This window comes from Rhea americana, unplaced genomic scaffold (genome assembly GCF_003343005.1).
Source record: "Rhea americana isolate MKP2758 unplaced genomic scaffold, rheAme1 scaffold_42, whole genome shotgun sequence".
NCBI lineage: Eukaryota > Metazoa > Chordata > Aves > Rheiformes > Rheidae > Rhea > Rhea americana.
Window position 1 is genome coordinate 4,576,661 of NW_028186557.1, and position 62,688 is coordinate 4,639,348.

The window sequence follows — 62,688 nt, forward strand, 5'->3', positions numbered from 1 at the left end:
AGGATCCATTAAACACGTATATGCCTGCATTTGCTTCTGCATATCAAATGATTGAATGCACAGCTGGATACTTGCATATGCAAATACTGATTTGTACGTGCAGATAGCTGCATGGAGCACAGAAATCATTTCTGACTTTGGAAGACTGGTTTCTTTCTCCTCCTGCCATCCCCACCCCCTTTGCCAGACAGAGATGTGAAGAATATTCTCCAGGCTGTAACAGAATCATGAGGGGTCACCGCTGACTTTACAGTATCCTCAGGCATCAGCGCCAGCATTGCTAGCCTTGGAGATACCACATAGCAACCTGTGCACCAGCCACTCCGTGCTTGCACGCACATACGCACAAGGGAGAGCAAAGGAGACTACTTATTGTCTCTGGTGGAGCAGAGTCGCAGCAGATCCAGTCTTGTGTCTGATCTTCATGCGTGACTGGCATGAGTCCCACCGCTAAGTCCTTGGCTGCCGGCCAGGAGCAGAGTGGCAGGCACCTGTCCCTGCTGGGAGACCTGGCGACCCCGACTTGCCCTAACGGTTAGTTCTTTTCTAACATCACGTCTACTCGAATTTACCTCAGGATTTCCCCCCTCCGGGTGCCAGGGAGCTTGGCTGATGCCAACTGCTTCACCATGGATAAGGCAAGGAGCGTTCCCAAGCTGCACTCGGGCACCCTTGAAGCATTCAGCTGTACTCTCCTCGCTGGAACAGATGGGGCCCATCAAGGTGTTAGCGTCCTCCACCACATCAGCAAAATACCCCAGCTCTGAGACAAAGTCAGAAGAGAAAAGCAAACCCCAGCAGAGCTCCCTCTCAACTGTCCTTAAAATCCAGCACTATTGCAGTCTCACTTCAGTGCGTCTCTTCTGGCCTGACCTCTGGCAATGGCCACAGGGTCTGAGAAAAGATCGCCATAGAGCCAGGGCTGGGGGCTTTGCAAGGGCATCGTCTTCGTACACAGTGAATGACAGCTTCCAAAGCTTCGGGCTGCATTTTTGCTTAGCTTCATAATGGGAAGCCTGTTGTTCTGGCATTCCCCTTTCGTTTTCTAAACCTGGCTTCTTTTCTACACACGCAACAGCACCTTACATGCACAGATCRAAACACCTTTAGCATGCTGTCTCTTAGTGGCTTTTCTGGAGAGGAGGACAAGGAATTTCATTTGACAGAGAAGGAAACAGAGGCAARGCAGGAAGGTGGGTGGGTGGAGATAGGACTAAGACAGATGTCCTTATTCTCCAGCTCATTTCTTACATAAAGCTATCCTTTCTTTGTTACAAGTATGAGTGGAAATATTTCTGAAGCATGGAGAATTTTTGAGTGATCTTTCATTATTTCAGCTTCATTTATGGTCTCTTGTCTTAATATAGGCACGTTTTACTCATCCCTCTGAAGAAAAGAAYCGGAAGTGATATTTTCTGATAAATGGTCTGCGTTGGCAATTGCCAGGCTYTGCACACCTAGTCCTTAGTCCTACTGACATGAAGTTCATCAGATAAAATGAATAACAAATGGGRATAAAGAGGCCTTATTTTGCATGATTGGCTCTTGCCAATTCAAATGGAGCTATACTGCTTGCAACGAAGGYTGCCTGCTCTGTGATGTGGAAGAGGGGATGGATGAACATGGTACAACCCTGTTCTGCTGCATTGGACAACGCATTCAGTGGCTCCACATCCACCTTCCTCCTCGAAGAACCACGGCCCTTGTGTTTTGTCAGTCTGTCCTGTTTCTCCTGACCACAGAAGTACAGAACCTAGACTGGAAGCTTTATGTTGGCAGGCTGCACTGCGAAAGAAATAACATGAGGCAAACAAAAGATCCAAATCCTCTCTCAGAAATCAATGCTCATTTTGTATTTAACTTCAAAGAGGTGCAGGAGCCAGCATAACCAAGGCTGAAAAATAGAAGCAACTAAGCAAAAAGTGTCCATGTTAGAACTACACACCAAGATTGAAGTTGGTAATATTCTCAGATCTGTTCATCAGAAAGAACAGTCTGAAAACGGCCTGATAGCAATAAGATGAAGGAAAAGCTGTCATTTAGGGCAGTGGCAACTCATTAACCCAAATGACCTGCATCTCTGGCAAGCWCTGACCCAAGGACTTGCGAATTTACCTCCACTGCCCAATAAACTGTCGCTGCCCAGCTTCTCTAATTAAAATAGTCCTGGATTTGCAGGACCTACCCAGAGAATAAACTAGAATTGATCAGATTAGCTAAGCCAGATCATACGTAGAGCATACAGGCTGGCCAACAGCCTACTTTCAACCAGATTAACCAGCTAAAATAATTGGGGATTTTTGCAAAGTCTGCCCCTAAAGACTGGTATTAAAGAAATGCACCGAAGAGTGAGCATTTATTGCAGCCCATTTGTTTTTACCCTGTTTAGTTCCTAGTTAGATTTTCTTTAGCTATTGCCAGGAGGCAGCCTTTTGTCTTTTACTAACCAGTTAAAAAAATGTCTCTTTGCAGATGCTTCAGGTAAGCTGTGTCAGTGGGACTTGGGAGATCTTCAAAAGGCTAGGGAGGTTGCATCTAATGTAATCCTTAACCAAAATTCTGTTTCCCTTATTCCTACCCACTGTTCCCTTCATTGTCCCCCTTGCGTAACGAAGAATTATTTTTGCGGGGTTTGTGGACTGATATCTCAGTGAGAGCAGAGCTGCATCTTGTCCTGACCAAGTCCTTACTGGAAAGGAAGCACTCTTGGATGAGGAAGTAAGAAGGTCTTGCAGCCTGAGAAGGACTGAACCCAGGTGGTTGCAGAGTGCCATGGGGGTTACATGCAAAATGGGGACCTTCCTCCTGGCCTCCATGAAATGTGGTGCAGTGGCATATCCCTCCACCTGCTCCCRCTGAGTTACAAGCATGGAAGCGGGCAGCATCATTCTGACTGATGTTTTGTCAGAGCAACACAGGCTTCCCTGCCACTCAGGCAAAACACAGTGTTGTTGCTACTAGAGCCAAGTGACTGCAGCCATGAGGAGGAGCAGGAGGAGGAGCAGAGCCAGAAGGTCCCTGGGAGCTGGATTTCCTGCTCCTGCACTTTCTTCTCAYGCTGTCTCAGCAGCCCCTGCCCAAGCCAAATAACAGAGCCACAGACATCTTGTCCCCCTCAGCAGTTTGTGGGGGCAACTACCCTCTTTACCTATCCCTGGGGCAGACCTTGGGCATTCCCAACARCTCTTTAAACTTATATACAGCCACTTCTGAGGAAAATAAATCCTGAAGTCTTTGGGGACATTTCTATAGAGGCTCTGCTTTTTAGCAACATTGATTTCAGCCCACTTCTTGGATAAAGGACACTTAGTCTTTTTCTTTCCTACACAGAAAAAGCCATATCCACCAAAATGTTGAAAACATCCTAAAGACAGGCATCTCATATTCAGCTGATCTCAGTTATGTATCAGTGTTCACTCACTCCATTCTCCATACCAATGGTYTATCTAAACATTGCCAAAAGGGGAATAGAAAATTGGAGATGATGAATAGAGAAATAAGATGTGGCTGTCCTGAGCCATTGCAGATTCGGAGTCTGCGTCTCCGAGCAGTGAGGCAATAGAAAGGAGAGTAGGCCACTGAAGCACAGAAAAGGACCTTACTTCCCAGAGGTTAGTTTTGGCTTTGTCAAGGACACCAGGAGGTTTTTGAAAAAGAGGTTTTCTGAAAAGAGGAAAAACCTCAACAATCAGTGTTTTCACAGAAGTGTATTGATAGAAGGGAACCACATCTTCTTCAGAACTTTGACTTGCTCAGTCAGTGGTTCATATCACCATGTCTCCAACTGTCCTGTAACCCGTTCCTCCCTCACCTGCAATGCTGGACGGGAGTAGAAGGATCTCCACAAAAAAACATGAGAAACTCCATGCCTCTGTCACGAGCAGAGCATCAGGTCAGGCAGGTAGACCAACCCAGAGCACAGGGGGCAAATCTCTCTTCTTGTAAGCACACATCCATCCAAACTTAGAGCAGAAGGGCTGTGAATTCAACCATGATGTTTTGCAAAATCAAGCCTTGAGTGCACAAGCTAGCTACTCCTCTGCGCCCATAATGGCCAGCCACAACAGTTCTGCACAACCAGGGTAAAGTAAGGGAATCTGTTGCTTCCTGCTGCTTAGAAGATATGGCCACAAGATTACCATGCCACAAGCAAACTGAATGCTCACTGGCCTACGTATAATTTCATATACCCTAAACCAGGGCATGCATCTGCCTTTTGGGCAGAAGAGCGGCTGAAACAGCAGGAGAGAAAGGTTCAGTCTAGGCTGCAAAGACTTGGCTCCTGAATTTCCACATGTGAAATCACCACTACTGTAAATGAGGGAGCCACACATAGAACAACAGCAAAACACGCAGTACAAATCCAAGCAGTGAGATATTTCTCCTCGCTGATCAGAGCTCACAGTTTTAGGTGTGATTTTACCAAGGAATATTCAGAGGACTTGCAACAAGATCCCAGCTGAAAATTTATTTTTTCACTAAAGCTAGCATTTTACCCCCTCTTCTAGAGCCATGTCCAGAACCCGACCTAAGACACCCACACAGGGGATATTRTATAAAAATGGAGATAGTGTGTGTAGTTTATATAAAAACACTTAATCTCTCAGCTGCTGCCCTCCCCTACACCCCTCAGCGAAATTTTCCTTCCATCTCCCATTTAAATACCTGGTATGTGATCACTTCACCAGGTTGGCAAAACAAGCACAATAGAGGCAATGTTTGCTCAGGTTTATTTGTGTGTATGTGCGTACGTGTATGTGTGTGTGAGAGAATTTTTGGCAGAATCAGTGTTTGCAAGAAGCAGATAAAACTTTCCTGTTCAAGAGCCACTGACAGCCAGGAATTGCTGCCTGCCAGTAAATCTCTACTTAGCAAGAGAGATCACGTCATTGTTAGCCAGGTAGAGGGGCTGGAGACAGAAACCTAGAGAGCTTCCTTGTTAGGCTATAAATGAAATAGTTGTTTAGCAATTACTCTAAGACAGTAAATCTCTGTGTGTGAACCCACTTCAAGATAAAATCTAAACTTGGTTTGCCCTATTTATACAGCACAAATGCATATGCATCCTAGAAGCCACATAACCCAGTAATATTTTATTCACATCACACTCCAAGGAGCTCACTGACTGGAATTCAATAGAAACTGTTCTCTGTGTGAAAGTAATTTCAGAAAGTAATCTAGTTTATGGAAATGAAAGGCATCAAAACACAAAAAAACACTGTTTCTGTACAAGTGCTTTGCTTCAAATATTTGACATGGAAATTTATATAATCCCTTTGGGGCACATGGGTTTCACGAGTGTTAACATCTTTTGAAATGAATTTCACAAATGTTTATTTGGAATACCAGGCATACAAATAATTTAGAATATCAAGGCATCTTGTTGAATCAGTCTTAATGATACAGATCTCAGATGGCTGCAAAGGTTAAAAGGTATGAATTTTAATTGGGTGCATGGAAGATGTCATTTTCAATCATTGCACTGCATTGCCAAAGCTATCACTAGCAAATTCTAAGCGTCCTGCTACCTCCTCCTCAACTTTCTCTGTTATTTAAAGACTAAAATGAAACATTTTTCACATTTKATTTGTGTGCTGGGCATGTATTAAATGCAGAGTTTTGCTGTCTATCTCAGTTTACACAGGACCCCATCACTGTTGTATTGCAACACTTCTCAAGCAAGAAAGAGGTTGACTTTCTCCAGACAGATAGAAGTATATTATTATCCCAGTTCTACAAAAATTTAAGTGATCAAAGGCAAATGGTGTTGAGGCCACCTACTGAACAAATGGTTACTAAGACCCAGGTCAAAGTCAGATTTTTTGGCTGCATTCTCTYTTCTGCACTTCCATGGTGGCCCAACTTACAATATAGGATAAATCAGAAGTGAAATTCCTTTGCTCCTTAAAACTCACCCTTTAATTAGTAGATCTGTCTTCATTTCTGGCTTTGCAGAACACAATGGATAAGCGTAGAAATAAAAACTAACTGGGTACCTGTTAAGAGATCTCTGTCCATCCAGTGTGGCAAAGGAGCAAGGATCCTGTGGGAAAAGATATTCTGTGATTGGGTAAGTAAAAATTATCATAAGCCATAGGCAGTAGGAAGGCAAATTAAGCCTGCAGAGACAGCATGCATTCTCAGTGCTCCTCAGATACTGAGTGCTCAACATTTCAACTTTAACGCTCATTTAAAGTTCATTCATAACCTAGATCTGTAATCAGCAGATTTTATTCAAGATACCATTTTATATATATATATATATATATATGTACAAAAAAGAAAGAAAGAAAGAAACTTAGGCAGGAAAGCAAAAGAGAAGTTTGTTCACATGTATCTACACCAACAGCCTGCAGYGAAGCCAGCAGTTTGGCATGCAAAGTGGTATGCCACGTTGGTGGTATGGACACTGCCACCCTTCCTGCTGACCTCTGGCGATGAGGGCTATAACCACGCAGTGACCTGCAGCTCCTGRTCAGCACAGGAGTGGCAAAGGGCTCAGGCAAATGGGGCTCCAGCCAGGGCCTTGGAGCAGAGTGAGTCCTAGATGGGGCCAGAGGCAACAGCAGCATGGCTAGACTGACCCAGCAGAGAGGGGCTGAACCAGCACATCTAAAATCAGAGCATCCCACTAAAGGCATTTCTCTCTGTTGGCTGTGAAGGGAGCATTGAGTGGTTAAGTCCTCTGGTGGCTCACTCACTGGCTAACCTTAGCTGTGCCGAATCTACAGAAGAGAGTTAAGTAGGGCACATTCYGGGAAAAGAAAGTCCCTCTCCCATTCAACAGCTTGGGCCAGAGAAGGCACTGTGTAGCYCATGCCTTCAGAGAAATGAAGCAGCCAAATTTCAACAAGCCTCTGAAGAACATGCACAAGACTGATAACTTGGCCAAACATGGGTGGATTTCAACAAGGGCGTGAAAAGGACTTTGTTCACAGGCAGTGTATGGCCAATTTCCTTTCTACTCCCAAGTGTGATGATAAAAGCTCAGCAAATGGCTCGGGTTTTTTTTTTTTTTTTCAAACAAATTTTATTCCAAGAAATACTCATTGTTTTAGCTGAAACGTCCATTGTCAGCAGCAAAAGCAAAATGAGTTTGAGGCAACCATCCAACCTATACAAGTTGGAAATGCTGGCAGAAAAAAACTTTGGTCTTTTAGTAGGAAACATTAAAGATGCCCTGCCATAGACTGAACTGTCAGGTCTGCCTACACCCAGAGCGATTTGGATTTCAAACACATCTTTGTTTCCCAGAACTGATGACCTTAACTTTTTAAGAACAACCATTCTGGGTCAGATGCTGTCACTGACTTTGGACAATACCCTGTATTAAGAAGAAGAGCACCAAAAGAAAACATGTATTTAATAGCTTTTTCCTAGAATAACCCTCTAGCCTCTGGCAACATGTGGCTTTGGGATTTATGGGGTTACTGGTCATAAGCAAACAGGATTGAAGGAGACTGAACCCCTGTGAAGCACAAATATGTCTAACGCATCTCTGAGAGACGCTCAACAGAACTACTGGCAAAAGAGGAATTCATCATCCCTCCATAGTGGGCTGACTCAGGGTTTCAACACCTTCACAAGGAGGAAGCATTCCCTAATATCCACCTGTTTTGCAAGACACAGAGTGGCCACAAAATCCCCTTACTCTTTTTGCCCTCCATTGTGCAGCTGTTCTCGTCTCTAGMACTGATGGGTGTCTGGGCCCTTATGCTGTGGCCTAATGGTGTAAATCTTGTCTCCATGGTGTGTGAGCACACACTGCCTACTTTCCAACCTCGAAACGCCCCCCTCATTAAGGCAGGCCGAGAGGAACACAAAGCCCTCTATTTTGCTTGAGTCTCTTCTGTGAATAGGCGGAACAAATGATAAGCACAGAAAGTAAGAAGAAAAGTTGTCCAAATGGGGCATCAGTTTTCCTCAAGGAGAGGCTTTTCAAAGGCCTTCCGGTCCCCTCCGCCCTGCACGGATGACAGCACATGGATAGGGTACACCTAGCAGCAAAGGCTTTGGCTGAGACCACCTTACCAATGTGGACATCGGCTCCTCCCATCCCTCCGCTCAGGTCATCCTTCTTCTTTTCCCCCTCAGCACAGGCTATGTTGAGCCATGAGAAATGTCAAGGCGGTTGGGCAGGTTTCCAAAACTCATCCATTAGCAGAGCAGTCACAGAAGCATCCTCTGGAAGAAAAACTGGCAGAAAAAGCTCAGGTTCATTTCTGAGTAATGTGTGTGCGTTGTGATGTCTCTGCACACCCTTCCAAACCACAGAGCAGGGAAGCAAAGGAGGAGTAGGGGCTGTATCCGTAAAGCTGCTGGCTGTGCTATGGAACAAGCCTCTATTATAGGATGGAGGGACTTAAAAGAGAGTACTTGCTGGAAAAGAGGTAGCAGAGTGGATTCCCTGCAACAGAAAGATTTCCCTGTCGTCTCTTGGGGAAGCAAATCACCTGATGCATTGAAGGATGCTACATGCTGCTGCTGGTTTTAAATGAGACTTGGCTGCATTTRCCACTAGTAGCTCACCAGAAGATTGGTCCTAAGGACCGTCAAAGCTGCRAGGTGCAACAGGGTCCTCCACAAAGAGCAGGGCTGATGCCAGACGCGAAAGGGTAGCTAAGGCCACCCAGTCCTGCAGTAACTACCACCAGTGCAGCCCTTGGCTGAGCAGCGGGCCAGTGGATCGACCTTCTCCTTCAGCACATTAAACCTGCTCTGCAGCAGAAACAAATGGTGTAAAGAGTATCCCTTTTGTTTCCAAGAATGTACTTATGTTAATATGCAGGGGAGAAAATATCCTTGTACGGGTTCTCAGAGACAGTTCCACCATTTCAGAGCTGCATTTGATCCTGGGTTTTCATGACACACAGGTAGCAGCACAGTTTCAGAGGCCAGTTTCMCTCTAAGTCTGCAGTATGCCACAATGGCATCTACTGTCTGTTGGTTTTGCAGATATGCTGAGATCTGTTCAAGCCAAATCCATGGAGAAAAAATCAATTCTGTTTTAGACAAAGTCCTCCTGCCCAACAAACCTATTAACAACCAAGCAGCATCAGGAAGCTGAATGCTTGCATTGTACAGACTGGTTCAAAGGGTCTGCTCAGGTATTAGTAGTTTGATGTGTACTTTTAAGTGCCTATCACTGATTGATATTTTATTTCTGTGCCATCAATACTGATATTACAGATTTCTAAGGGGTAGGAAAACTAGTTAAGAAAGAAGTCTTTCAGGCACRAGCGATGTAAGTGTCAGTATATAGTATACACAGGATATAAACCATAAGGAAAATGTCTTTAGGAAGCAAAAGATCTGCAGGACTCCCACAAGTGGGTGGCTTAGGAAGAGCTAAGAAGCTCAAAGGCACAGAAGAAAATGCATCTTTTTACAAGTCTACAGCAGAAAATGAGCATCGGACAGAAAAGGATCTTCCCAGTTTCAAATCCACACTCCTCTTTGCAGTCATGTTGTACTCTCTTACTCAAGTGCCAAGATACYAGTTCATTTTAAAACAAGTAGGCAGCCACTGGCCTGGCTACTTCAAGAGCGAAATTAGAAATGCTAACTATGGCCTTTAGCTTTTGCAGTCAATGTATGTGATCTTACCTTGGGGGGCCACTGCTCAAGGAAGGGAGTTCAAATGAGAAGTTAACAGTATCGTGTCTGTCAAGAGTGGGAAAGCAATGCAAACCACCTGCGGGTCAATGCAGAACATGCGGTTGCACCAAAGCCACTGCCCTTCCTCTTGCAAGCAGAGTATCAAAACACTTCATYGGTGTTTGCCAGAGTTTGCAGAAAGCCTGAAGAACTGTGTAAATTACCGTGATCAGCAAAACACAGCAGCAGCTCCAGACCTTTCTGGGAAGTACCTCTGGCACCAAACAGAAAGCTAAGAAGTCCCAAAACATATTTGAGGACAAGAAGGATCTGCTTTAATCATTAAGTCCAACCTGTCATGTTCCCAGGCAACCAAGTCATACAATCCCGTTTCACAGGCTGAACAAGCATTCATCTTCAGATGAGCTGGAGCWCTTGCCCCAAGGCCATTCCCAAATCTCTGTCGCCTGAGAATCTAAAAGTGGCTTCTGATGCCCAGCCTCTCAGYCTGTGTGTCTCTGTGCTTGCAGCAGCTCGGTCCATTAAAGTTAAGCATCCCTCTCCCAAGCAGCATATGCACAACTAGCAGTCACTCCCCTTTCAGCCTGCATCATGCTAGGATAAATCATCCCAGCTGAGCTCATCTCCTCTCGTCATCCTTGCCCCAAGTCGAAAACCCTTCCCTGCTCCTGTTCCCATCTGACTTCCCTGATCTCCAACCCAGCCAGTCTGCCAAAGCAAAAGGAGCTACAGAAAGGAGACTGTGTCTTCCACTGCAGAGATGAAGTTGGGAGGTGGACAGACATCTACAAAGCCACCAGATGCTGGGGTGGTTACACCGGCCAATATAATCTTGGAGAAGTCCGTCCATCACAGAATATTTTAGCATCACACAGTGCAGATAATTTCAGGAATTTTTCTCTTAAGCTGGGCCAGATGATTACTGCTCTCATCGCAGGCATTTTGGAAATGAGTTACACAAGCAGTCTGGATCTAGATTGCAGGGCATACATTTCTTTTGTACTTAATGTACAAAGCCCCAGCTAAAAGAGCTGTGCAGGTCAGCAGTTCAGGTTTCTTCTTTTCTTTCTTTTTTATTTTCTTTTTTCCTTCTCCTGTTTTTGTAATATTGGAGACATTAGTTAAAAATAACTATCTAAACCCACTGTGGCAAGTGAGTGTCCCTCACTCAGCACTTCCAGGTGAACCTCTAACATGCTCTATCCAAGTGTGTGTACCAAGCCTGCACGCGCGTTGGGCCGCGTGTGCCCAGCCTGCCAACCTGAGCCGCCCCCCAGCACCGTTGAGCGCTGGGTTTGCAGGAAGGACAGCACACAAGGAGCTTCATGCAGGGCTTCACATAGTGCCAACAGTGGGTGGGAGAGCGGTGTTGTGCACCCAGGGGTGGCATGGCGACTAAGAGATTTTGCACAGGAACCCACCACCGGGGCCTATGTCTTGCCATCCAGAAGATCCCCTTCCTCACTCTGCTTTGACTAACAGCAACGCTTGGGTAATCAGTCTCGTTAGGCAGATAGTAACCCTACTGAGCCCTTTYTCCTTCCCTGAGCCCCTAGATCAGTTCCCAAGGCTGGACAGGAATTTGTGGTGGAGTATAGAAATAAATACGGGCTTTCCAAGACCTAGATTGCCACCCTGCCTCCCTTTCTCCCCCAAGACTGCGGTTAACTAGCCAAAGGACCAGCGAGACAGGGCTGGCCCTCGTGGATTCTCCTTTGAGAGAGYTTCCACAGGACAAAAACAGGATCCCTAGAAATGCAGAGGTTCAAATTAAGAAGGTGGCCAAGAATCCTTGCCCTTGGCTTTATTCCACTGCTACTTGAAGTACCTTTTGGAGGGATTTCAAACCCATTTATGCATTCGTGCTGGTTTGATTGCACTCAGGCATTTGCAATCAGTATTTATTCTAATTTGAACAAGCGTTTTTCTGAATGGTAGTAAGGCAAGATCACATCTCAGGTCGTCATCCTGCTTACAGAAAAATACATTTAAAAAACCCAAGATCAGCACTGAGTGGATTGTTTAGAAAATCATTTTTGGTTCAGAAGGTAATCATCTATATTGGATGCTACGTTTATTTGCTAAAAAGAAAATAAAATGGAGTTTGGGAGCTCTCGTGTCTATAAAAAGAATACTTTTCCTGGCATTTATAAATATTAATATGGAACACTGGTGGAGAACAATACATAACAATAATGAGAATCACCAAATCCCATCATTTTTGACATTGTCATATCAACAGCTTAAGGATTAGCAGGTGAACTTTAAACATATTGCTTCCAAATAATAATAATAACAGTAATGATAATAATATCAGAAAGGAAAAAAAACCCTTACTGCATTATATATTCTTGATGGCTTTCTTCTTCTAATAGGGTTTAGAGGATCATTGCTGTGAACGTTTGGATGACGTGCTTAAAAAATTAACCTGAGAAAGGAGGAGGTCTTCTTATCTCTTTCCATTCTTGCAAAGCTTTGCTTAGCCTAGTCTTTGTTTCCTGCTAACCCCTGGCATTGACAGTGTCAAAGGCCTATCAACTAATACCCTAATTTTGGCAGGATTTTATATATGCATATGTCTATTCACGTCTGCAAATGTTGCGTGTGCATGTGCACATATATGCATAAACTGAAGCAGTGTTTTAAAAGATAAAGTTACACCAGGTGTCAATTTTCACACCCCTTTGCTAAATACATATGGTAGGAAAGGATGCCACAATTTCATCGAAAATCCAAGCTATTCAGATCTAATCACTGCTTAAGCTGTGGCTTTATTCAAATCTGGATCACCAATAAGGCTCRGGATGTAAATGAAGTGCAAAGAGAAATAAAGCAAAGAGGGGGAAAAAAAATCTATGATAGCCCTTTCCTTCAGCCATTTGATTCCCGGGTCTTATCAGGCAATTAATGCATACTAAAACTTTGGTGGCAGCCTCAGTTTCACAGACCTAAGAGCTACAGCAAGTCCCAAGCATTAGCCAAACAAAACAGTTTCGGCAGCCTTAATATGAGTCTGAAAAAAGGTCAAAATAGACAGGCTTTACAGAATAAATCCTGAAGATCCATTCTAATTTCCACTCAAGGATCTTTTAAGYAGTTCTTGGATGCTCTTTATGGTACTTTGATCCAAGCATAGTTTCATTAAAACTTTGTGGCTTGGTATTTTTAAACCTGATAGCTTCACTAAACTAGTTCTCAAAATGTTAGCTAAGCCGCTATGCATAAAACTACTTTACTGTCATGGTGTCTTCTAATATCACCTAAGTACAGGCTGTTGCAATTTTGAAAATGAACCTTTTCTATATTCACTAGATCTCAGCTTGGGAATTTTTGCTTTTGCACTTGAAGGCTGTCTCACATTATAAAGGGAAGGTGCTGCCTTACCCCCTTTCCTCTCCCCCCTCCTTGAAACCTAAAACTAAAATTAGCTGCTGTACCTTATTTGTTCTGGAAGCAAGTTACACACTACTTTTATCCACTGTGGTTTCCAATTGCAGGATTAACACTGGATGCTAAAAAAGCAGCCTAGAAAAATAACAAAACATTAAATGGTGGTTTAAAATCCAGTTTAATGATGGCAAGATAAATTCCCTGAAGACCCAGGAAAACAAATGTTACTTCYCACCTTCATAACGTGGCATGTTAATAAGTGGATAAAAAAAACCCTGTGTCTCCAGAGAATGTCCTTTGCTCCCTTGAAAATGGGGATGGCTGAAAGGTTAGGCGACAATTTTCTTCCTTTCGCCTGGCGTTCACAAAAGCCTTGATTTCTCGAGAAGCTTTTGTGGCGAGTTTGCATTGCAGTAGTTAAGAGAATTACAGAAAGATGGTTTCAGAAGAGGCTGGGCTCAGTTTTCAAGAGAAAATATAAACAAAGGATTATTTTTAAAAATAATAATAAAACCGAGGAGATGGGATTTGTGCCTTGCACAGGCGCTCTGTCCGGCTCCGCTCCAGTTCAAGTCGAGGGTCAAACTCCTACTAACTTTAACAGGAACCGTTTGGCCAGTGCTCARTGCCTTGGAAACAACCCAGCAAAACTTGCAAGGGAGCCCAAGAAATATCTCCCTGGGGCTCCCAGGTAGGAGACCACTTCCGTGCATGGTGGACATCAAAGTGACGTTTACATTAACTCGGGGAGTTTATTCGTACGATCAGGCATGGGTGTGCAACTTCTGTTGGCTGCGTAGTCGCTCCGTATGTTGCAGGGGTACAAAACACCTTCACACTGAGATAAGTGAGCCAGCATCGTGGTCTGATGACAGTTTWAACCAGAGCCCTCGGGTGAGGACCCAAGGCCTTTCTAGGACAGTCTCATCCAGAGTCTCAGCCCAGGATCCCACCCTCCAACCTCCRGCCCTGATACCACCACCAAAAGAGGCAGAAGTGATAACACAGCATTAAACCTTTTAGGGTCCAAAACTCATGAGTTTGGGAAAAAAGAAATGTGCCATCTTCACTTCTTGGGCAAGACTGGCATTTGGCTACCTTAAGGGAAACACTGTAAGAAGACCACCAAATCTGTGCTCTTTCATTCTCCTAGGAGCTTGCTCAAAGAAAATCTTCGAATTACCCACTCAGTGAGCAGCCATTCCCCAAGAGTTTGGGGTCAGGCTGCCCCGCTCCTGCCTAGGTCCGCATCACCTGACAGCAACGTTTGGTTGCTTTCACTGCTTCACACACCTCCGACRGGTCAGAGAAAATCCTGTCAACTGAACGTCTGACAAAAGCGTCCTGATGTCAGGTATAAAGAATGCCACCTACAGCTTAATGTCTGCAAAAAAACCCTCCGAGTTCGGGCAAACAATGAACGTTTTTGTCTTCTTAATGCCCAGTATGCAATCGAGTGGAAATGCTACTTCCATCCTTAATCTACAAATGAAATTAAAGTTGTTGAAAGACACATGATAAACCAGGATCCTTTGTTTCTTACAGAAGAGGGGAAAAAATTGAAACCACTAAATATTTTAGCAGATTTACTAAATTTCCAATTAAATCTGGAATTATGGCAGAGCCTATATCTCCCTCTCACTCCACCACACACATTTTCTATTCGAATAAAGTAGGTTAGACGCGGCGCTCCCTCCACCCACCCGTCAGAGCAGGAATATTAATGAAGCAGAGCCGTAGCCGGCGCGCTGGACCAGCGGGGATGCTCGGGCATCCRTGGGCCCAAGCGGGTGGAACGGCCGGTTTATAGGGCAACGCAGCCCCGGTCATCCTGAGGGAGTCAGATACGCTAGGCAAGAGCACCCTCTGCCCGCTGGCAGGAGGGTCTGGCTCTGTGGATGTGCCCCCCTCCCTGCTCCAGCTCTCCCCCTTCTTCCCTTCGCGGAGGAAAGGTCACGGGAAGCAGCTTACAAGAGACAGATGAGGTGGAGACCAGCTCAGGACCAAGATTGCACGTCAGGGACTCAAAGGCAGGAGCAGAAGAACAGCGCATGGCTCTGCTGCATGCTTTCCGGCTGGTTTTTGTCTCTTGGCTGCATTGTCCCACAGAGCCTCATTCGCGTCAAATTAAAGATAACAGAGAGCCCCTCCCTCACCCCAAGCTCTCCAGCACATGTGGCCGACTTGGCCCAGACCTAGTCACGAAGGCTTGAGAGAGCAGCATGTGCCTACAGCTCTCTCAAGCTGCTACAACGTATGACTGGTGCTGGCACAGGAGCCTCAAGCCGTGCCGGAGCACATCGCCTGCTTGGGGCTGGCATCCACGTGCGCTGGCCCAGCCTCCAGCAAAGGACACGCGAGCCATTCAGCTCACTGGGGTTGGCCTGATCCTGATGGAAATTGGATAGAATTGGGGGATCTGGCAGCTGGCCTTCATGGGAGACTGAGCCATGTTGTGCCATTGCCCGCTCAAGGGAAAGATGGGGATTTCTTCTCACCACTGTTCAAATGATGAGGGACATGTGAACCCCAAGGGTATCACTGGCCCTCGAAGCTGCAACGCAGCAGTGTAACACCAGCTCTAAGAGCAACTGGTTGTACTGAGTCAGGTCATAGRTCCACCAGCATGTTGTCCTACCTCCAACACCGGCCACACTTCAGAAATTAGGAGATGAAATAAGGTTAGCACGGAGTGTTTTTTCCCCAGCCATGTCTCAGCTCCCAACAGTTGGTGGTYTAGAGACACCACGAGCCAGGCTTCTCAGTTTAAGACCATATCCTCCTTTATATTTTGGCTCCTTGTCTCCTCTGACATCTCAGATGTTGTCAGCTCATAGACCTATGAAAACTGAAGAGGTGAAGGGGGGTGATGGCAGGTACCACCAGCTGTGGTGAGGCTGGGCCATGGGTGTGCACTGCGCTGACGGCCATGCCGGTACTGCCACTGGCTGCAAAGTCTGACTACAGAACAGAAAGACAGACCAGCCAGAGGACAGCAGTGCAGCTCCCCAAGTGACTTGTCCTTGCATTCCTTTGTGTTCCCTRCAGGCATCTGGGAGACCCAGGTGGTCCCCAGGAACATGGATTTGGGGGGCTGTGACTAACTCTGTCCTCTGTCACTTCACACCTTTTCCTCCCTGCAGCTGTGGGYGACATTGCCCATCATACAGGTAGCATGTGTCTGCACAAAGCTCTGCTCTACACCCCGTGTCCTCCAACATCTCTTTCCATCTGCAGCAACAGGTGAAGAATTTGTTGCAGGCTAAAGCTACGTCAGTCCTTCTCCACCTCCCTCAGAAAATAACGTGTAATTGTGAAAAATGTTTCCCTTAACCTGGTGAAATCTGAGCTCTGGAGGAGACTGGAGGAAACCCACCAGGGTTTCCCCTCTAATTCGTAGACTTTGGGGTGAACCAGGACATAGCACTCGCRTCTCCTGTGTATTTTGAGCCTAGTTGTGCTGCTGCCTGTGCCCGTCATTGCCCAGCCAGGCAGGCAGCACAGTGCAGAGGCGCTTCATGTCCCCAGCTCCTCGTGTGCAGTCTGAGCCCGTGGGCCCTCGATGCCCACCTTGTGCACCACTGATGCTTGGTCTCTGCTCTGACTGCATGTCGCGACTCTTGGGGCAGGCACYCTGGGCTTTCTTCTGCACTCAGGTAGCACCTCGTACAGCAGGATGCAGTTTCTCACAGCCACTGAAACAAAATAATGGAGCAGAAGCTYGCTATTTGCCCTGAGGAGCAGCTAAACCCGTGCAAAGTTATAACCAGGATTATTTGTGGCACAGCGCAGTTGAGAATATGGCCCACAGAAAGAGGTAATCGCACTTATTTGCTTCACTTAAAAACAGTTCAATCGGTCCACTGCAACTTATTCCTGCTGTCTCTATTCATCTTTTCTTCTAGGCAGCCGCCAATTGATACTGCATGTTGTCTTTTAGCGGAATACTTAGCTTGGCTGAGCCCTGAAACATTGTTTTTTGATATTTCAATATTTAGTCTATACATAAGTCTGCATAAGGCCTAGTATTTCATAACTTTATATGCCAAGAGAGTTAAACAGTATTATTTGTTAGTGGTTGGAAAATGCAAATTGCAGCTGCAGAAGGGTTTGCCACCTTGTGTGGGATTTACTACACTGCAGGTGCCACATCTGAGCTGACACCTGCACTCCCTCCATCGCCGGCAGAGAGGAGGAGGCCTTCTGACAGCACGGTTCCTCTGCCCTCCGCTCGATCRCTGCGTTAGATAAATCACATGCTGAGGTGCCTGCTGGGGAAACCCACACCTGGTGCCCTGCCAGGAGAGGCAAGGGACGAGACAYCCCTTGGGCTGCTGGGGAGAAGGTGCCAAGCTGCAAAGGGGCTCTGCGGGGACGGACCTACAGAGGCATCTTCATGCCCTGCTGCTCCAACCCACGGAGATGCAGCCAGGAGCCAGGGGTGGATATTGTCCCCGGGGACACTGTGGGGTTTCCTAGCAGACCTGTCCAATAAGGCATTTGGGGGGACTATGGGTTTGCAATGACTGAACGGAGATGAACCATGTTAGCAAAATCYTCATTCTCTCCATCATCTCCCAGCCTGGTGCCTGCAGCTCTGGAGAAGCCCATGAGGCAATTAAACTCATTGTTATTCTGCTTATATTGAATTTCTTTTCTCTAGTAATAAAGGGCAGAGAAGTATATCTACCTGCCCCAACAAGGACCTCAAATCTTATTTGTAGTGATGCATAAAGGTGTGGAACACACTTATGAATAGCCAGTAGCTTAATCAAAAATAGTCCTAAGAAACCAAAACTGTTGCTGCATTCAAGCCAATTTTAGGAAATCTCAGTCAAAAGAAATGGGGCAGCATGAAAATTTGGGTGTCATTTGTTTTTAACAAAATAYACATTTTGAGAAATGACAGTTTGTATTTTAAAAGGGAACTAACAGAAAAGACGACCAGGTACAAATAACCCAACAGAAAAGGTGACCTGGTCTAATCTATATTGACTTCCTTCCTGCACCCTTAGGTTTTCAACTTGGACATAAAAGAAATMATAATTTCAAGAATTCCCAGTGGGAATTCCTCCTCCTCACCACTGCGTGAGTGGTAGAAATACCYGGCACTGGCAGCCTGGCCTGGATACATTCACAGGAGATGGACAGCYCAAGACACCGGGGAATTCTCCCTGGTTAATGCCAGGGAAAGAGGGAACGAGCTGCAGAGCGAGAAGGTTAGTGCTGGATAACGAGAGCCATTGGCCTGAGCAAGGACCCTTGCTCCACAGGCTCGTGGAGGGCAACCAAACTGTTCACACYCAGGGCAGTGGACACAAGCCCTTCTTGTGATGGGCTCAATCATCCTCCAGAGCTTTCACTCCCTCCTAAGAAAGGGATCACCTGCCAGCCAGCTCACACGGCTGGTACTTCTGCAAAATCCYAACACACTGGACGAAACGCCACCAAGGGAAGGGTGAAGACAGCCCCCCCCTCCTCCTCAGACCCTCTGCCTCAAATTTCGGGAGTCTCAGGTCTGACCCAGTTTGCAAAGTGGCAACACTTGGCATGCTCCTTCGGGCTGCAGATGCCTATGGGGCCTGGACACCCACAGCAGCAACCCTGCACATCACCAAGGAGAAGAACAGCCTCTTCCCTGGCATGCTGCCAGGAGCACCCAGCTGTGCTGCCCAGGCCAGAGAGCAGGGACCAGCAATGACCTCGGCATGTTCSTCACCTCTGCCAAGTCAAAGATCCTGAGTATTCCTCTGCCCAGGCCTTCGAATATCTGGGCCTAGGARTCAAGCTCCAAGTCTTACAACAGCAGAAGAGTAAAAACATCCCTAGCCTTTCCCACTCTCCTCCTCTGCCTCATTATAGTGGGTTTCCACTTCTCRACAGGGGAAGTTTGGTAAAAGGTGTGGGAAGCATCTTGAAGCATTTGGTGGTCTGGRCCAACCAGATGATGATCATGAAACAGCCTGGGACTGCAGGAGGTCTTGGCTGCTTTCTACTTGTAGCTCCAAGAAGATCTTGGGCCACAGCAGCCTGGCGACTCAAATGATCTTTTCCTACGTTCCTAAAAAAACGGGCCGACAGAGGGCCAAGAGGACTTGCTCCTGCAGATCTTGTAGGCRCTACCATAGGTCATGTGATTAAACAGCAGCACGGAGTTTGCAAAGCTGTCAATCCCGTACCTTTCATCAGCAGTTAATTCACTTTARAAAGGCACACCAACCCTTAAAAGCTTTGGAGCTGCATTTCTCATAGCTGCAATAATACTTACTTACAATATGGACTCTAGCTGCTTTTTATGTAACTGCCGCTCTTAATCAGCTCAGTATTAGCAGCTCTAACCTGCTCTTGCTTGGTTTATTTTTTTTTTTCTAAAACAAACATAGCTTTACAATCTCTCTGATTTCCCAGCTTTTATGCTACTCCACTGAGTGGCTTTAAACATCTCATTTATCTCCCATACGTTGGAAAATTACAACCCCCTCCTCTCCAAAACAAACAAGCAAGCRAAAAAACCTCCAGCTAAAAATCTCCACGGTTGGAAAGTGTTGATTTAAACAATGCCCCTGAAACAAGATAGGCAGAAACTAGAACCTGAAACCAGAGTTTCTTCTTGCACAGATTGAGCTCTAAGGCTGTTTGCATCAAATGTTGRCTTGTTCCAAGGCAGTGCCTATTGCTAGGTTGTGAAACTGGAAGGAAGCAAAGCGTAAGGTATTTTACGTCTTTTGGGGAAGACTGCTGTGGTGCAGCTACTACAGCACAAACTTCCCTCTCCTTCCCCCCTTGCTGCCCGCCTGCACATCTGCAGTCGCGCAAAGGGGGCTGGAGGCAATGCTAATAATTTGAGGTATCAGGCTTTCCCAACGAGGTTTGGAAAGGAAGCTCCTGTGAGCATTTTTTACGACCTGTATCATTTATGGAAAAAAAAAAACCCACCCTAGTTTAATAGATGATTTAAGGACTATGTTTGTTGATAGTGTTTGCTGAATACAAAGGACTGTACTTAAGGAGAGCATCTACAGAGTCTGCACTAGTCAAAACAATGTTATGCATCAACATCCTATTCCGTTTTGCTAATTGCATAATTCATTGAATACAAATAGTGGCTTTTTTTTTTCTTTTGATATTTTGGGTTACTATGTCTTTTCTTTACCTCTTTCCTACCTAATTTAAGCACAGGTCAGCCCTATTTACGATATAGCATGCGGAACTACAACGGGAAACTTTTTCTTCCCAATTATTGTATATTGCGTTATGTGTAAATAAGCAATTCTCATTTTTGCCATGAATAAAAGGGACAACATAYCCTTTCTTAGCATTATCTCCAACCTTTAGCTTTTTCACTCCGCAACGACATTTTTTTCCCCCACAAAAGCCGGCGCGAAAACAGCACCAGAAGAAAACTGCACTACAAGACACATCGCTTCCCTACGAGCGCTCAGTGAGTTTCAGTTTTGTAACTCAAGCTAACCTACAAATGCTGAAATAGTTCACTGTACTTCAACGGTCAGACCCAGCGATTTAACACTTCTCACCRGAAAACGTAGAGCAGGCAAGACATGAAAGTCTCCTAGGTGCTGACGGGTGCGTGTTGGGGGGAATAGTTATAAATCTAAAGCCTCCGTTCCAAAATGCAAATAAACACGCATGTTGCTACGTATTTTTTACAGAAGCGATTACAGCCAGCCTTATCAGCGGCGCCGAAGTCGGCAGCGCACACATGACTTACCCGTTGTGCCCTCTGCTGGATRGAGTACACAAGGCAAGCAGTATTATTTCCAATTAATTTTTGGCATCACCACTTGGCATCTGCTTTCGGAATGCAAAGCGTGAAATTTGTAGTAGCAGGTTTAATATTTGATCCAGCCAAAAAAATATTTTTGCTACAAGGACTTACCTTTGGTAGTGTTTTCCTCCCCGCCTCCCCCCCTCGCCCGTGCCGTTTCCGTCGCTGCCGCCGARCCCTGTTTACGGTCCAAACTGAAAAATCTGCCACCGAACGCCATACGTGGCGGGAATAATTTCACGCTGGGCAAAATTTGCTTCATTGCGCATCCTGCAAGAATAATTACTTAGCATAATGCCGCTTAAACTGCATTTCTAGCCGCAAACATTAAGGAAACAGGAAAAGCCTAGCTCCTCTTGGGGGGGGGCGTGGAAGGGTTTTTTAGGGTCACTAGGGTTCCTCAAAACTAGCGAACACTGGGGACGGCCAGAAGAAAAGGTCYGGCCGCAAGGAGAGCGCTCGCCGCCCGCCCGCCCAGCCATCGAGCTGCGCAACCTCCAAGGGAGCCTCCGACCTCCCTTCTCAGCTCCCACAAGGAAAAGAGGAAAATCTTCTCCTGTTCATAGTCCGAATTATTTAYATGCCGTTAGTCAGGTCAGTCTCACCTGTAAACCCAAACTTTGCTTACCTAGCAGAACCAAACTGCACTCACCAGTCAGACCCACGAAGGGCAAGAGCTGGTTGACTCAACTCCATTTTAAGGATGGAAACAACGACTAGGTGGGTTTTTTTTTTCCCCCAATCAATCTAGTTTTCTTGATTCCAAACAACAGCTTGAAATCAAGGAGCAAATTTTTTACCTTTTCTCTCCCAAAGGTTGACAAGGAACTTACGRAGAGCCTCTCTTGGGAACCACCTTATTCCGCTCATTTTTCTTTCGACAGCGCTAGTCGTGCCCCAAAGGATCCCGATGCTCCTCAAGGCCTTTGCGTCTCTTCCTCACCCACATCCGCTCTTCGCTGCATGGAGGAGATGTAGGATTTGAACACAAATTCCCTGATAACTGGTGTGGCGGGGCGGGGGGGGGGGCAGTTTCGTTCAATCTGGCAAAAGGCAAAAATCTCAGATATGTCAGAAGTTGGAACCAGCAAGATCGCTGTCACAGCCCCCTACCTCGGAGCACACCTCCACCGACTCGAATAAAGTTATCCGCTTTATCCCTGTTCCTTGTTTTTGCCCCTTTTTGAGCTTGGCTTTATTGAAATGTCCAGTTTGAATATAACAGCAGCATCACGAGGCTGCAAGGCTATTCATTTCAGAGAAAAATGATAAATTTTATGAGAAAATGGTGACAACTTGGACATGCAAGCCCTTCTCCTGGCCTGAAACAGAGGCGACAGATCCTCCCTGGGGAGGCTTTGTGAGCAGCAACGTTCTTCACATGCCMTTTCTTTTTTTTAAGTGGCTTTTCTGCTAAATCAAAGTCTGAGACAAAAAAGAGCAATAAACGGAAGGCCTCAAAAGCATCCAATGGAGGCAATGCTCCTCTTCCCCTTCTCCTTGCTCTTCCCAGTTCGGCAAGCTGAACCGGTCCCCTGAAGGGACGAGGACGCCGCACTAACGGAGGGAGCGCRGCCCCGGCGTGGCGCGCGGGAAGGTCCTCCTGGAGAGCGAGGCCACCTCAGCTCGAGTTTAACGGCGCCGGCAGCCCCGCGAGATGCTCGACCTCCTCGGCACGGCGATGCTCACAGCTTCCAGAGGAGCCACCAAAAGCAAAGCCAGTCTCGCTCGCGGGGGCTCAGCTAAACCTAAGAGAAAGCCAAAGACTACTTGGTGCCCCCCAAAAATGGTCATTTCTTGCAGAAACTCCCAGTTTACCGCGCCCTGGCAGGGGGAAGGCTGGTCTGGGGCTAGCACCCGCCTCAGCTCTGTCAGGCAGATCCAAATTAAACAGACTTTAGAGGGTACTGACAATGATGTCTTCATTTGATATCATGATCACTGCAGCAGCTTTAGCCGCGTGTTTGCTCATGTAATGATGTGCCAAGCCCTCGTCCTTCCAGCGCTCCCGGCATCCCCTGGAAACGGGACGTGGGCACTGGCGTGGGCTGGGCAGCCGTGAGTGCCAGGGGGCCCAGAGGGTTGTGCCGGCGTCGTGAGCGGGCACGCGGGCTGATCCACGTGGGGGACCTCATCTGGTGACTTCCCCAACGTCGAGGCTGGGAAACGCGGTGAGAGGATTCGGAGCTCTGAACCCCTGAACTAATGTTTTTCAGGCTGTGGTTGGCCATGAGGTTTTCACCTACCAAGCACGAAAGCCTCTTAGGACMTGGCAGAAGTTTTACTCTTTATTCAACACGTGCAGAAGGGGCAGGAGGGGACAGAGAGCAACAGGTCCATTCAAATATGCGACAGTCAACAAAACCAAAAAGCAACCTACACGAGAACCAGCAAGTACCTCCTCACCGAGATATATCCTGGCTATAAATCATTTCTCGCCACGTCCACAGATGAATTCAGGCAGGTCCCCAAGCCCAGGAATCGCCTCCAGGCGCAAGGAAAGCCCAGGACCTCTCTGCTCTGCACACRAGCGGTTGCAAATTGCCAAGAACAACTTTGTTCCCTCGCAAAACATCTTCCACCCTGCCTCTGGAAGACCGGCCCTCGGGTGGGTTTGGGTAACGCGCACACACGATTTCAACTCCGTCTCAGGACCGACTGCGTCGTTTGGAGCATGGCTCCATGATCCGCTCTTAAACAGCAAGTATGTCRCCAATATCTTTACGAAGGGCAAACCCAATTACTTACTGGTCGCCTAATTTTTTTCTTTTTCTTTCCTTTTTTTTTTTTTTTTTAAACCACTGCATTGAATCCCGACAGGATTTTTTGGTTTTGTTTTAATGGCAAACCAAGAATTTGCTGATCCTCCCCGTGGCGAAGTTACTTTCAAGTCAGTGAAAGTTCTTGGCCCATGATTAAAAGTCTTTGCCAATTAGCACTCAACAACTTCAATTCATTTTTCCCCCCTGGTTCAAGATGAGTAGGAACCTAATAAGGCTGTGATAAAAGGGCAAAAGGCACCGAGTACCCAAAGGGGATTAATGGGCTCTTCCATTTATTTGTCTTCCTAACAGCTGAACTGTTACAACTATTGACAGTCTTCAAACGGCCCCGCGCTGAACCCTGCCCGCCGCTCCGGGCTCCAGTGGACATCTTCAGATCCCCAGACCCAAGGGGCAAGGGCTTCCCCCTGCGCGATGCCAAAACCAACAAAGCCCCGGGGATCAGGTAATGAAACTTCAGCTTTTCCCCCTTTGAGATTTATTTACTGGCAGCTGACAAGGGGCAAATTCAGCTCGGATTGTGTAGTCAAGGCCCTGTCAAGCCTTCAGAGGCACCCTTATGTCGAATCACCTTCCTGACTGGCATGTCGCTGAAAAGCCCTCGGCGCTGGTCCTTAACAGCTCCCCACATCACAAAGGACACTCCAGACAGATGCCTACATGGCATCCTGCAGCATTTTAAAAGAGAATTAGTGGTTTTAATTATGGTCGTCGGCTGAAAGGAAACCATGCAAGCTCCGCAGGAGACCTTTGATCAAACCCTTTTGCTAGCACAATGCCGCGGAACTGTGACTATTCCTAGCAAGGGGCCTTTTCTCGCTGAATGACTCACCAGTGATCTTTGAATGCAGACAAGTTCCTAGCCCTCCCTCTTCATTAGCGAGCATTTCTATACAGGCCCTATATAGTGCGCGGAGTCTAGGAGCTATACAATTGGGGGGAAAAAAGAATCCCTACAGATTCTGGCCTCTACTTAGGAAGTGCTGAAGGACTCTGAGTGACTTTATTCATTAAAACAGGTTGCTATTAATTAACTGTCATAATAAAATAAAGAACTATTATTTGCATTTCTTAGTGCACTCCCTTTAGTAATATGTATAAAAGATGCTTGTAACAAAAATGAATTTATAAGGGAGGGAAAAAAACCTCCTCAAACCTCTCCCTCTCTCTCTCTCTCTTTTTTTTTTTTTTTTAAAGGTTTAGGCAGCAGGAGCCTGACTAATTATTAGGCCCAGTTCTGCAAGAGAACAAATAGAGGTAAAACACAAATATGAAAGTAATTAGGAAAATGCAAAATCCTGTTTACTTGGCAACCGATTCATGCAACTGAGACTAACGAAGAGCAAATCAGCTTTGCTTGTTTGATAAACTTAAGAGTGCCACCTAAGAGGAGCTGATAAAAATTAAACTTCTGCCAGCATCCCTCAGCACTGCCTTTCAGCGCACAGGCTTAGAAACATCCATGCAGCTGCTTCGTACAAAAGCACCAGCAAATCTAATTTGAACAGATTCACTGAGAGGAATTTCGTTAACTTCTGCCTCTGTTAAATATTTTCACCTTTGCAATCTGGCATCAGTGATATCTTCAACCTAAACACGCAACATCCCTCCCGCCTCCAATACACACACGTTAACACATCCACAATTCATCGGACAGAGCGCGTGAATGGAACAAGTCCAACTGTATCTGCTTTCACCCCCTAAAAAGCATCACATTTCCACTACTGTTCACACCTGGGAATGCATTTGTCTGTGGGAAAATTCCTCCCCGGTTTGCATTGCTACGTACTACAAGATATTACGATACGTTACTTGAAGCAGACTGCAGGCTTAGATACTTTTGTGCAGCCCCTCTTTTCTCCCAAGTAGATAGTGGATTCCACAAAAGCTTCCAATTATTTCAAGACTATACAGCCAAGGAGGGGCATCTAATCAAGATAAAGAAAACCCTTGGCTCAGTATATTTGCTTGAAWGGATTTTCAATAATGCAGGTAACAAAAGCATTCAAAAATTGGATTCCTAATGCTTTTCTGCTAGGCTGAAGGACCRATTCTGCGAAGGGAGAAGAAAGCCAGCCATGAGAAAGCCCCACGGAGGAATGTATGATATTCTCGCGCTCTGTACAAACACTTCTACAGGAACTGACAAAATGGAAGAGCTTTAAGCGAGGCACGGTCAACCTGAAATGTAGCCGATTACAAAACAAGGAGTTAAACTGACACCTCTGAACTGCTCCTCCTCATCCTCCCCCCTCTGTTTTGGGGGCTGCACAGCCCAGAACTCAGAGATTTAGCTTTCATTACGCATTTCCCATCCGCTATTTGTCTGAGAGTTGTTTACAAACAACCAGGGGAAAATTGCTCTGCAAATCATACTATGCAAATCAGAATGAGAGGAGAAAAATAAAGATCATTCTCTTGTAACCCAGAGACAGAGATTCCTAGACAGAAGYTTGACTTCCATAGAGAGCATCCAATGAAAGTCATTACGGGAGGGGACAAGAGGAGAATACAGATCTAGTRTTAAAGGGATCTATTAAGATTAATAACCAAGTGAGCCCAAATCTGCACGCAYGTGGGCAAAGCAGAGATCATACGCGGCGCTCAAACCACAGGCTGACATCCACGTGACCGAGCACACAGATGTGACACCTTTCACTCCTGCACAAATTGTATTTCACTCTTCCAGGCGTCTGGTAACCTTCCAGGAGGTGCTCCTCTATCTTCATCTTCACAGAAGTACCTCTTTTTTTCTCTGAAAATTATACTAATCCAAATGAAATCCTGGATTGGCAGGAATTTTTCTCCTGTTAAAAAAAAAAAAAAANAAAAAAAAAAAAAAACAAAAAACAAAAAACAAAAAAACACACAAAGAGGCTGAGAACTACAGCTCTAAGTATGAAAAATCTGACAATTGCCATTAATACTACGAAAGAAGAGTTTAATATCTGTTCTAAGCCTTTGAATGTCATGTCAATCAACAAAACATCTTGAAAGACAGACATGTTATTTCAGGTCACCTGAAAATGGAATGGGCCAAATCTTGCACAATTAAGCTCATGGGAACTGAGTCTTCAGGATGGCTGGAAAAGCAGGATGGATTCATGCTTTTTTTTTTTTTTTTTTTTTTTTTAAGCCCCCTACAAGTTCTAGAAGTTCTAGAATTGAAGTTCTGACCTCTCCACTACCTGCTGGACATGGCAAAGGAGAAGAGCATTACTGGCTTGCATACTAAGAGGCCACAGCATYGGCACTGTGAACCACACGGAAGCAATCCGCTGACCAAGCTGTTCTCCTTTCCCCAGCGCAGGACCTCAGCACYGCAGCCTCTCCGCCAGACTGATACAGCCCAGGAGACGCCGTACTACTGCCCATGGCATCACAGTGGTCTGCAAAGAAAAATGAAAGTTTCTTTTCTGCTATAGGAAAACTGGTATTCTATGCTGGGATAAACTTCTTTGCAGCAACATAATGAAAACAACCTTYTCCACAAAGCAAGCAAGACTGGAAGGGCTGGGTTTGCATCTACCCTACGATCTCATGCCATTGTCACTCCATCCATCCCCAGGCAGGTTGTGCCTGCAGCGGTCCCCTGGACAGGCGCAGCCAGGTGACACTGTGCACTCAGTAGAGCACCATGCCACACTTGACCTGATGCAAACCTACCTAACCACACACCACATGACCAGAAAAACACACAGGTAGAGTACCACCTGAAGAAAACATCTGCAGAAGATCTTGMTACTCAGTAACAAAAGAAACATTTAAAGGGTAAATGCATTTTTCACATCTATGAAGGAAGCTGTGTTTGTAAACAAAATTCAAATCTTCACAGTGTTACAGACTCAGCAGCTTTTTTAAAAGGAAAACTTTCCTTTTTTAAACCCGGTAGTTTATTTTGTGAAGCACTTTCCCCATACAAAACAATATAAAATGTTCATTTTGCAATGACAGTCAAAGAACAACAGTATGTTTTTAGGAAGATGATCGCACTTGATTTCTTCTTTGCTGTTATTTCTGCTGCCTTTTAAAGTCATTCTCATATTGTTAATGACTAATTCAATTTTATCTCCCAATTTCAAAATCTTGATGCTTCAGAAAGCATGTCAAACAGGCTCTCTACAGCTTGCTGCTTCAGATCTTTTTTTTCATTTTCCTCAGCACCTGCAGTTCTTTCTTCAGGTGTTCTACAGCCTGCAGAATATCCTGCTGCTGGGGATCATCCTCTGCTTTCTCAGTGTACAGAAGGAAATGTTTAACAGTTTCAGAGAGCAATGCTTCTGGATCCATATCCACCTGGTGGAGACGCAACATCCTTTCGCAAGCTATTGCATAGTTTTTGTGCCAGTTCACTGGATGTTTTGGATGAGAGCTGATAATTTCTTTGTATGACTGTTAAAGGACAAAAGGAAAAAGAAAGGACATGTAAAAAAAGGACAGTTAAATGGAGAGGAAAACAGATCTTAATCGTACTTCAAAACTGTCTGTAGTTTTTAAAAAGACAGATGTTATTCAGATAGCCAAATCCAGAGTCAGAACATTTCTGAAACTCCATGTTTGGAAAGCAGTGTGCAAAGCAGTGTGCAATAGTGTGAATCCAAATCTCAACAGGGGACTAAAATGTTTCTAAACAAATAGCTGCTCCAGGAAATGAAATGTTGCAGGTGATCAAGATAACCTCACTGCACATTATGCACTTCTCCAAGACAGATGTTATACTCGACAAGGGAAAAGAGATCTCACTGCAGTGCATGGGAAGACATTTACTCAGTATTTCAGGAGACCAGGATGTCTTCTGCAGGACTTAAGCAGTCTGTTGACTTCAGAGGGAATATTCATAAGCTCAACATCAGGCACGAGCCTGTGAACTTTGCTGAACAGAACAGCAAAAATCACTTCAAAGTAGGCAAGAATTTAAAGGCAAATATTTGTTGACTGTTTGCTGGGATATAAAATATTCTTCCTCTCTGCTGACATGCACTGATCATTTTGTGCATCCATTGGCATCTCTGGCAGTATGATATTTCCAGAGATACCTACACTAGCCTGTGTGCGCCATTCTCTGGTGTGAAATGCAGCAGAATTAATCTGCAGTGAGAAGACTGTCGGATTTTACACTTGCTGGCTCAGATGCACGACTATATAATGACAGAGGGGACAAGTGCATAGAGGGGAAGTCAGGACAAGCAATCTCTTGGCATGGGTTTAGAGCCCAACACAGACAACATAATTATAGCAAAAGCAGAGTGTTGACTGGTTAGCTTTTGGCATCCTCCGTGACCAAGAGGGCAAGTGGGGATGGATAAAAGCCCTGAACAAATCTCATTGAATCTGATATGCTCCTGGTTTGGATGAATGAGGGAGAATGCAGATTACAGGGCTGCCTACCTATGTGGAAACACCATGACATTTCTGTGGAGCCAAGAAATTTAAAAAATGGATGGAGATTGCAAGGAGAATTCATAACCAAAATATATGACTTACAGTGTATGCAAATGTGTAAAGTTGTGATTTCATTTCTGCAGTCACATTGGCAGTTTCTGCAAGGTCAAATATAAAGAAAGCTGTTTTCATCCTAGGAAAAGAAGAAAAACACCCATTATAACAACTCCTTAGCCTGACTAGTTCACATCATATCATTACACACATCTTCAACGTGTCCATTAAGCTGTTCAATCATATAGGAGAGTATACAAGCTGTGTGTCTGTTTAAGTCTGCAGCAAAACATATTCCTTTACATGATGTATCTTCTCACTCCATATCCAAAGTACCCTCTGCTTCTTCAAGACACTCTGAGCAGAACAGACCAGTTAAAATAACCGCCACCTGCCAGAAGGATCTACTGGAGGCAACGCACTGCTGATTTCATTCCGCCAATGTTCTCCTTCTAAAGCTTGGCACATTTCGATCCAATACATCRATGCTCCATCAATGCCCACTTTGATGTGTATCCCACGCCAGTGAGCTGGCGTTGCTCATTGGCTGCTGAGGGGAAGCAAAGGATCATCACCTGGCTTGCCACATCTCCTCATTCGCGACAGCTTCCCAGGAAGAAGGCTTGAATCTAAACAGGAATTAAAATAAAAATCAACCACCGAATCCGTGTTACTGAATTTCACCCATCGTACAACCATCCCTTCTAACTCCAGCAGCTACAGACCCCCAGWCTGAAAAAAATCTGTCATGAAGCCTATGGCTCTGACAGCAAGGAATTCAGCTGATCCTTAGTCACTCATGAAATTTTTTTCTTCTTCCTGGCTAGGAGGAGTCTATGGTATGTTATGTGTCTCACAGCAGCCCTGCTACTCTCTAACTGRGAGAGATGCTTTTTACCATCCATCCAGTTCATTTCATCACACAAAGTTTTGGATGTCCCRTGTCCTCAATATCTTTTTGGTCTCTGACATCAGGGAAAATTAATCAAGTTTTAAGATCAGAATTGGACCCAATATTTGACTAGAAACGCCCTCTCTACTTTAATACTAACCAGAATACCACACGCAGATTTCTTTTATTAAATACTTAAAACCACAAAAACTAGCACTACAGCTTATGCTTAATTTTTCAAAGGAAAAGAGTTACTTCGTTTTACATTTGGCTGCAATTCCCTTAAGCACTTTCACCTATACCTCAGAAACACCCTTACTCAGCAAGGTATTCATTYACATTCACAAATCCAATGAATACACTGGCATTTGTGAAGGCCTCCAAGTCCCCYGGAACAGAATCAGCCCCAGCACGTGTGCTAGAACATCCTGCTGAATCAGGACCATGAAACTCAGAGAAAAAAGGACCAACCACTCTACTTGTGGACAAGACAACTGTTAAGAGTCCCGACCTAGTCATGTCCATGTCCAAGCAAAACTGGATAAGCCAACAGAGTTGCACAGACCCCAGCAGCTGCTATTCCACCAGCCCTGGAGGAGAAGGCTTAGGTGCAGTATTCCTGCAGTGGATGTGGTTACGCTGCTGCCAAAAGAATTCTGAGGAAAAAGGAACAGGGTTGTGCCTGTGCTGCCTCGTACCTTCCATAGTCTTCAGTCCAGTTATAGAGATTTCTTGTAAGACGAATCCACTCTCCTGGGTCAAAAACAATTTCAGAAGGAACCAACTTTTCACAAGTACCCCATGGCCAAAGCAAATAGCTCTTTCTCCAGGTTGAGTCCCCTTCATGAAGACCTATGCAGACAAACACTTCCTTCCTGCCAAAAAAAAACCCAAAAAACAGAGGGAGCAAATGTGAAGTCAGGCCACAGCTCCTGGGCAACACTGTGTACTAGAGCACGCCATACACTCCATGTTGGTAAACAGGACAGGTCTTAAGCAGCAAAACATGTTTGGTGGCAGATACTCACCCAGAGCATTTCACCTCAGAAAGAGCACGTTCTCAGGTCAGTCCACAGAACAGYTCTCCTGCTGCTAGTAAAGACCCCAGCTGGCACTGCATACTTATTGCAGCCCACACAGCAGCTACCATGAGAAGAGACATCCTCTCCCCTGCGCTGGACCACATGAGCATGCTTGAAGCACTAACAAGAAGCCCRTTTTTTCCTGCCTGCACCTGGCAATGCTCTTCTGCCTACCAACACTTGCAAGGTTTACGCTGGCTAGTCTAAATGCAGATGCTATTCTTATTCATGCGAGTATCTAATCCTTTCTCCACTCCTACTAAGCTATTTTTATATGATGATTATTCCTGGAATACATTCATTCTATGCTAATAAGTTGGCCACAATGTTCATGAAGGAGAAGCAGCAGCAATTTGCTCTCCAACCACAGTCATTCGGAGTGCAAAGGAACATTCCTTTTTTTGTGATGAACGGCATCAACAACAACAACAACAAAAACAGTAAATTTTCTCTGCCAATTACCTTCTTAGTTTTCGTTGCTAAAAAACCAAACCAGTCTCCAAACAAGAAGAAATATATCCGGATGGAGTTACTTCTGCATAGATATTCACTTTAATTGCAGAAATAATCTCACCACTGGGGAGGAAGTCAGTGGAGAAAATTCATCTTTTGGATGCAGTACCAAGCTGTTCCATAAACAATTTTAGGAAAAAAGGTTGAAGATTTTAGAAAAGCTGTTACATATGAAAGAAATGCTTACTGTTTATTTACTTTGAGGAAACGATGGAGATTAAAAGCAAGTGTTCCATCGGGTAATACTCCTTCCACAGGATTCCACCGGTTCCCAGGAAAATAAATGCCAGGTAAATGCTTTGCCAGCTTTGGTAAATACCACTCATAAGTCATCATCTATCACCAAAATATTAGCATAATTAAAACAAGAAACAAAGTTTTCATCTATTTTACATCCAGAAGCATAGCAAACTGTTTYTGCACAAGTAGTAAGTCCATTTGTTCATTAAGGGTCACTTCCCACTTTAGCAACTGTCCGGGATCACACCGCCGGACCAGGTTAGCAGTGGTTCCTGACTAGAGGCACACAGTCTTCCCCTTTCCACCTAAGGAAACACGGAGCAGCTACTGCTCATATAAGAGACAGTGGGACTTTCATTTGGTTAAATATGATGGGTTTGGTTTTGCCAAAAGGGCACAAACCCTTGTTGYAAAGCCATGTCCAAGCACTGGTGTGGCAGTGAAAGGACAAGCTTTGGAAGTTTGAAGGAAGTCTCCACACTGCACCCCATCTCCCAGTCTGGATTCTCCCAGCAGAACTAGGACTACCCATGACCATTTACAAACCAATTTTATTTCAGTACCATGATTTTTATTTCAACAAAGCCCCAAGAAGAGAAGGAAGCAACTGAACTTTTGTTTCCTGTCTTTTAAATCTGTCCGTTACCTCTTTCAGGGTGACTTATTGAACCTACCTCCTGGTCCACTAATGTGATATCTGGCCTCATCCCTTCACAGTAATGAATGTAACGAAGAGCATTTCCAGGTAAGTCTCCTCTTAGCAAGATCACCGCACCCATCGGCATCGAGGACAGCAGATTTCTTGCAAAGTTATCAATAACGTAATTGCTGCTTTGATCACAAGCACTTAACAGAATAGATGGAAAACAGTATCTTAAAACAGATATTTTGATGGCTTTGAATTTCTTCAGAACARTTTTATGCAGTAGGCATCCACTGGAAAATATAGCAAGTCCTTTGCCCCCGGTTAGACTGTTGAACAGCATCAATGCCATTACCAAGAAACCAAGATACCAAAATGAAACATTTAGACTGAAGTCCCCCAGAAACCAGCAACAGAGACATTAGCCACTACTTTTGACAAAATACACACTCATTGCACACCTTCATCTCAATTCTGATTTTTTCTTGACCTAAACCTACCAGCTTATTAGTGCCAGTATAATGTATTAAAAAAGCCAAGTTTTTGCATGATCAGATAGAAGTAGATTTGCATCATTTGAGATTAGACCCCTCTTGTTACACAGTTGTGTGTGYATGTGTGTGCGTGTATGAGTGCATGCACCCGCTCACCAATTCCTGTGTTTTYCAGTATGCACAAGCTCCAGGTCATGGTATGGACCCAAGAACAGGAGGTTACATGACTGGCTCAGGGCACCTACAGACAGGCCTTTGTGAAAAGATGTGCATGAAGGAAGGATTCATGCACAAGAAGTCTACGTGCTCTACACTTCACCAGTTGGCGAACCTCTCTCTGCCTGAGCACTCCTACCACTGCACTGAGTTCTGTCCAAACCCCTGGAGAGTCTTTACTGTGGCTATGGGATAAGGAAGCCCTACACTACAGATCTAGCTCCTCAAAAAGAAAAAAAATAAAGAAAAAAATCCCAGGGCACATGGAAAACTGAGGTAAAGCAATGGAAAGAGAAGATGACTGTTTAGGTCAAACGAATTCTGTAAACCCTAGCAAATAAAGCACAGACTTATAGCTTTCTTTCATGAAAAGTTTATAGATCTACACGTTTTTCTCCTTCAACCTGTAAGAAAGCCTAATTTACAGCCTTGGTGATAAAAGAGGAAATTAAACAAGGAAGTAGGGCCAACTTCATTCCTGCAAGCTTAGATGAGAGCCATGATTCATGCCATCAAGAGATCAGGGAATACCAGTGAGGCAGGAAGAGACGGGATCAGAGGGCTTTTCTTTCCATGGCTCAAGGAAAGGTTATCAATTAGACCTGCTTATAGACATGATCTGAGGCTACTCTTGTCCTGGCTGAGGGAATACAAGAGCCTGCCTCGAAGCCTGCTGTTCCCCTCCTTAGAGACTTCAGCTCCTTTGTTTCCTGCTGGCTTTGCCAGTGGGAGAACGACCCTCTGTCCTGCAACCCCTGGCCCTGTGCCCCCAAAATGCCTTTTCCTTTAGAGACAGAAACTCAAGAAGCAGAAGAAGGGGTTTAAAATAGYGTCTGAACTGCACTTCACCCCGCAGATCAGGGAAGTCACAGCACTGCACGCTCCCAGGGTATCCGTTACCTGTAATTGGCACAAACTTGACAAGTAACAAGAACGATAGCAGAAAGCCACTCCAGACACTGCAGCGCCCGGCTGTTCTCCAGCACAGCATTTCCAACAGAGATAAGCCAGGCCAGTCCCAGACCCGCTAGCACAGCGACTGCTGCGTTGCTCTGCATCCAAAATCGTTCCACCTAAGAAACAATGTACACAGAGGATGTATCCAAGTGACAGGCATGACATTGATGTTTGTTTATTTAGGACATGGGTCCACATTTTCAGGACAGGATGGTTTCTGGGCTGAAAAGCTCACAGTCTAAGGGCAGGCAGAGATTAAAGGAGGGGAACAGACAGGGGATGTTTTTTAAGCACATTTTAATCACGTATCACATTTCCAAATTCGCATATTTCTGCTTCCCCAGTTACAAGCGAACAGAATATACGACTGTATTTTTGTCCCTTACGCAGCACCAAGACGACCACCTTCTCATGACTGTCAGGGGCAACAGTAGCCAACTAAGCAAAAAAGAGGCTTCTTCCAAAAATTAACGCTCCAGAGCAATTTTTAGAACGAAACTCACCACACCCAGAAACAGAGGTTTGGTAATATCCAAATTTGCCCTCCAAGCAAAGAACAGTGAATAAACACAGAGCATTCCAATGAAGAGCCAAATCACGGGCAATTTCTGCTGCTTCGTCCTACAAAAACAACATAATGTTCTAGTGGCATGATTAAAAAGGAGACAGATGTTATATGCACTTGAAAACAATCACCTCTGTGTACCTCAGTACTAGATTAGATCCATTTTGGCATAAGGCAGAGAAAGCACCCCAAAAAGATCACTATTCAGTCAGTAAGGAAGTGCATATTGGAGCAAATGTCTCCTCCAACTTACGGCAGGGCTGCACTTAAACAGGCCACGAGCGCCAGGGTGAGGACAGCAAGGGAGAGCTCAGACTTCATCTGTGTCAGCTGAAAACTGTGAAGAAATTAATGCACATYTGCTTCATCCTCAAATCACCCCGGCACCAAATTAAAGTGTCAAGAGAAGCAGAGCATAAGCACAACATAACATATTCCACTCTGCTGTGATTAAGTCTACTGGAAARGGGGAACAAATGCGTTTTTTAAATTCAAATTTTTAAATGAAAGATCACTGGGGAGAGGGAAACTAGCATTTTSACTTCAACAGAGAAGTCCGCTGGACATGGGTACGTTGTGCCATTGCTGGACGTGCACAGCCCATTCCTCCCTCATTTCAGGCACCTTTTGGCTGAAAAAAGCCAAAGTGACTACAGGAAAGGAGCTGTCTTGACAAAAGCAATAGGGATAGCAACAGGTTTCTCTCATCTAGAAGGTGCAATGAAAATTTTACTCACACCAGTATTTCTCTCATACTGGATCCCGTCTCTGCTTTGGCCTAGATTAAAAAGAAAGAAAACCTGTGAGAAACCCACACACTGACTGACGTACCACTGGGGAATATCTTTTCGTTGTGTTTGCAGGGCCCCAGGCACAAGGGGCTCCTCCACAACCCCTCCAGGTGGTACCACAAAGTTGCCACAAGAAACAGTTATTGCCTAAATGAAAAAGCCAAAAAACTCTACTCAGACCTTCATTGCAAAAGATTCTCCTCCAGGTTTTTGTTTTCACTCATGAAAGTCTGCAGGATTTACTGAATATATTAAAAATATCTTAYTTCAGGTACTACAAAATTATTTCCCTCTAACCCAAAAACGTTGTACAGTTTAGCTATGATCTCCACTATATTGGCATAGTTTTTCCTGGGACTTCCAGCAGTCTGAGATGAACACGTGGGCCTCAATTCCTGCTTGCTAACCAGAGTCGCTTGTGCCCCCTCTGCCCTGCCAGAACCAGAGCTGCATGGACGCACGACCGTTTTTCATTGCAGAGACGGACAGTCCCTGGCACAAGTCTGGGAAACAAGACATGCTCAGTGGAGATGAGGCTCTAGCTTTGCAAGGGCTTGGTGGAAAAGCCATGGCTACCAGAGAAAAGATACTTGGCAAGGTGGCCCAGGAGGTCTAGAAGGAATCTCGGTAAAAATGAAATTGTTAATTAAAACGGAAGGAAAGTCAGCCCACAGGCCACTACGTGCCACCACTATCCTGAGCCTCTTGCCTTCCATCTCATAGGTTTTTATTTCTTGCACAAGCTCCATCCTGCTGGCACCTGAGGGCAGCTGTGGCAGCTTCTGGCCCCAGACACGTCCCTTGCAAGAAAAGGGGTTGTTGACTCTCAGCCTCTAGGTCGAGGCTTCAGCAGTTCAACCCATAAAGCCAGAGTCAGTGTTGCACAACGTTTGTGCTTCCACCAGGAACAGGCCAACAGGGATCTCAGGAGAGGAGTGTCCTCTCCAGCATCCCATCTTCTCTCTGGTTTTCTGATCTGTACTTAAAACAGAGCGTTCTCTGGGACTCAAAGGCTGTCTGTCCATCCAGGCAGGCAGGGCTCAACCGTTACCTCAACTGGAATAGGGACCAAACATTTCCATTTTGCTGCATTTATTGCTACCACCTAACACAAGCTCTACTCCAGAGAATCCTCCTTGGGAATACGGAAGTARATGTGATTTGTGATACAGAACTATATGCCATCTGTAAGCCTCCTGAATATCAACCTGAATTCGCCACCTCTGATTGCTCGGCCCAAAGGAGTCTAATTCTCAGAAGACAGCTGGGAATAGGACAACAGGCGAAATCTCAGAAGTCCTTCAGAGGGTGGATCGTATCTCTCTAGGAGTTTTGGAAAGATGAGAAGTGCCAGCAGCAGGAATTATCACATCTTTTGCCTCAAATACTACAGCACACGGCTCTCGGAGAAGGCTCTAAGAGCATGTATTGAAATGCCAGCTATGCTTGCTGGGTAGCAAAGGCTGGATGCACTGCTGCATGCACAGGACATAATTTTCAAGGATGTGAAGACCAATGATCCAGATGAATGAGATTGTTCTATATTTTTTCCCACCCCTTTACAATGAATTCCCTGAAACAGGATGGAAAGAAGGGCCTTGGGTAGCTGGAAGACAGAAGTCTACATTAGGGCYGGAGAAGACAAATGCAAACCACATGCTCAGCAAACGGCCACATAATACCTCCCTCCACTTGCAAGAGCACAGACKAGTCAGAATAATTCAGATCAGAGGATTCTGAGACCCCCAAACCTATCATTCATTTCAACAAAACATTATCAAGGAGTTAGAGGAATCCTTTTTTAAGGTAAAACAATAAAAATTGCTTGTGACCTTTTAAAATAGCTGAGTTTAAAATAATCAAAAAAGGACAATCATTTAYCAAGAGAAAAATACGAAATTGATGTTATCACCTCTCTCTAGTACAGCTTGCTCTTTGGGCTATTATGAATACAAAACATCTGTACAGTTGCCAATAAATAATACAGCTCATCMCATAAAGGTAAAGAGAATGATTTCTGTAGTTTACCAGCCATCTGATCCACCACCAGAAAACCTGACAGATCAGTAGGTCAAAATCATAAATGCTAAAACAGCAACGCCCTCAGTTTCTTCCCTTACAAGCCATTAAATATTATGAATGGAAAGGTTCTACTACAGCATAACTTCAGAAGAAATTCTTTTAGAAAAAGACCCTTATTTACCAGACTGAACGTCCCATATTCTTCCCTGAGAAAGTGGGTCAAAAATCCTTGAAAAGTCGTCTGGTCTCCCCAAGTCCAACGGGCTCGACTGAGGTAGGATGAAACCGGCAGATAGAGATAAGGCAGCAAACCAGCCAAGAAGCATAAACCCAACTTCAGCAAATGGCCTAGGGACAATTCCTGCACCAAAATATGTCATATTGCATAACAATGTTTATTTTAGTTTAATCACGCTGGAACTTCAAGAACAGATAAAGAAAAAACATCAAATATATTTACACAGAGCTGATCTCTCAATTTATAGTAAGTCCCTACAAAATGCTATGTTAAACCTTACGATTTTGTGGATTACCAGGAAACTGCATCAAACTGATCTCCTTTGCATGGCAGGGTGAAATTTAAGTGAAGCAAATAATATTAGCTAGGACTCATGAGTATCATACTCATTGCATCTTTCACATTTAAATCATGGCATGACATGCATAGATGGCTGAAGCACTGCAAGGCTGAGATAACCCACTTTGCAGTGATTAAGAGTTGGCTGGTATTCCATCTGGCAAAAAAAATGCTGCTCTAGTACAACTACACACATCATCACCATCATCAGGAGTCATTTTGCCATTTACTTTATCATGATGGTTAAATGGCTAAATTGGATAGGCCAACTTTTGGGGTGGGATTTTCAAGACTGCCTAAGGGGTCAGGAAGACAAGACTTTCAAAGGGACTTCTGTGCCTAACTCCTTTAAGTGCTTTGAAAAATCCCACCCTAGAATATTGCACGCTTGCTTTATCATTAGCCACTGTCCTGTCAATCAAAGTACTTCCTTTAGTGTCTGGGGTTATGTGGAAGAGACACCATTCAAAGTGGCAATCTACAAAGCAGAAAAAGTAGCTTGATAAAGTTGGCTGCAGTTCCTTTAGGAGGAAGGCTTGTATTTTTTAAAGAAAGGTACCACATTCAATCAAATATCCATCRTATTAGATGGCTTTCTGCAGCAGACACTACCGGCCTATCTGAAGCGTTTCCAAGGAACATTACACTGGCACAGCACTCTTCTGCTGCAACTCACAGCAGTCTCTCTGGACCACTCCAGTTGAAAAAAGGCTCCGTTTAAAGAGCACAAATATATTGTAGATGTGCATCATCATGATGTCAAATGAAATTCATAGTCAARAACGGTTTTGGTGACCGGAAGATTTTGGATCAAGCTTGTCTGAGCTGTATCTCATCTCTTGCAGCCMGTGTACTTCACCCTGGGCTTAGTTATAATCTGCACTGTTGCCCAGAAACATGGCTGATTTATCAGGTTGAGGGTGGAGAAATACAGGCAGAATTGAAACAGTAGAAGCCTGAACTGCTGTCACCTTCAGGGACAGAGAGAGAGGAAAGGTGGAGCTTTCTCAGTGCCGCTTGTAAAGTCATCAGATCATGCATGTCTTCAAGGTAAGCAGCCATTTGCAGGACAAACTAGAGTTCCTGCAGCACATCTGCAGCCAGCTGGACACAGGAAGTTACAGCAGGTCACTTCAGTAGGTAAGAGCATTGTATGACCTCTGAATGGGACTGTGGAGCCTAATCCAAACAGAAGTACAGCACTTTAGCGAGCCAGACATTCAAAGAGGCTGTTTTCACCTTGTTATCCAATGAATAAGCTTAATAAAGAGGTCTAAAATGATGCTAACAGTTCASCACCAGCTGGACATCCTGAGAAGATGATCTCTGGTGGGAGATAAAAGGCTCCTTTATTGCCGTGCTGTTCACTCTGGCTGCATCTTCGACTGTCAACAGCCTGAGTAGGTGCAYGATGCTGTGCAGTAGGAGCAGATGCTTCTGTTCGCTACCATGAGGAAATCAACGTACCGAAACTCACCTTGAGAGTCATGAGAAACCCTGCACTGTCAGCTGGGGGAAGCAGAGTCCTGGTGGCTCATGCCTGTGACTTCTCACCAGCACAACCCTCTGCGTGTTCACCTACTTTCCTGTTTGTGGTAGGTCACCGAACAACACTCTTGTTTCTTACACACAAACCAGTTTCCAGCTCTGTCAGTGTCACAACAGTRTACTTGGAAGTTGTGAACAGCTGGGACCAGAGTCCTGTGCTAGGATGAACGGACAGGTCGCAGACTGCTTGAGTGAGTGACAGCTCCAAAGCCCCTAAATTACAATCTGCAGCTCTGATGTCAGACTGATGGACTGTAACTTCAGTGGATTATGACTGACTAGTTTAGACAGACCATTAACTGTCACTGTTCATACATCAACATAGAAGTGATATAAGTGCTTGGAAAGAAGAATTGCTAACTGCTTTAAAACAATCTGTAAGAGGTATGAATCAGCAAAAGATAAAATACCTACCATTTTTCTGAAAAGCCGGAAGAGAACCCAAGGCACAATACAAACAATATAAAGCACTATCGTATGCTGATTGCACAAACTTAGCCCACAGCAAAAGGCACCGAATTTGGAGATCTGGAAGGAAGAGAAAAGAACCCACAATTAGAGTATGCAAAAACATCCAGAGACCAAAACAGCTTCAACACACTCACAGCACACTCGCAGAAGAAAGGCAAATATACCACTGGGCACTAGCCAACTGCAACACAGACGACATTAGTTATTTTAGATTATTTGCAGAAAGATGGTATTTGTTTAACAGAAAACACATTTAAGAAATGTTAGGCTGAACAGCTGAGTGGTTACTTCTCAGTGTACACAGAGATCGTAAGTAGCATTATCATGCTGTAACGATGCAGTCTACAAATTCAAATTCACAGTAATAAGGCTCAACTGATATAAGGAACTGCACGGGCCATGGGAAGTCAACCACTTTATTGACCTGCCACATGCTGGGCAGACTCCTAGTGTCTCCAGACTCTCCCATGTTAGACAAGCTTTTCTTCCAAATGTGAAATTTTCCCTAGAGCTGTCATAGCCTACCTCCAGGGTACTGCTGCCCCTATCCCCCACCTGAACCATGAAAACAGGAATTCAGTACTGCTGGGAAGGGGAGATTGCCAGGCAGTTGCTCCAAATGTTTCAGAAATAATACCCCAAGATAATACCATTATTATGTACAGAGACATCATTTTAAATAACAAACATGATTTTTTCCTCTTCCTCAGGCACAGAAGACTGAAGTCAAGKCTACAGAAACTTCCTAGGCAAAGGAAAATTACATGCAACAGATCTCACTAGTCTGAAAATTTCTTTTAGAGTATCTCTAAAAGAGTTTACTGATAAAACAGGTAGTATACCCAGGCTATGCATCATGGTGCAGCGTATTTCTGGTACCCATTTCAGGATTATTCATGGCTTCATCACTGGTAACATGGCCATCCCTGGCTGACACTAATAAAAGCCTCTTCCCAACCTATGTTGCCATATGCTCTGCTCAGCCCCCAGCCATACCAGTGCTGAGTCCTCTTCATTCAGGTGGGCTAGGACCAGGCTACCACAAGAGCTAAACCAAATATAAATCCTGGGTCTACGCTACTTTCACCACCAGACACCACCTCTCCTCTGAATTTCCTGCTGCCTCCTCTATCACTAGCCATCTGCTCCATGCTATACCCTCCAACCAGGCTCTACCATGCCCAGGGCAGCTTCTTGCTGGCAAAAAGCTATCAGTGTCCCACAGGAGTCAGTGGACAGAAGCCAGCAAGCCATCCTCACCTCCCCAGCCATCCCCTGGGAGGACGGGCGTTTTTAACTCTCATTAGAGCATGCCCTCCTTCCTTCAGTCATCAGCAAGGAAAACATGCAAGATGCAAGCACYTGCCTTTGACTGCATGAATGGATCAGATGGCACTTTTTACCGACCAGCTGGTATTCAACACTGGATGCTGCTTTGCCACCAAAACATTCACCATAATTTCAGGACTACACTCATGGGCTTCAGACCTGTCCTGTGGGACTCAGGACAACCAGACAAAATTTTCAAGTGTATTCATAAGTTCTAAGTGTCCCCTGAAGATGTCTGCAAAAAGGCCTGATTTCTGACAAGTGTTGAGAACTTGCTCTTGAAACCTGGCCTCTACTCTTCAAGGTGTAGGAAGYAGGACACCCAAAAAGCTGAAACAAACTCATTAACTGCTTTTGAAAATCTCCTTTGAAAATCTCATTGGAAACCCGGCGCATAAATCATGGATGCAGCTTCGAAAATGCCCAACTCCATCTTTGTGGAGTTCAGGAGTTAGGGGATCTTGGGAAAGGACTGATCAGAAAATGAAAAGCATCAAATGATAAAAGAAGCCATTTATAGCCAACAATAAAACACGTTATTTGCGAATTCACTAAGCTGAGTAAACTACCACTCCGGACTCCTGAAATTCTAGGGTATCCCTACAAAAATCATTTTATTCACACAATTCATAGAAGTCACAGCAGGCAAGTCTGCAACAGAGGAGATCAGATATTCAAGCAAACAGGAATASAAAGAACACAATCAGTGAGTATCCTAAAATCAAAATATCATTTGAATGCACAGTCTTTTTATAAGGTAGAGAAGGTAGCATGACATTTAATGTCTCTATATTTAATAATGCCATTATTTTAGGGGCACATTTAATTTCAAAAGACTATGCATTGAACTGCATAGAACTGATTGAAAATTTGGTCTTCTCTGTTTTTCAGCAGAAACTTGGGTTTCTAACTAGATGAAGATTTCTGTAAGATGCATMTGTTTACCCTCAGGAAATATATCAGTTCTTAAAATAAAAACTCGAACACTCACAGCTTACTTTGMATCTCTGATGCAGGAAACTAAACTTTGCACCAAAACATTCAGATGAAAATGATTTTTGTTTTCCTCTTTCCACTACACGTGTATGTAAAACAACAACAAAATCCCACCCAACAAATCCTAACTCCATTCTTAAATGGCATGGACAGATTTTTTAAAATGTTTAGCACTTTCAAAAACCCAGGCAGGTCAGGAATAAACATCACTGAGAAGAGGTGCTGAACACAGCCCCAGAATCTGGCCTTACCTGTTTAAATAAAGGTAAATTAATGTTAAGGGAATRAGAAATTAAACATGTATGATGCATGACAACTAACTGAAAGAAAATAAAGAACTATTCACTTTGCTTGAGATGTTTACCTTTGATCTCTCTTTCGCAGTGGATGCCTCCTCAAAATGCGCGGTGAGAGCCATAAGCAGCCCCACAAACAGATTGTTTAAGCTAAAAACCTCTGCTGCGATGGACCACTGCCATGTTAGACGAGAAAATGAAAACACCCCCGCAGCAAGGATTCCTCCAGCATATGAGCCAGAAAGCCTGCAAACACAGATAACATGAAATCTTCTTTTCCAACAAAAAAAGCCTACTTTATTGTCCTTTTTTTTAAAACATACTGTAGCAGCAGAAATTATGACTGCCACCCAGCACCCTTCCAAAACATTATATGGTTAATATCTTCTTAATAATTTCCTTACATAAAATTACAATTAGCAAGCCATTCTGCGTTTCTGCAAACCACTGAACGCAGCCCCTCAATATCAAATGGCCAGCGAGCCAGACAGGTTTTTTCTTTCAAGCATTATGAAAACTTCCAGTTTTGAAGTCAGTTCAGAAACCCTGATGAGCAATGACATAGTGGGTCATGGTATACCAAGCCAGAGAGTCATGCTTTTAACGGGATACTCTCAGCTAGAGGAAATATGAGCAACTGTGCAACCTTAAATTCATCAAGACACTGAATAGAGTGGATTAGAGCTATTCATGATGGACAGCATTAGGAGAGCTTTCCCATAGAAGAGGTTTTAGTTTCTTGGGGGTGGGCGAGGTTTGGAGCRCTGAGAGCCCCAGAAGGGAAATGTGCCCGCTGGAGCTAGGAGCGAGGCCAAGGGGAAGAGAAAACAGGGGTCAGCTCCAGCAAGCAAAAGACGCAAAGGAAGAGGTATGAAGCACCCGCCGCTTGGACGTCTGCAAGCTCCCCTGGCAAAGCTAGCCYCGCTGCAGTAGTCGTCGCCTTTGTGACTCCCAGATTGGATTACGGCACATGCTCCCCACGGAGCCACTTTCCCATACCGGCTGGATGCTGCAGCTGGCGCAGAGAGCCCATGAGGTGGGATTTAGCCCAAGAAATCTATTACACCAGGTCTTCAATAGCAGCGCTGGCTGCYGGTCGTGTTAAGGGGCAGCCCAAGTTCTCTACTTTGAACTCTGTTGAAACTTGGCTGTTTGGGGTGACCTCTCCCTTACRAAGTCACCTTGAAAAGATGCCACATAGAGTACCACAACTACAATTATGTCTTACTCAAAAACATGYATTGTTGGGGCTACAGTCAGGGCTCCTCTCCAAAAATTCATCCAACCTGTGAGACTAAACCAGGCTTTACTATGACCCAGATATTTTTCTAGTCTGAGGCGCGATCTGCCCCTCCCCATTATATACTCTTCCGTTTAGACTTCGTATTTTCAAAAATAATTTACATTTCTAAGAAAGTTTAAAATAAAATTATTATAAGYTAACCAACCTGTTTCAAACTACCTGTATAAGTTGCTCCTAAATGCTGACTATATTCTCTGCCACATTCAGAATGAAGTCCCAAGGTTTCTCAGTCTGGCTGGCAATGCCCATCAAGGAACCTGAACAGTGGTTATCCACCTAAGATTTGCTTATGAGGTTCTTCACAAGTCATAACTTTATCAGAGATAAATGAAGACCAAGAAAACAAAACTTGTAGCCCCTGTGAAGAAAAATGAGTAGGGAGCTGGTAGAGTACTGGCTAGAAAGCGCTCATCCTTGTTTATCCTTTTTTTTTTCCAACTTCTCAGGAACAACCTAAGCTCCCTCAGTCTCTCAAGCACACTGAAAAGCCAATATAACACAGATGATGTTAGAGAAGGGTGTGTAGGGTTAGAATTGGAATTTTTAGTCCACTAAAAAAAAAAGGAGGCAGCCTTCATGGGGAAGAGAGGATGGCATAAAGACTTGGAAAGACCAGATCTTCATTCCAAGTAGATATTATTTGCTGACAGGAACAAAACCCAAATACAAAGTCTAAATCATTCCCAAAAATATTGCACTGAAGAACAATTCCCAACCTCTMCTATCCTCTGGACTTGCCAGGAAAGATCTAAAAACAGTTAAAAAATATACTGCCTCACCATGCAACCCAGGATAGGTGCCAAGAAAGGACCTGAGAAAGCACAGCATGTTGCTGTACACAAGGATGACTAAAATAAACAAATCCTGCTTCCAGTAGTACCCTAGCAACTCCAACTTCTTCCAGACATGCAGTTGATTGAAGAACCATCCCCAATTATAGCCCAATTCCCCAGAATTAGATTTGACTTCATTACAATGCCTCTAGTCCCAAAGGCTACACCCAGATGACAGTAGGGCAATGCTCCCTTTCCAAAGGCAAAAAACGGTGCTGATAATTGCTATATGAGGGGTTTCTTGCCTCTCTGACAGGTAGCAGCTCCCAGTCCCCAAACTCACAAGCCAGTGGGAGCAAGCAACTGGGAACCACCTGGCTCTCAGAGGTATCTGCCTCGATTTGAAAGTTCCTAGCCTTCTGCTCCTGATGTTTGCAGGTATCTTGGCTGTGGGTTGCTGACACCAAGTCTAATCTGCACAGGAGACACAAAATAGGGTCATAAAYAAAAACAGGCCTAAATGTGACTTCTTATTTGTAGAAAGAGCAGCAGATCAAGATGTTGTAGGAAGRTAAGTCAGAAGTCCTGATGCCAGAGTGAGGAAACCTCAGGGTGACACAATGTTTCAGCATCAATACTGCAGGAAGGCATCTTGTAAATCAACAGGCGGGAAAAAGCTTGAGAATTCCCAAAATGACACCAGGTGCAACTGTCAAGACCAAAACTCTTCTAGACCAAATCTGATCCTGCAAAGAATCCTGTAAGTTTTTGAATAAAGAGGATACAGAACCTTTTCTAAAAATATATATATATATATATATAAATCATACATCATACAAAAATTCATAATCAAAGTATCTTCTGTTGCCAGCTAAAAAGCTTGGGTGTGCTGGACTGACTGTTCCTGACCCTGCCACAGAGGACACTCAAACTCAGCCCTGTCACTCACACCTTTCTACACAATAATTGGATCATAGGATTATTTCTTCGTGGTGAACACTAACATGCCTATAAAATGAGCTGTTACATCCTTATCTAAGTCCACAGGGTAGCAAGGCCTCATTTAAACTGAAGCTCCCAGTCCACAGTCATGGGCAGTAAAAAGGGCAGTGTGCATTCCCTCAGTTAGCCCCTTTCTCCACTCTTATTCAAGCCTGCTCCAGCCACGATGGCTGCAACACCAACACGGGTTCACGAATCAACATTTGCCATACAAATTCACCTATGCTGAAGAAGAGTTGTGCTTTCCGTAGCATCCAGGCAGCTTTGAGGCTTAACCTCTGGGTGACTCCAACACAGCCCTGGTGATTTGACTCATCCTGGTGTTTCTGACTGCCCCATCAGAACTGGGAGAGGAGTCCAAGGAATTTAGTAACTAAAGTGACTATTAATACACCCCTGATCCTTCAGGATTTCCTCTCATCTCCCTTCTGCTCACTGATGTTTCACCACTRCAGTGGACTCCGTAGGACTAGGTCTTTTCTGATCCATAAATATCTCCGCAGTTCAACACCAATCTGGGCATTTGGCAAGAAATTCTTCAGAACAGGGCCTGATGCTATCCAAAATAAAACCCTCAAGCAAAACAAATGTGAAACAACCCCCACCCCAAAAAGGGGCCTTGAGAACGCAGGTTTTGCTTTCCTCCTTTCAGTCAGTAGAAAGATGCAGTACTCCAATAGAAAAAGGAAAGATGAAGGGAGTTTACAGGAATTAACACAAGTAATGTTTCCTACTCCTAAAAAAAAGCAGCAGGAAATGACAGCAAGGCCATGTATATTTAAAAACCAAAGGAAGGAAAGATCCCCTTAAACTCAAACCTCACTACACAACATCCCTAAGTTTTTGCTAAATCCTTTCAACAATCCCATTGAGAGCACRAACTTTTAGTTTTAAAAAACAACATTCTAAATCCCTTTGGAATTCTTGTAGGAAAAATAAGAGAGAGAAGGTAACACAACTTTCCCAAACACTTTTGGATGAAAACAGCACTTAAAACAAACCTCCCAATCATTTACCAATTCCTTCTCACCTTTTCCAGAAAAGTCACCAGCATATTATCAGAGTTCAAATGAGATTAAAGAACTCCTTTCTTATTGATAGAAAGCCTCAAACCTGTGATGCAAGTTTTATGAAATAAGTAAGAYTTATACAAAAACTACTAAACCAAAAGCTTCAAGATTTATCACAACTATGTGGGGCAGGAGACATCTCTGCTAACCATGCAGTGCCTGAGCAATGCAAGGTGAGGATCCAGAACAGAGTAGGGGCTGTAGCTACTCTTGTGCAAAGAACTAGCATCAGCGTGATCTTTTGTTTCCTGCTCCGAAGCTCATAGTTGGGGATCTGGAACAGACTCTATTTTCATAATCAGAACCAAGCCWTGACATGCTTCACTGTCTAAATAAGCCCAGCTCTTACTTCAGATCACAGCTGACTGGGAAAGCAGGGCATCAGAGACCTCAGCAGAGASCCCTCATCTGTGTTGGAAGAAGAAAAGTAGCTCATCCTGTCTGAGAAAAGCCACCACTGTTTTGAATAAGTGGGAATGAGGCAGGTTCTCCAGTAACTCTACCAGAAGCAAGCGTAGCTCAGTCTTGATTATTCTTTTTTTGTTTTCACAGTTCCTAYCACAAAGTGAAACTCTTGGAAAAGTCAGACTGCTAAGCTTAACTCACGAACGCATGTGGTATGCATGCAACACTCAGTTCCTGCAAGTACAGTGGATGTTAAGAATTAAAAATTTTAATGAAATGTGTTGCATTCTTGAAGAACATCAAGACAGTAGCTTTGGGAAAATGAGTTACACACCAAGATGAAAACTACAGGTGGGTTTTTTGTTTTTTGGTTTTTTTTTCTTTTTTTTTTAAATATACTCTGCTACCAGCAATGGAAATGATGGAATTAAAAGCTTATTGACTCAGAAGAATATACTCTGGGAAGAGGAAGTGATGAGAGCAGGAATCCTCAGATGAGGATGGGACCTACCTGGCAGAAAAAAACATCAAGCAAGTCTATACAGTATAACAGCTGGTGGTGCAAAGTAGCACCAGAAGGCCCAAGAGAAATGAATGATGGGTCCAAACTAAACCAGACCTGCTGAGAGGCTGGGCTAACATGGTTATACTGTTCATTTCAATTCAGAAAGAGGATCTTCACATACCATTGCACTGTGTAACCCAACAGYCCTTTGGGCTTCTCTAGAACAGTGTGATTGTGTCACTGCTGCTTTAGTGCCAAGAGGCTGCTCATCCCCATAAAACYAGACACTGTTCAAGGAGGCAACAAAGCAACTCAGGCACAGACAATACAGCTAAGCCATGGCAACATTCTGGACCAAAGAACAATTTTTAGGTGGAAAAGATACTTGCAAGCATTCAGTCATATACAGTAAAAAGACCTGAAAGACTGGAAGAGGCACAAAGATGAGAATGAAAGAGAATGAAAGAATTGAAARACCACAGAGATAAGGGAAAGATCTGAACCTGAGGACAAGAAGCTTGAAACTGGTGGAGAAAGACAGGATGAAAGGATCTGCAAAGTAGGGCAGTGCTGTCCACAACTGAAGATGCTGTTAGCAGCAATGTGTTGTGTAAGGACAGATAGAGCAAGCAGGACACCAGGGAGCCAAAAGGAAATGGCTGTTTTAGTTACAGATACAGATAGTATTTTAGTGGTCAAGACAGAGTATGTTATTGTGCAAGAAGATGAAAATGAGAAGTAAAGGAGACATCCTGGAACTACAGCAAAAGCTCAGCAACAACTCAGTTATCAACGCTGAGACACGGAATGGAAGAAGGCAAAGAACTCATTCGTTGTGTGGATGTAAGACAGGAATTTTTCAYGGTGCTTAGAAACATGCTTTAGAAAAGCAAATAGCTTGACACCAGAAACAAACACCACGTCTATCATAAGCACTGCAAATAATTTTAGAAAGGAGCCTTGCCAGACAAGAACACAAGTACACAGCCCCAGGCCTCTGCCATCCAGGCTGGAGACCCACATTGCTTCATCTATAYTTGGCAGTAAATGCACTGCTGTCAGGTGAAGGAAACAGTTGTTTTTTCTGAAAATATCTTTTCTTCAAATGCCTTGCATGCCAAAGACCCATTCACACCTGGATCCCCAAGTGGCCTCATGTAAAAGCAACATCTAGATGGTCTTTATTCCATTGCTTTCGGGGAGTGAGGAAAGATAGCTAAGAAGGAAGGTAGCTTTGGGCTTACCCAAAGCCAGCATATTACCCCCAAATCTTTTAAATTATTATAATAAAACTCAGCTGACAAACAAGATGCTCAAGGGTTTGCTAGCAATTAAGTCATGGTGCCTGTAATAACCATCCTGTGTTCATCTGTCAACACAACATAGGAACAAAGCAAYCGTCCAGACACTCTTCCAGGAAGAGAGATGCTATAAAGAGCAGAAAATGGGCAAAACCCCACTACAAGGCTCTATCTGGGAGGGTATTCTGGGCTTGAGGTAGGTAAAGCAAATCTCTTGGAGAGGAAGCCTGGGCTCCTCAGAAGAAAGCATCGAAAGGTGGTAATAAACTGCCTTTGGAATGGCCTCAGCAACACAGAAATCAGTTTTTGAAATAAGATTTTCAGCCAACACAGCAATGGGCAAGTCTTCACAAATTCTCCTGGGGATATCAAAGCTAACATTGTCAGGCCCACTTTGATAAGAATTTAAACTCTGAGCTTGAATAAAGCACGCCTTCTAGGCTTGTTTATCTTGCATGGACGAAAAGCCAAGGGAACAGCCTGTACTTTTGATTTTGCAAAATAACTAGATTTGGGCAAGACCTGCTCAGAACATGTGCAGTATCTCCCAAAAAAAAAAAAAAAAAAAAAAAAAAAAACAAAAAGAAAAAAAAAGGAGGGAGAAGGTTCCTTCCTATCAGTCAACTATATAAAATCTTCTGAACATGGGCATATATTCCTATATACATACATACATATATAATTATTTTCTTTTCCTTTTCAGATAACAAAGAGTAAAAAATGTGTGGCTGGGCCTCAAYTCCAAGGAGGCAGACAGTAAAATCTTCTTTTAATCTGGAATATTTTAGCTGCAGGTTTTTACTAAGAGTTAAATCAACAKGCAGGAAAACTGATCGAAATAAGGTATTTTATGTGGCTGTGCATTAATATTTCTAGCTTCTCATTTCTTGTTACCTGAAACATATCAATTTGCAATTTTAAATTTAGCCTTTATCCTAAGTTTGAGACACTTTTTTGCTAACCAAAACCATAGGTACATCTATATGAATTCAAGTAATGAATTATTTAACTTTAATGTTATTTATCATCATTTTAACTTTATGTTAGAAAATAATGGCTGGCATTTTCTATTTAAAAATTTGCAAAAGATTTGTCTAAAGCTATATACAGATGGAAACTGGAATGTAATTAGAGTATTTTATTTAAAAACAACTATCTTAAGTGTACTAGATTTACCAGGAAGAAAAGASAGCTAATCAGAAACATGCTTTATATTTGAACCTGATGTATTAAACATTGGAAATACTTATTTGTATCCATCAAAATAAACTGGTTATTTCTGCCTTCTGTTTCCTCCAAAGCTTTAAAACTAGCAGATCTCAGTCTTGCATCCTTTTCACTCAGAGTGGAAGAAGAAACAAGCTCTCCTGCTTTTTAAACTCTTCACTGGTATTCCAGCTTTGAATCAACTAATGCATTGATTCTTTTTCATTTCAGTTTCTTTCTGCATGTGCGGAAGATGATCCTGCTGCCAACGGTTCCCTTAACACTTCCACAGGTTCTGACCCTAGAGTCATCACAAACAACTTCTACTTCTGCACTGCTGGGACTTAGCTTTTCCATAGCAATCATTTTAATTATATTTAATAGCATTGTTATAATACACTAGCACATTAAAGATTCAACGTTTCAAATTAACTTAGAACAGAGTTCACTTGTTTGGTTTATAAAAACATATTTTTTTTGACCTAGGGCTGAAAAGAAATGGGACCTAGAAGACTCAACAACAAAACTTTTGCCAGACTTACTTTAAACATGTACATGCACTGGTGCTAAAGAACTATATTTAAAAACAAGTTAACAAAAAAAAAAAAATCAAACACGAAGATAGGACTAAACCAATAATAATTATCCCAAAACCCCAAGCCCTCTTGGTTCGCCTGCCTCTTCCACACAATCTCTTAGTCACAACCACTTAAGGGACAAAAGCCGATTTCTCCCGCTCTCAGCGCTGAAGAGCCACCGCAGGTACTACAGGGAATAGCAAACTAGCTGGTATTCTTCCTCAAGGATCTTCACTTGAATAGCCACTTAAGTCCTGCCTGCAGAACCTGCTCGCTGCTCGAGGAAGGAGAAAAGAGCACGGCGTGGTTCTCCGACCCCCAGATGAGCCTTCAGTGCTACACGGAGAAGAAAAGACGGTAATAAAAACCAAGTAAATGAGCACGACCACAGGAACGGGCACTATTGTCATAACTGACTGCAGCCGCTCACTTCAAAAGGGGACTTTTTACATCACACAACTTCAGCAATTCAAGCAGGCAAGTAATAGCCCTGCAGAGATAGGAGAGTGGCCCTCAGTGCTTCCTCCCCACCCTCTACGGGGATCGAACGTCTCTTCTGCTTGATACACCCTTACATTCAGCTAAGCACTGCAGCCACTTACTCGCCCTCCTTCTTCTTAGTGCGACTCCMAACTTGAAAAAAGCACTGTCAGGATTGGAGTATTTAGCTAGTGAGRAGTTTGGCCCTGCGCCACAACGCTCTCACCTATGTCCTCCTGTCAGCAACCCTGGGCTTGATATAARTTTCCAGTAAGGACACAGCTACTATGACTCTTTATTCCCGAAATCAAGTCTCTGCCCGTCCCCTCGGTAATTACGGGCCTGTGAACATCATCAGTTTGTGCAAGAGGTATCCTGCACACCACGAGCAGAAGCTCTCAGGACTGAATGGCTTCACTCAGGATTTTCCCCTCTCTGCCCAAATCAAGGTGAGTTTGGATTCTGGAATAAACCCTTAGCTCAGCTTGTCTCCAAAGGAGGCCTCTGAAAAGTGAGATGACCTGTAGAACTAGACCTCAATGGGCCTTCACCTCGTCCAAAACAAAACTCCTCATTGCAGGCCCTTCCACCCTCTCCCAGCAGGGTCTGTGGGCAGAGCAACCGGTCGCCTCTGTGGCAAGGTTAYGGCCTCCGAGCTGCTGCTGCAATAYTAAATCCTAAACCTTCTCACGAGCGCRCTGAGCCTGAAATTAGTGCGTGTAACCCAGCTGTATCAATATGCCATGGTAAACGGGATTTACAGCAATGTTAAGGGTGACTTGACACAAGTGGTCTCCACCAGACTCTTTTAGCAAGGACGAGATGTAACAGCACCACCACTGCCACCAGCCCTGCAACCGGGGGGACTGGGAGACCCCCAAGAAAAACGCCGTTGCAGGCGCCCCGCGCCTACGGCCACGTGCCCGACGTTGGGGCAGATGGACGCAGGTGCACGCAGAGTGCCGGTGCCCGGCTCCGCGCACATCCTTGCACAGCGAACCGACACAGAGGCTCCGGCTGACGCTAAACTTCTCGTGCTGCCAGGGCCCRTCACGACAAGGGCCTCTGAAGCACGCTGTCTGCAACAGCAACTTTCCGAGAAAGCTGGGAAGTTAAAAGCCCATGGTGCAAGCTAYGCTACAGTAGAGCAGTTAATGAGTAGCACTAAGTTTAATAAAACGCATATACAGCTGAGCAGTTAAGAAACCTCTCTATACTATCATTGCTCTAGCAAGGCTAATTATAAAAATGGTGCTTTCAGCCACTAAAAATGCAAGGGTACTTCTCTCTGTCTTTGTAAACAGAGAAGGTATAGCAGTTAAGATTCATTAGTTGATTCATAAACTAACAAAAATTAAAAAAAAAAAATCTTTAGAAAGCAGGTGGGCATTTATCGCGGTGCCCGTAACAAACGGGTGCCTGCTTCCAGTGGCAAAAACTCCGTAGGAACCAGCTTTAGCAATTGCAATGTTTTATAAGTTTTTTCTCTCTCTCTTTTTTTTTTGGTAATTGAAGAAACTTTTCATAATCTGACATTTGTTAAAACCACTTATTAGAAATTATGCGGCACAGTAGCTGTGGAAAAATGAGCTCGCTTCACAATTATAAAGTCAGCCTATGCAGCCCTCCGCTATTGTATGGAGTGGCATAAACCCCACGGCGGCCTATCAGCTAACTGGCAGGCAGGGGGCTGCGCTATTCAAAGCGAGAGATACAAGCTGCAGGGCAAAAACCTGGCAGCTCCCATCTGACCCCACAATCCCCTACTGGTGACAGCTCCAAGCTCCATAGCAAATTAGGCCTTCTCATATTACAATTGGAGAAGACAGATTCCATTAGCAGTATCTGAAATTGAGTGGAGAGCTGCTCCGTTATCAGACTTGACTCATAAGCGCTGCTATTAATCAGAGCTATGATAGCATTTATATATTTCAAGCTATCTGCTGCCGCTGTGATATTCCGCTACAAAGGGTTGATGGGACTTAGGGAAGTGAACAATAGAGCTTTCTGGGAAAAGCAGAGTAAATCAAGAAAGTCTATGACTTCCGCACATTCTGAAGGGATTGCGGTTTACATAAATTTTCTCCCAATTGGAGATTGAGCTCTTCCTCATCTTACACATGGGATTTAGTTGTCACTCAATGGTAACAGCTGTGAAAAGGTGAAGCGGCCCACCGCTCAGAATATTGCCTTTGCTTTTAAAGCAATTAACCCATGAACAGGAGGATACCTGGTGATATCAAAGGGATTAAGCCAGGCAGTGCATTATTAACATTTCCTTGAACTAATTCTAACTCTGACTAGCTGTCAGAAAAGACTCTTCAGTCTTTAAAAAGAAAAAAAAAAAGGAGAGTTTTTGCCCTGCTTTTTTTCTTCAAAATGAAGCACAGTTATTTCAGCCTAATGTGCCTACTTTATAGAAAAATGCAAATGAACAGATTTGTTAATGTCTTTAAACAGACTGAACTCAATGCCATTTTATTATGAGTATGAGAAAAAAAATATATGATCAATTAGCCAGAGGTCACGGTAGATATTCTTCTAAAAGAAAATTAATACTTGAGTACCTTCCATTCTCCTTTTCCTCCTAAAACTTTGTAACTACTTGTTACTTACGCATAGCTGCTTTTGAAACTGTGAAGATCTTCATATTGTGCTACGACGGCAATAATCTAAAATAATCTGTAATCTGGAAAATCCAAATACGCTCTATAAGAAGATTCCTTATTCTCTAAAGCACAGTATTTTAGTTTGCTGTTCTTTGGCAAAYGCAGCAACGGTCAAGCGTGTATCAAAAAGAATATATTCTCTACTTGGGGTAACGTATTCCTCCCTTGCTTTGGATTCATAACACTCATTTCCGTAATCTAGCTCTTGGAACATTCAAAATTGCCCCAAATCCCCCTACATCACCCACTGCGAAGAGCCTCTCGAGCTGATCTGCCTGAGAAGCAACGCAATCAGAACACGAACGTGTAAAGCACTCTGAAGTGTAATTTCATCAGCTCACTGCGCTGTGGGGACAACACGTTAAATTAACCATTATCTCCCTGCGCTACGTGCAACTGCCTAGTTTCTCTGCTTTTGGTTCAAGTCTGACGTACAARCTGGGAACGCTTCTTTCTCACACTTAGTCTTCTTCAGACGTGGCCAAAAAAACCATCCACTATTCAGTGACTACTTTTGCTACTGCAAACCGGTGCATCTGAGGGACATGGTGTATTTCTTCAGCAGTCACACACAGCAGAAAACTTTTTCCAGCATTGGGTCATTTCACGGAAGCAACACATTCTGACGGCCAGCGAACCACAAGTTTCACGCTCAGTTTTGCCTCCGCTGCCTCCTCCCTTGAACCACGAGCTCACTCTCGAGAGTGCAACACAGGCAGCAGATCTTCCTAACGCTCCAGCACGCTTGATTCACGGGGCCCTTCCCAAAGAGCACAAGGACATAAATAACTGGAGCGATAAACCTCAGATCAGTCAATATATTAAAGTGCCACTTCCAAAACACCTTGACGATTTCATTATAAAATGTTATTACCACTCCTTTTTGTTACCAGTGGGAGAAGACTTGGCTCCAGTTTTCATCTACATCCACAGCTCCTTGCACACCGCATTGGTGTGAAGGGAAAAACGGTACGTATCTGCTAGTCTAAAACTTGACGCAGTACCTAGAGCGCCAGCTGAAAAGATGTGAACCGCTCAATTTAATGCATATCCTCCCCTTTCAACAGTCTGTGTGCAACACACTCAAAATAAAGCTGCTGAACGCTTACAAGAAGTATTTATAAAATCATACCTTCTGCTTTACTACTGCACCTGCAATAAGCTAGTTATACACATACTGCAAAACACTCAAACTATGAAAGGTAAGCCCTGAAAAAAAATGCACTTAAAGTAATGATAAGCACACAATTTCTTTTTTCAACAGAAAAYGCAAAGAACGCATCATCTGTGCAGAAAATTACACTTTGGCAATCATATTATAAGAACATAATTGGTTTACTTTGTAAACTTGCTATGCTTTGCCTCCCGCAGTAAAACAAACAAATATTTGTTTAAAGAAACAATCATATAGTCGCACTTTCTGCGTCCTAAAAACATAATGCAGCTCCTCTGCCTTTCAGAGCAAAGATGAATTATTTGCATCAGTTACAAGCAGTCTAAGAAAACTCTTTGTAAATGCCATTTTACGATAATTACAAGCAATTTATTAAGACCGTGTGGAGGGGAAAAACATATTTGATAACTAATTCAACAGAGTAAAATGCTTATTGAGTGATGGTCCGGATTACTGACAAAAGAGCTTTTTGCTTGAATGCAGTTCAACAGAACTTTGTTTTAAGATGCAAAATCCATGTTTAAGGGGAAAAAAAAAACAACACAGAGGCAGGGGTTTCCCATCGATCCCAGCACTGCCTGCACAGAGCATCCTGCAAACAACTACCTGGGAGAGGAGAGATCTGTTTAGAGAACAAGCGTCCTGAACACAATTCGATCCCAGTCCCGCATGCACTGCARCGTCCCCCTAAATCGGTACGAGCGCCGCTACCGAGGGCATCAAAACCCCTGCGTTACGCAGCAAAACAAACTGTCCCGACCCGCCGGCGAATAAACTTGGAAAACAGCTCTTAATCAAACGCCCCGCAAAAGGGTAAATCTGCCACAGGGAGGGTATTTACTGTACGTGCAACGCTGCAAACCACAGCAACCCCCCGCTGCCTGGCCGTAACGGTAAACGGCAGCGTGCCCGGCTGGTGGGWTCGCGCCGACAGAAGGAAGGTTTTCGAGGTTAAGTTCAGGTCACGCGACAAATGAAATTGTAACAACCCAGCTGACATTGTGTAATGTCTTCTTCCACCGATCAATAGGGCGCTGTTAGCCCCAGCGCCGGGGCGCCGGCTTCCTCCCTGCCGACGGGCGCCTATTGTCTGCCGGCAGGGATTTGCCGCTCGAACCGCGCCGCTCCCAGAGGACGTGTACTTCATCAATTATTTGTGCTCCTAACATCTACATATTTTCATATTAACGTCGCYGGCTTTCTTAGGGCAGAACGAGCCGTCGCTTCTTCTTCTTTTTTTTTTTTTCCCCCTTTGGTACTGAAGGGCTTTCGGGGGTCGCCTCGTTGGCTGAATTTTAATTAAAACGCCAAAATGCGGCAGGATGGGATGGATTGGTTTAGGTCCTTTGCGAGGGTGGGGAATGCTGCTTAAAAACAGAATGTAGTGCCTTAATATTTCAGGCTTTCAAGCTGGCAGTGTCAATAAACACATGCTTTCAGAAATTTTTTTTTAAAGTATATAGCAAAAAAAAGAAAAAACTTTTTTTGCTAAATGTCTTTTTAAAAAGAAATCAATTTCAAGGTGTTTAAAAGGAAAAGCATGACACTGTATTTCATAAATATACCTGACCCATAATACCATACAATTATATATATATGTATTTTTTTGAAATCATATATACATATATATATATATATACACACACATATATATCAATCGCTGCTAGTCTTAATCAACTCTGTCAGTTAGGGCTTTATATCTATGAAATAATTTTTTGTAMGCATTAATAGTCTCTATCACCTCTCATTTCTACGTTTTCTATTCCTTCATGCAAGTTTTAAATTTGGCAGAATCTGTATCTTCCAAATCCAATTAAACAACAAGAAAGGAAACCTCTAGAAGTGTAAAAAAATTTCCAAACTTAGCTTGTCATTTTCCTATTGCATTTCCTAATTCTCTAAAGCAAAGAAAAATTTCACGTGATTTCATATACACAAAATGAGCATGTGAGGAATTGTCATGTTTGAGTTAAAGCTAAAAATCTGGGCAGACCTTCACAACTGTAACAGTAAGAACAACTAATTTAARAAGAAATCAAACCTCAATACTCACAAACATTTAGCAACTCCTTTGAGGAGTTTTTAATACAATCAAAATGAATTGTGCTCTGACACTGCACATGGCAATGTATGTGAGAGGGTAACACTACTTCCAATACTCCAAAATACGCTTTAGTATACAGAATATTAAGTTAAAAGACACTGATTTAATTACACATATCAAACAGTAAAAATAATTGCTTTAAATGCATTAGTCTTCAAAAATATTTAGGAATTACTCAAGCAAATTCAGTATGTTTGCAYACACACTTTGGAGTTCAGGACAAAATAGGCATTAAGATCCACTGTTATGTGCACGAYGTTACACAGTCAAATAGCAATTCCTCTTTAACAGAGGAATATTGTCGGGACAGATAAATCCTGTGGAGCCTTGGGCATTTCTCACTCCCCTCGAAGTTTAGGAGAGTTCAGGGCTCTCAGGCTCTACAGGATCTGGCCCGCTGTTTATTCCTGATTTTATTTCTAGGTTGCACACGGTTTCAGGGAAGCTTTACCCAAGGGGTAAAGTAGGTCTATTAACTGTTTGAAGAAAACTGCTTTGTCAAAATAATCTCAGTTATAAAGCACCACATTTTGTCCCTCCATTCAAAGTATGTATCAACAATTCTGATATAATTTCAGATTTCACTAATGTTTTCAGTCTAGCAATGTGCCCTATTTTCCCCATAAAAGAACATTAGAAATTGTTTGTATTGGTTGCGATAATCCTCTCAAATATGGGTCAGGCTAAGGTTAAGACCAGAAAGAACTTCCACATCAAAGACAAYGAGGGTTAACAAAATCCCAAACCACGTGCAACTCCGATTCTTTCCTTTTTTGCAGGTTAGAGGTCTGGACAAACGGATGGGTTACGGCAGGTCTCCTGCAGAAGGCAACATCTACGCCAGGGGAAAAGCCGCAAGCCAGTGAAATAGGTGGAAGCAGCCGATAYTGATCTTTGCTATTCATATTACCCTGTCTGCAAGTACTCAGCTGCAGGCTGAATTTTTGCTGCAGCACTGGCAAGCAGAGAGATGACACGGGCGTGCAAAGAGAGCAGGTACCACGGGCAGGCAACTGCCCATCCACATCCTCGAATGGGAGCAATTAAATTAAGTTCACGGTTTACCAATAGGTGAAGCTCATCTTGTTAATTTAAACAGACCATCTGCATCTTTATATAATGACAAACTTCATTAGTTCTGGTTAGTTAAACTGAGCAGTGAGTTGTGATAACGAGACCAAACAACCTGTCACGTCTTTGTAAGGCAAAGGGTGCACTTTTTATTATTGTTATTATAATTATTAAATAATGATAATAAAAAAAAATCTTTTGTGCAGGAAAGAAGGTCAAATTCAGATTAAACTACTGTTAGWTTAATCGAAGGAACTGTTTACGGCTCGAAACATAGGGGGAAAACACTAGTTAAAAGGCCGGGGGGGAACAGAGGGTGCTCTAAGAAACATCCCGAGATGCCGTGGAAGCAGCCTAGCAGAATCACGACAAGAAGAAAACACCGACAATGACTTTACCTGAAAACCGTGTAAAAAAGCAAAGACGCTGCAGCTGCTCCCAACAAGCCGCAGAGCAGATTTACTCGGTACGCAACGGACCCGAAGGGGCACAGCCCAATTACCAGTTTGGCCAGCAGCGTGAACAAAGGGTAGCCGGGAGGGTGGGCGACCTACGGACAGATCGATACGTGCTTCACAAAGTTGCCACACAGCTGCAATCAAACGACAACGGCACCGGAGCCCGGAGCGAGCTCTCCTATTAGCTTGATACCGCGCGCCGGGGTCTAGCGCCAGTAACGAGGGTCTTTGAACAGCAGCTTTTCTGTAACAATCGTTTCGTGCCAATTTTAACTTAGCAAATATTTTCTTTAGTGGATTTGGCTACACACATCACCCATAATAATGAATCGCTGAGAAAAGAGGTGACACATTTCATTATCATTCCTTAAACTGCTTGTTGTTTGGGTTCACAGTATATTAGGGTCATTCAAAAGGCTGTTTTTAAAAAGCAGATTCTGAACTATTTTATTGGTTAGCAAGTTGAAAGACCACACTGCTATCGGATTACCACCACGCTGACAGTCCTAAGGTCTTGCCTAAAGGGATCATGCACCATAATAAAGTTTATTAAATAATAAAACTTATTAAAATTGTTAACCCGATTTATTTTATTCTCCCCAGCTTATACAAAATTTGGGTTGATAATAAGCCAGCTACTGTATATACAGTAAAGCCTTTGCTTTATAATTTAGTTTAATTGGATTTAAAACTTGAAGTAAATTGTCGCGTGCTGTACTTATAAGTTAGTAAAAACTGTGGTTTGAAAATAAATTAATCTACTTTACTCCATGCTTAATTAAACTTCCTTAATTCCTAAAACTGTTAATGAGAGCATTGATTAAACAATAAAACTAATACTTACTCCAAGCTCATATGCGGCTGTGATCAGCTCCCCTGTGAAAAAATAATGTAAAACCAATAATTACTATTAGGAAATGACACTCCTCCAAAGTTTTCAAAATCCAAATGCTTGCATTGGGGTTTTGCATTAATTTGACTGGATAAAACTGTAAATCTGTAGAGATTTAACAGCATGAAATTTTCTAAGAATATTTTCTCCCTCTGATGTCATTGCACAAAATATCTTTTGTATGTTTTCACAAGACTTTTATGAACAGATAAGTGAAGGTATAGGTAGGCTCTGTTAAAGAATGGCCTGAATATTCAAGTTACAGGCATTATTGCCTCTGTGTGTGTGTGCGTGTGTTTGTGTGCGTGTATTTTTAATTTAAAAGAAARAACGTTTGATTCAATAACTTTCAAGCATTAGAGCCGGGAGAGCTTACATTGCATTGTCTCTTAACATCCTGGTTGCGTCTCATTAAAAAACACAGCTTTATATTTTTTAAAAGGGGAAAAAAAAATCACTGTGCATGCAAATCTACAACCACGTATCTGGAAACGTAGCTATTCCCTGATGCTAGAGGAATTCTTGAAACATCTGCTTCAAAAGTAACTCTTTTACCTGTCACCGGATACTACATGCAAATGCTGTTCTCATTATGTAATACCATTTAGATTTTGCATTTCATTTGTATTTTACGCCAGGATGAATAACTGCCACAAAAAGATTCATGTTAGCATAATACTTGGCATTTTTAGAGCACTTTACATTGAAGCATTTTGCAACGCTACCGAACTGCATATATTAAATATATTCAACGTGCACAAATACATTAAAGGACGATGGGCACAACAAAGGAGCAACTAAATTAAAAATTATGGTTGGTATTCGGTCACTATGCAGAACAGAAAGGATGTGAGATACCTTGCAGCATTTGTTACCTCTGCCATGCTAAAAGAGAAAATTCTCCCCACCCTTTCTTTTACTTTTCCCCTTCAAATTGAGCGATTCAATCTTCCTACCGCACAGTCTGCTTACTGCTAATTTCTGGAGTGCCAAGGCTGAGGTTTCTTTGCCCCATTATTACACAGTAAAGATACCGAATAAAGTGCAAATGCTAAATAAACAGTATTTTATTTCTGCACATTATTACTTCGTTACCATCCAAAGWAAGGGCTAAGGATTATAAAAATGGCAGGGTTAACTTTAAATCTTGACAGTTACAGTAAACAATGTATTTTAAAAGGTAGATGCAAGTCAACCTATAATTGCTGTTCGTTACTGCTGTAAAATTACAGCTATCATCTAGAGCATGCAAGAAGCCCAAGGGACAGCCCTTGGGCTTTCTGCATAAAAGCCTTTCAGACGTGGGTTTTACTGTGCTTGCAAACAGTGGGCTTTTTATTGCTATTCTATCTTTAAAAAGTTTCAATCTACCGCAAGATTGACAAAAAGAAAGCCGATGCAACTGGAAACGTGTCCATCCCAAGTTTGCTCATTTACTTCACAGCAGTTCTGACATTTCCAAAGCACCGCGAAGCCAGGAGGATGCACAGCTCAATTCTGCACAGGCAGAAACAACTCAGAGGCACTCGGCATATTCCCCAGCCCAAAGCGCTCTCCTGAGGATATCTGCATCACCTTGCTCAGCAGAGCCAGGTTTAATCTCCCCTATTCACACTAAAAGCAGCACATGGCACTGGAAGCCTCAGCCCCGATGACACCGAGCAGAGCTTTGCTCCTGATTTCACAAGCACCATCGCTTCACTTCTGCTCCTTGAAGAGCCGCCGTGCCCGTTTAGGGACTTGGGGGAAGTCTGTGCTGCCAGCAAGGGACAAGGGACCCCAGCATGGAGCAGCTCCCTGCAGATCCATGCTCCGTAACAAAGCCAGGAWACTGTGGAAAGTGCACTGCAAACCCCGAAGTGAGCCATTTCGGGAGCCAGCCATAATCCCAGCCCGCACCCTGGGACGGCAGCAAGGCAGGCTTTGGGAACGTGCTCTGAATCGTGCCCCCGCGCTGCCTACTGTCTTCCTGGTGCARCCTTGGTTTTCCTAGCAAATACCCTCAGGTTCATTGTCAGGAAGGTGCAAATACCTGCAAGGCATCATGCTCGGGCAGGTGGAGCTACCAGGAGCTGAGCAACTAATTACCCTGCACGCAGCAAAAAGGTCATGCTAATAAAGGAAACCCTAAATTAGGCTTCCAAGGACTTTCCCAGCATGCTGGCAATTGCTCTTCTGTGCAGTTGCTAAGCAAGGTGAATTACCCATAGCCCAACGCGCTGTATGAACAGCAGGTAAAGACGGGCTTGGGGCTCCCGGCAACATTTTCCCCCAGCCCAGCCAGAGCACCACAGCCTCATGAGCGAGACACGGCCACAGACTCAGCTAGGTCCTTCTTGGATAGAAAAATATTTGAGTTTAAAATGCCTACTATTGACTCGAAAGATTATGCCCTATTAGTTTAATACATATTGCTATGATATTGATCCAAATCACGAGCAAGAACAACATCAGAGGRATACACATACACACCAACCAGAAAGCTGGGAGGGGGAGAGGGGGAGTGTCCAGTGCATGCTATTACTAAGCTTTGAAAGCAAAACAACACAGGTTTACCTAGCAAGAATTAAGGAAACGAATAACAAAACCTCCTACATCCCTTCCCAAGCTGCAGGCCCACTRTCTTCCACTGGACAAATGAAAGGGAGTGCATAACATGGGAGGAAAAGGGCTGGCCAGCCCTCCGGTTAGTAAAGACTCTACAGGTCCTCTATCCAGGACAGGGAGCTGGGACGCTATCGAGACTCTGCTTTTGCATCCTCCTGTCCCCTYGGGTAAATCAACAACTGCTTAGCCTCTTTCCCTAGAAGCTTTATATGGGCTATTTAAGTGCTGAGCRTTATCTCACATAACAAAACCTGCACAGGAAGAACAAAGCACCAATGTTTTGTCAAAAATTGGTTTCAATATACTCCCCATGAAAGAAAACGATCTGGGGTGTCTTCAGACAYAGACTCAAACTGAAGAGTTTACTCCTGCACAGTCTTTGTATAAATATACTTCTGACTGTCCAACTTGATTCCCCAGAAAAGGTGTTCAGGCAGCAGACCTA

At 43.9% G+C, this 62,688-nt stretch overlaps 1 protein-coding gene across 1 annotated transcript; it reads right to left on the reverse strand.

Annotated features, from left to right (window-relative positions):
- Positions 1 to 26,507: 26,507 nt before the first annotated feature.
- On the reverse strand, positions 26,508 to 60,650 carry TMEM260 (transmembrane protein 260; the record flags this gene model as incomplete). Its single annotated transcript, XM_085314977.1, has 16 exons — positions 26,508 to 27,969; positions 29,062 to 29,152; positions 29,589 to 29,642; positions 30,604 to 30,780; positions 31,688 to 31,836; positions 32,415 to 32,586; positions 33,994 to 34,166; positions 34,554 to 34,671; positions 34,869 to 34,952; positions 35,353 to 35,393; positions 37,610 to 37,789; positions 39,968 to 40,081; positions 42,714 to 42,891; positions 58,685 to 58,836; positions 59,589 to 59,620; positions 60,593 to 60,650. Coding segments are annotated over 16 exons (2,031 nt in total), but the record flags the coding sequence as incomplete, so codon positions are not given.
- Positions 60,651 to 62,688: the final 2,038 nt, after the last annotated feature.